The sequence below is a fragment of the Oryzias latipes genome, chromosome 11 (genome assembly GCF_002234675.1).
Source record: "Oryzias latipes chromosome 11, ASM223467v1".
Taxonomy (NCBI): domain Eukaryota; kingdom Metazoa; phylum Chordata; class Actinopteri; order Beloniformes; family Adrianichthyidae; genus Oryzias; species Oryzias latipes.
The window spans coordinates 17,445,332-17,517,420 of NC_019869.2; the positions used below are offsets into that span (position 1 = coordinate 17,445,332).

At 37.9% G+C, this 72,089-nt stretch overlaps 4 protein-coding genes across 4 annotated transcripts in view; 2 read left to right on the forward strand and 2 right to left on the reverse strand.

The window, feature by feature from the left end:
• Window positions 1–3,316: 3,316 nt before the first annotated feature.
• LOC101173720 (transcription and mRNA export factor ENY2) lies at window positions 3,317–7,228 on the reverse strand. The gene is made up of 5 exons (XM_004074089.4): window positions 7,125–7,228; window positions 6,942–7,012; window positions 6,785–6,855; window positions 6,631–6,705; window positions 3,317–3,573 (listed from the first exon to the last, which is right to left on the reverse strand). The coding sequence occupies exons 2-5, from the start codon at window positions 7,007–7,009 to the stop codon at window positions 3,497–3,499; spliced, it is 291 nt and encodes a 96-aa protein (XP_004074137.1). The 5' UTR covers window positions 7,010–7,012; window positions 7,125–7,228; the 3' UTR covers window positions 3,317–3,496.
• Window positions 7,229–7,364: 136 nt separating this feature from the next.
• On the forward strand, window positions 7,365–44,763 carry nudcd1 (NudC domain containing 1). The gene is made up of 10 exons (XM_004074087.4): window positions 7,365–7,603; window positions 8,893–9,047; window positions 11,168–11,353; window positions 12,215–12,398; window positions 13,659–13,847; window positions 21,394–21,601; window positions 26,889–27,033; window positions 28,169–28,294; window positions 41,499–41,658; window positions 44,301–44,763. The coding sequence occupies exons 1-10, from the start codon at window positions 7,489–7,491 to the stop codon at window positions 44,588–44,590; spliced, it is 1,758 nt and encodes a 585-aa protein (XP_004074135.1). The 5' UTR covers window positions 7,365–7,488; the 3' UTR covers window positions 44,591–44,763.
• Window positions 44,764–54,182: 9,419 nt separating this feature from the next.
• trhr1b (TRHR1b protein) lies at window positions 54,183–57,143 on the reverse strand. The gene is given in 2 exon segments (NM_001204791.1): window positions 54,183–54,720; window positions 56,348–57,143. Coding segments are annotated over 2 exon segments (1,197 nt in total). The 5' UTR covers window positions 57,119–57,143; the 3' UTR covers window positions 54,183–54,294.
• Window positions 57,144–69,400: 12,257 nt separating this feature from the next.
• LOC101160007 (transmembrane protein 74) overlaps window positions 69,401–72,089 on the forward strand; it is a 2,914-nt gene continuing 225 nt past the window's right edge. The window contains exon 1 of the mRNA XM_023960281.1: window positions 69,401–72,089. This exon is cut by the window's right edge and continues 225 nt beyond it. Within this exon, the coding sequence (XP_023816049.1) occupies window positions 70,570–71,340 (771 nt within the window). The 5' untranslated portion in view covers window positions 69,401–70,569 and the 3' untranslated portion in view covers window positions 71,341–72,089.

Consider the following 72,089-nt stretch of genomic DNA (forward strand, 5'->3'; position numbering starts at 1 on the left):
TGTTTCCACACTTTGGACTGGAATGATGGTTGATCCTTTTTTGCTGTCATCACGTGTTGTGCGCTGTCATGCACTTGGTCATTTTTACGTTATAGTAAAATAAAACTTCCGTGTCTCAACCAAAATAGTATTTTCTAATATTGATATAATGAATTTCTTTCATTTTGACACTATTTTTTATAATGATATAGGTCGATTCGATAAACAACTTGCCTCAGACACATCATTCTAGTTGTATCATAGGAACATAAATTGATTCATTAATCAAGCCGATTAATTGTTACTATTTAAAGGTAATTTCTATTTTTTATCATTATGTAAAACCCTTAATAACCCTTTCTGTCTGCATTAAAAAAAAGTACTGGAACACATTGTGGAACCACACCTTAGGAAATACTTGAACAATGTTGTCCAGCTAAAAGAAATGTGATCCTCACAGAAAGATTTCAAAAAAGAATAGGGACAGACAGTGAAACAACAGAAAAAAGCTTCCAAAAGGTTTGTGCACAAATACATCCACACTAACATCCATATGATCCCAAATAACACACACAACTGGGTTGCTGGAACCTATCCCAGCTACAGTTGGGGTACACAACAGTAGATGGGATACCCCACTCCAGTGTGGGCTACACACTGGACAAGTCTCATGAGGGAATTTGCAATTATCCTAACCAATGTGAAGAGGAAAGTAAGAGCCTGGACACCCTCAAACAGAGCAATGGCAGTCACACCGCTACCCTAGATGCCTCCCCTGTGTGTAGAGGCATCCATCCGCAGTCAAACTTAACATCAGCCACTCAGAAACATGCAAGGTACAAACCAGATCTCTGGAAAAACTTTAGGAATAAAAGCTTTTCTAAAAACGTAAACTCATTTTGCCTCTGCCTTGCCAGGTTGTGTTACGCACAACTTTGTTTGTTAAAGAAAATGCTGCTGGGGCAGTTAAGGGACAGGGGATTACTGTCGACAGCAATGTTAGTCACACCCTGGTGGTTCTGTGACATACAGAAGCAAGAACAACAGCAGATCTTGAAGTAATTATACGTTTTTCAATGGCTCCAGTCCTGCCGACCCTACAAAGGCATTTCAGTCAAAAAAAAGGACAAAGCTGAGAAAATTTAGTCAATCAGTCACACAACTTTGAGCCTTTTGCAAGTTTTTACATAATAGTGGCCTTGTGGTAGGGTGTCAGCCCTGAGACCGGAAGGTTGTAAGTTCAAATCCACAGTTGAGCAATACCAAAGACTCAAAAATGGAACCTGACACCTCCTTACTTGACACTCAGCATTAATGGGTTGTGGGATTAAACCACCCAATGGTTGCCAAGAGTGGCTGTGGCTGCAGCTCACTGCTTCCTCAGGGGATGGGTCAAATGTAGAGAAAAAAACAACTACCGTTAATAGGAATTATTTTTGAGTGCAAATTGTGGAGAAATGAAAACCTGAACGGATAATGGATAGTTAAGTAAAAATTGTTTCACTGAGTTCTAAAATTCCAGACATTAAACAACTGGTACTTGTAAAAATTTTATACTTTTGTGCTTTTGATTGGCCAGAATTTCTCTCATTGTTTAAAAATAGCAATAACTGCTTTTCTAGGCAAATGCAATTTTATTCCCTATTTTATTGTTATCAATCTCAATCATGTAAGCGGTTAGACAGCGCTGTTAACTGAGTTTTTTTTATTTTCTCACTCAGCATGTATGTGGGATGAGCACATGATATGAAATACACGCTCAGATGCTTTCAAGCATTCAAATGCTGCTTCTGAAATAACCAAATACCTACCCCCCTCACACGCAGATACACACAAAAAGCTTCTTTAGAGTCCCTTGAATACTTCACATGCTCACACACACAAAAGCTCTCACTCTGCCCACACACCACAACAAAGTCCTGAAACACTAATGATCCCCTGTCACTGGGATATTTATAGCTTGAATGGCGGAGAACATCTTCTCTATTATGCTTATAAATGGAAAAAGGAAGATAAATGCTGATCAATATGCTGTTCAGCAGGTTCAACTAGACTCAGTTGGAACAAAAAACAAACTATTCAGGCTACCCTCCTAAAAGGCACAAAAAGATAAGTTCATGCCTCATAAATATTTGATGGTAGATACAGATTTATATTCAAGTAAAATCAAATTATTTCCTCCCAGAGAATGAAATTAAACTGAAGCTGCAAACAGTATTGAAGGGTACGTTTGCTTGCATTCACCATTGAAAATCATAAATAGCATCTTAACTTCAGTTTAAATCTATTGAGCAAAATAAAAACAGGCATTGTGAGGTCAGACTTTTATGAAAAGTCATTTCCTCAACAAAGGCCAGATAAGCCTGTTTTTACGACGAACTGTTTTGTTTCTGTATTGGTTGCGAACTTCTTTTTTTTTGGTTGCTGTTGAATTTTTTTGTTTAACTGTTACAAATTTTTTCGGAGTCCATAAAAGAAAACATCGGAAAGCGAGGACTGTCCCATGACAAAGGTTTTGAATTTAAGCTTACAGAGACTGCATTTTTATTAAACATGTACAATGAATACTGCATTATTGCAGGACAGGACATTTTTAAATTTGACAGAAAAACTCCTCTTTAAGTTTGTTGTGCAGTTACTGGTGCTTTGTTGACACTGTGATCAGGTTGATAAAAGCCCAAAGAGTTTTGTTATTAAAAAAAAACGTTTAAAAATGTGATTTGAACTTATAAAAATTGTAAATGTCCCACAATTTGAATACTTATATTGAAGTGGTTATGTATTTGAATAATATTTGTAGATTAACCTGAGTTGACGCTTTAGTTCAAGGTTTTTTATTGCACAAATGTCAACATCTTACTTTGTCACTACTTGTTATGGACAAATGTGTGTAAACCTTTGGGGCTGTGCTCGACTCTGACCTCATGTTCTCACTGTTAATAAAGTGTCATATTTTATTGGATCAGTATTCTGCTAGGCCTTGCAGTATTGTTTAAAATCTGTGCTAAATGTTCTTCAATGGTTTGTATGTTTCTAAAGAAAATCTTACTTTCATTGTGGTTTTTTGCTTTATATAATATATTATATCAGGTCTAACCCAATGAAAAAAATTTAAAATAATTGGAAAAAGAAAATAAAAACTAGAGTAATTAGCTGTAAAACGGAAGTAAAGATGCAGCAGTTACTGCATTTTTATTTAACAGTCTTGAGTAAATACTGCAGCATCTGAGACACATTTTTGACAAATTGTTTACTGGAACAAATCACTCAGCAGGCGATCTGTCTGAGAATACAAACCGGTTTGAACCAAACAGACAAAAGAAATATAAGACAACAGTTTCAAAAATACCAAAGTCTCATTTTTATTTCTTTGAAATAACAGAATAACATCTAACATGAATACAAAAAAAGCACACAGTACAAAAGAAAATGTACATTGAGCATTGCTTACATCAATAATACTTCCGCTTTGAGGCTCTGTTGGGTGATGGACGAAAAACTGAGCGCCATTTGGTTCTTATAGGGCGGTGTGTTGAGCTAGAAAAGCTCGGATTCTCTGCAGGAGCTCTTTCTTCACATTGTCAGGTACAAGCGCTACACAGGAGACACAAAGAAGAGCTGAGACGCGACAAAACATGGGAGAAACAAAACACAGCTGTCTGCACGGTCTCTATCAGGGTCAGTTTTTTTACACATCAGCTGCAGATGTCTGGGTACTTTTTTCTAAATGTTCAATGAAATAAGAAAGAATTTGTCTAATAAAACTGAAATATATTCATATTCATTCACTCCTCACTCACACTGATGTATCCACAGCTGCCCTGGGGCAGACTGACAGAGGCGGGGCTGCCAGTGTGCGCCCCTGACCATTCACACACCAGTGGAGCAACATTGGAGGCAGGGAGGGTAAAGTGTCTAGCCCAATGATACGACAGTTGATGGGGGGAGCGGGGATCGAACCGCTGTCCCTTTGATCATTGGACGACCTGCTAAACCCCCTGAGCCACTACTGCTCTTTAATGTGGTTCTTTTTTTTTTTTTATATCAGATTTAAAATTGGTTTTGCACGGAAACAGGGAGAAGAAATATGTAAGTGAATTCTAGAAGAAACAATCAAAACGGTATTGAAAAAGCTGAATGTTGAAGGAAAAAAAAGTCTTATCCTCATAGTTCACCAAATGGAGCCTTAATGCTCCGTTTCTCATATTTTAGCTAAAAAAATCTGATTAAGTTTTAAAAATCTGTGTTTGGTGTTGGGGGGTCCCGGCTGCCGCTGCTGCTGTGGTGGGGGCGCGGCTGGGCTCTCTCCCTCTTTTTACATTCTATCATCCACCCCAGAAGAACAAACACTCACTCGAGCACAGGTGCTATCTCACCTTTGCACAAACAGTTTGCGTGACTCAATGAAATGTTTCACGTGTTAGTCTGAATGCATAAGTAGGCGTGTGTGAATGTTAGTGGTAGTATGTCCATGTAGACTTGTTTGTGTGTGAACACTTTGGAGCCAACATGTGTGTTTGTAACGTTTGAGAGTGTGTGTGTGTGTGTGTCTGTGTGGACAGGCCCAGCCCATTTTAGATTTTTCATGCATCTTAACCTGTCAGTTGTGATCATAAAGCTCCAGTAACTGTTTGCTTTCTGACGCTTCATGATCTTACCCTCACTACTATAATCACCCCTCTACCCCCCTCCCTCCTATCTGTCATCCCTCTCTCTTCTTTCCTCCTTTTCTTTTTTGTCTGGTCCGACAAAAAAATTTACAAATATACTTAACATGAATAAAGTTTAGCTGAAATTACAAAAGGGATTTATTTAAATATACATCTGGTGTATCATGAGATTCATAACCCTGTTGTAAAAGTAAAGTATGTCCAACACAAAAGGCATTCAGCTCTCATCAGTTTGCTTTGCTGTTGGACAGGACAAGTTAAAAAAAATTATTTTATATACATTGAGTTATCTTCAAGTAACCACAAAAATAAAGTACTGAATACAATTTTTTTTTAAACTCTAATCTTGTATAATTTTTATTAAAAATCATGTAATCTTATGTTCAAGTTATGCAATTTTTGAGCAGTAAATGACTTTCCTTTGGCCAAAAAAGAAAAACGGTGAAAGCTACTGCAGACATTTCAAAAACATGAATGAACCAGATTCCTTTTTGCACTGAGAGTGAAGACACCAGCACTTCTATAAAGTTGAATGCCCAGCTTTTGCCAGCTGAATGTGTTGATTTTATGTGCAAACTGGACTGGAAACACTGTATTTGAATCCCAACAAAATTTGCATAGTGGCATGTCAATTTACATACATAATAGACCTAGTTTCTGTTGCTTTTATTTTTAATGGTTTCTTAGTCACAGCAGTGCAACACCTAAAGTGAAATGCTTAATCCCAAACTTTTCTTCTGTTTTTTGCTCAGCTGCAGGAACTCGCACAAAGGCTGTGTCCGAATTCTAGTCCCCTAGAATTTGATGCTATTCAGACACACGCTCACTACTTGTTTTAAACGGCAATTATGACATCACCCATTTGTTACAGTTAAAACCCCCAATAAATATAAACACCTTAAGAAAACTATTTATGAATCCACTGTGTTCTGATGATGGAAACTTGGAGGATTTATAAAAACACATTTAAAAAAAAAAAGACAAATCATTTAAACACAATGGAATGTTGCCTATATTCGCTAATCTAGTGAGCCTCAATGCATACTAGTTTTTTGCCCACTTTTGGGAAGTTTCCATGGCACTGGATTTTGGAATTCTAGATCGAGACACCAAGAGAAAATGTAAAATGCCGAATATAGTGCACTAAGTAGTGAGGGAACTCTGACACAACCAAACTTTAGGTAAAAGCCTCTTGCACAGGTTAAGCCACCCTATACATTACATATTGGATATACAAATTTTCATTCAATATTTAGAAAATATTACCACTTTATTTCCTGTGTCTATTTAAACAATAATTCAATCTTTTTGAATTATTGTTTAAATGATATTTCCTTCTCTAATCTGAAACTTGTATGTACAGGTATGCCGTTGTATGTTTTGTTGGGTGTGTGGGGGTCAGCATTGTGTGTGTTTTATATTTTTTCTTGTCTTTTTTAATCTTTGTTTGGTCAATACGTTTGTACAATGTTTAATCTAAGTATTTTAAACCCCTAAAATCAACCATATTGCTGCTTAAACGTGCTCCAAAATCCCTGTTTGTAGTTTTATTAAAGGGGTTTAAATTTGTTATGGTTTTATCATGAAGTGAGCGATGTTCAAACTATGAAAATCTGTGATTATTAATAATATGTGATTTTTTTGGACATACAGTAAGGAAAAAACTTTCCATCAAACCTTCAAGATTCGGGCAGAGGCGTTATCAAAGTAAAAAATTTACAAAAAAAAGTAAAATAATGTGAATCTATAAAGCTGAGAAAGATCATAGGATTTAACGGCTTTTCTATTTGTACTGGATGAAGTAGTGTATTGTTAGACTTGGACAAATAACTAAAAACATTTGAAGTTTTTTTTAATTAAGTCTTAAGAATATAATATTTTGCTATATGATCAGGTGGTTTATTTGCTTCACACTGTTTTGGAGCATGTGTGCAGCTTGATTTCTGCCCCTTTCCCACCCCCTGCTGTCGTCTTGCAGTACCTCTGCCTTTTGGTGTGACTTCTGTTACCAGGTCTTCCACAGTCACGTGCTCCAGACCCTTTTCTCTGACAACGTCTGAAGAAAAACAAACGAGCACAGGGCCTCATTCAAAGTTCTCGTCTCTTTCCCCGGTACACATATATCATACACCCACCTTTGCAGTGAGCCTTCAGTTGATCCTTCCAGCCAGACTCTACCAGCTTCGCCCTGAGCAACTCTTTCAACCTGAAGGCACGCGTTTGACGGGATAAAATGTATCAGTCTGCATTTTATTGTCTCAGAGACCTTCTGCGAATAAAAATCCCCCTTACCTCTCGCGTTCCCCCATTTCTATCAGCTTCTGGTTAATTGAAGCCTTCAGCTGGTAATCTTTGCTCATGATCTGTCAGAAATTACATGCATACACTAACAGGGTCAGTTTAGACATTTTAAAGCAAAGGAAAGCAATATAATACCATTAATTTTAAACTGATGAACTGGCAGGTATGAATTACTTTTCTGGGGAGAGATCAGCTGGAGAACACAGAGTCCGTTCGCAAAATTCTTTCGTCTAAAACATCGAGAGTTTAATAGTTCCGCTTTCGGAACGCACTGATCAATCTACTGATTAAAGCGAAAAATAAATAAAATTATTTTTTTAAACTAAACAAACAAACAAACAAACAGAAAACGTTTCTGAAAATATAAATATTTTTTCTTAGGAGATATTAACTCAACTTCCCACGAGACCCCAGGTAGTCCGTCGTAATAAAGTTCCGTGTTGACAGAACTGCAAAGGGGTTGTCCTGCTAACTTCATTTATCGAGCTTGCAGCACATATTTTCATTAAATCGTGAAGAAGATAACAACTACAAACACATGGCTGCGTCTAACTACTCACTAAAGGTCAACAGAGACCTTTTAGACCCCAAGTTTGAGAGTTATAGGCTGTCTCTGGATCCCATACCGACATACAACGTGGAGCTGGATGCTGGTGAGGGACGCCAACAAATGCTGGTCTTGTTAGCAAGTTCGCTAGCTGCTATTTTGATTACTGTTTTAAATTGCCAAACATGCTAGCAGCGAGATGTCTTTCAGATGTACATTGTTGAGTATTTACATGCTTTTATAATAATATAAAACAGGAATATAGCCAGTGTTGTAATTATCATATGTCCAAGCTGTAATAGTACTGTACAGCACGGATTAGTTATTGTTTATTATTTATGTTTAAACAATATCACACATTACTTGGATTCTGTATCCTTCTTGAGTTGCTATTTTTAAGTAGAAGTAGAATAAGTAGAACAATACTCATTCACATCATGAGGGTTTTTATGGTCTATGACTACAACTACTACTAATATTAATAATATTAATACTTAACTACTACTACTAATACTAATAATACTAATGAGTTCTGTTGACTGCCTATTGAATGCAGAATTAAAGGAATACAGTACACTTATTTAACAAGAAGAAGACAGACAACTGTAAGGAAACACTGAATAAACACGTTCATAAGGACAACAAAATTGTATTTTAAGTTTTTGGCAATGAAGGCTAACACAAGATTTATCTTAGTAATTTAACTCTATATGAAATAAAAAAGAAGAAGAAAAAGCTCAAAGTGAGTGACAATAAGAATATATCTATGTGTAAGGCTTTTTTAAATTGTCAAATGCCTCATCATCTGGCATCTTTAAATTATTACATTTTCCAAGTCTGTAATGATTCAGAAGTTGCTGGCCATATAATGATATTCCTTAAAATGATCCTACTCTGTTAAAGCAAACATTTTTATCTAATGTATTAACCATTTAATGTGAACACTGATATAAAACAACAACAATGATAATTTTGTTTGAGGGATTTTATTTTATACACCTAAGTAAAAAATATATATTTCATTGGCAACTGTGATGTGATGTGATGTTTGTTTGTTACCACCATGACGTGCAGGTTTGGAGGTCAGAATTGGGGTAACAATTAGAAAATTGTTTTGAGTTATGGCGAGGCGTTTGTCGCAGAAAAAGATGTTAACCGATTTTTTTTTCTTTTCTCCTAAATATACCAGGATAAAAAAGAACAGGTTTTTAAATAAAATTAAAATCTTTTAATCTTTTAATCCTAAATGTTTATAGAATGGAACATACTAAGCTTAGTGTGTTGCATCAGCGTGTTGAATCCGTTTGAATTCATTGCAGATTGCCTGATTAAGATTGATGTTCCAGCAAGAAAAAAAAACAAAACTATTTTCTTTTTTTTCCACACTTGCTGCAGCCGTGGAGGAAGTTAAGCTGAAGGACACACAGTACACGCTGGAACACATGCGTGCTTTTGGCATGTACAACTATCTACACTTAGACCCTTGGTATGAAGACAGCGTTCTGTTTGTGGATTGCAAAGGACGAGTTCTTAATCTCACTGTCACTTTGGTATGTAGTTAAATCTTCAGGTTTGTCTTTTTTTTTCTCTTTCCCAAACATTTCTGATTATTCTGTTTACAAATATTAATCCGAGACTTGTAGAGTCACCATGAGAAAGTTAAACTGTTCCAGCAATTAGAAGGTTTTTTTGGTGAACTTTCTGGATTTAAATTGTTAAGTTTCATAAATGTCTGAAATAAAAGGTTAAGTGATTGGAATCAAAAGTAACATTCATCTGTGTGAATCAGAAGAGATGCTGATAATCAGATGATTCTGCTATAAAGTCAAAACATTGTTTTTTAATTGGATGGAATTGAATTCACCTGACACACCAGACACTTTAAGCTCTGAGGACGTCCAGCAGATAGTCTGTCCAAAAACAGAGTTTTTGTGTTTTTCTCTACATAAGCTCAGTGACACTTATTTAAAAAGTTTGCTTCTCCCAAGTTTTTGCTCACAATGTGATCCATTGCAGAAGACAGAGTTCTAGAGGGTTTGGCTTCATCACAGCTGTGATTACATAATTGATTTGAGGCTGAGAACCAGGGTTGTTATCAACTCCAAGATGCTGAGACAAGGAGCAAAATCATCCTGATGACCTTTTTAGCCGAAGTTTCTTTAATGTCGAAGACTTCATTGAGTATAATTAGAGATAATGCTGCTGTGCTGGAGCTCTCTTTTATGTCTAAACAGGCCTGAATGATGATCTTCCCACTTTAATCCCTGGAGTGAATGAATACTTCTCTCTATCAGTGGCATCATTAAATGAAATTCATGGAAATGTGTTGCTCAGGTTGTAATTATAATGATCACATGTAAATTGCTGTCCTCAGCAGGGCCTTTGTGCTCATATGTGTGGCTGGGATCATTACATCATTCAGATTCTGCTGTGGGTATTAGCAGCACAGATGCTGCAAAAAAACGAGTCCAAAGCCCCAATGAGTGTTAAACTGTATGTTCAGTATCACACTGCATGCTAGGAGCACAGCGGCTGTGGGCGCTAGTGAAATGTGGCGTCCTCACAGTGTGACAGTCTGTCCGGTCACACACAGCTCTGTTCAGCAGGCAGGCTGGATTCACAGATCTTGGGTTGTGTCAGAGGGTTTTCTGTAAATCTGTGAAAACAGGGACTGAGGGAGATTGTTAAAACGGCTTAGAAAACATTCATAAACCCTAATTTTAGTGTGATGCTGCATCATCAGCCCCTAAAGCTCGAGAAGTATAAGTCTGCATTTGAACTATGAGAAATGTTTAAAGGAAAAAAAACATCTTTTGGTGAAATTGTTGTCAAATGGAAAGTAAAATCCTAAAAATGTTAATTTATCATAACATCTTTCGTTAGTTTTCAAACTGGCCTGTTAACGTTTTAGTAGTTTGTTTCCTCTTTGCCATTGAACCGTAATGCGACTCATCGCCAAAAAATAAAGGCATAGAATATTATTTTCTGGACCAGACATTGTCACTTATCATAATCAGTTTTGGAATGATACATGTTTGCTTCTTTCTGCTTCTTTGTCAATAATTATATTGACAAATATAATGGCTATCTTCCAATTCCCTCCCCACTCCCTAAAGAAAACGTATATAGTGCAGGACTACCGTATCTAGTGCCCTGTATTTTCAAAGCAATTCGGACACCATGCTCACTAGCTTTTTTATTTTTTGTTTTTTTTTAATGGCAAATATGACATCCCACATTGCACAAAGTCAAAATCTAATTAATACAAACATTTTATGACAACTGAGTCCACTGAGTTCTGAAGATGAAAATGTTGCACTTTGAGCTGTAATGCATGAAAGGAAATCTCGATTGATTTGTTTGATAAAAAAATGACCTTGAAACACATTTTGTAGTGCACTCATTCGGACATAGTCACTGACAAAACTAGATTGCTTTGAAATACATTTTTATCGTTTTTAATAACTGTCATTGGATTTCAAAAAGAAAAATAAGTCTGTCAAAATGACCGTTCACTTTTCTTTGAAATGGAAAACAACTGACTAAAATATGTTTCTACATTCTATGGAAAGAAAACTTTGAAAATCTATGAAGTATTTTCCTTAAGACTTTGTCAAACATTACGTTTTTTGTGTGTGTGTGTATGTGTGTGGATGTGAAATGATTCCAGGACTCAGCACTGGGGAAGCCAAAAGAGGTGTACCGCATCAGTGAGGAACCTGGTCTTTGTGAAGACCACCTGTGCTCCTCCCTCAGCCTCACCTCCTCCACCTGGGCTGCTCTTTCTGATGGTAGAGGCCACCTGTACCTTCTTCGCACCGGCAAGAGGGGAGATGGCTCGCATGTGAAGTGGGAAGTGAGTAAAGCTGCAGGATGTAGATAAAGATATGCCTTATTACCCCGTGATTCAGACCTGACTTTAATATGTTGGTTCTGGTTAATAAAACATTGTGAAGTCTTCTTAATGAGACTGAAATGGCTGCACTTGAATGCATCATCAGCACCTCATGTTAGGAAGAAAATGAGTGAATGGTTTCAAATGTTTATACACTTAACCACATTGTCACGCAGAATACGGACATACTTTTGGACTTGAATGCATCACTTTAAAGAGGAAAAATAATAATAATGCCTTAGGTCTACTGTTCAGACAACCAGAGCATTGACAGAGATTCCTAAATGATAAGAAGGTGGTGAGGGTGTGCTGCAATGACAGTCTTCTCCAGAATGACTCAAAATAAAGAACAAGTATTACAGTAAACAGTCCTGTTTTCTGTGTCCATCTGGAATTTTGCTTTAAAAGACTGAACTTTCTTTTCTGTCTTTGAAAGATATCTGGAGTACTAGTTGTCCAGGCTTTCAAGTTTTTTTCTATTCCTATTAGGATGTGTTCTTTTGTACCTGGCTATGTTCAGCGAAATTGAATGTTTTCCTGTTGAGTATCCAATCTTACAAAGAGCCTCATCTGAAATCCTACAAAGATGCTCAGATACAGAAAATCTGAAAGTGTCCATGAAAACATTTAAAGCCCATCAGAAAACCATGAGAACATTTGACAACACTTGGATGCACGCTGAGGGAGTGATAAAGAGCTGACGGATATCAAAATTAATGAAGATTTATTGAAAATGTTTGCATGAATTCATCTCCAGCAAAGAGATTTTGCTCTTTAACTACAGCTTGTTTGTCAAATCCACCCCTGAACGTGTTTCCACAGCCGCTGTTTGTTGAGGACACCGGCGAGCCTTTCACCATCCTCCACAGCGTCTCTCACGTCCAGGCTGGCGTTCATACTGTGGAGGTTCTGCTGCTCCGCATCCAGAAAGACTCACAGGAAGCCACAGGAAGTGGATATTATGTGTCACTTGAATGGATCACAGTCAGCAGCACTGCAGCACATGGTGGGTGATGCACTGATCTGAATGTCAAGTAAGATGTGAATGATGAATTTACCGTAGTTTTATTAGAAAACTTATTTCCGTATTCAGAATTAGATAAGATGTGATTTCAAAGAATCAGATGATATTAGAACTGTTTGGAGCAAATATCAGCAGTCTCAATAAGATTCTTGACATTTGATGAAATGGAAGAAGTTATTTCTTCATTCAGTTGGTGGAACATTTGTCCCACTCATAGAGACAGCAACAAACTCAATCCAATGAAAGTAAAAGGACCCTCATTTTAAGAAAAAATGTTTTACAAGAAAAGTAACCTTATCAAGATAGTTTTTCAATAGCAAAATAATCTTGGTTTGAGAAAACAAGCCTTAGTCACTAGAATTCTTTTTATCAAAATAAGAATTCTCGATAGAACGAGGTTTCTACTTTTTTGGTTTTTAAATAATCTGCCAATTGGGTGAGAATTTTTGATTTATTTCTTGAAGCCTTCTTTCCGATTTAAAAACAAAAGTCTAAATGTTAACATTCTTAGTTCACAATTTAATCACGTCAAACAGCAAATCACAAAAAAGTCCTAGCAGTACATAGTTTTAACCTTGATTGACATTTGTTTTTTTTTTTACCTTTACCTTTACCTTGATGCAATTTTTGTTCTTAACATGATTTTTTAACAAAGTCCTGGTTGTCCATACTAAAATATATCCAGTTCAGTCTCAAAGCAAATGCTTTCTGCAAAACACAATCCTGCAATTAAATTATGAATTTATTAAGGTAAAAAACGCAGCAGCTGCTTTTTCATTTCTATACAGAATTTTTCATTGACCTAAAGATGCAGCCCATGAATTTCTGTGTGCTGCATCTTCAAATTTGTATTTGTTTTCGTTAAGAAAATTAACTGCATCTTAAAAAATTCCTTTTTATTATGTTTTTGGAAATATACCATTTATATATAAATACTTTTTCAAATTAGAAGATGGTAAAATCCAGTTTTCTTCAGGACTTCTAATGAGATTTGCAGCAATCAGTCAGTTAGCTTCTTTGCAGCTTTGGAAGCACAGCAGATGGAAGGAGTTTTAACATTTTACATCCAAGTCTCCATTATTTTGATGTTTAATCTAAATAAAAGCTGCAACTTGCTCATGTCAAGAGCAGAAAATGATTCTCGATCAATATTTAGTTTGACTTTCTCCTAATGCGTTTCTGGCTTACTTAAACGGAAGGTGAGATTGCTTTGTCACAGCATTCTTTGGTTTCCAAACGCAGGTCAGGAGAAAAAATACGAGGTGAGCAAGAGAAGGCTCCTGCGGGGGAAGTCCGTGCCTCACTATGCTGCTGTGGAGCCTCAAGGGAAGGGCCTAATGGTGGCTTCAGAGAAGCCATTTGTCTTCACGCATGTGGACGGTCGTCCCGTAGAGCTGCCCGAGCCGCAGGCCATGGAGGCCGACAAGATAGGTGGGTTTAAGGGACCGATTCGGGAAGCGTTTGGGGATTTTCTGACACTTTGTTTAGATTTTTTTTACTCTAGAAAAATTACAATGTTCAGAAAAGTTGCATATGAACTGTTTTGATATTTGACTGTTTTTTTCCCTTTGTATTACTTTGAAATGGAAATAAGCCGGATGCAAATTGAATTCTGGTAACCAAAACACCTATTTTATCAATGAAATGTCAATAAATCTTAAAGTCAAAAACTGGTGGCCCTATAGTTCCTCTCTTTTGAGAATAGAGAAAAAGTTATTTCCTGCAGCAGAAACATATTCAATACACATTCAGTTGAGAGAGAGTGCAAACAGAGAACATGTACAGACAACACTTTGCCTTAAGGTCAATCAGGTCAACCTTAACTATAAACTTTGACAAATTGAGTGTTTGAAGTCTTTTCTTTTTCCAGTACTAAAGCAAAGCATTTTCCTGGCTGAGTCTGATACCTGGAGGTTCTTCTTTTTAGTTGAGTTTGTACATATTCAAGCATCAAGCAGGAATCCTACAAACTGACAGCAAACTTCTGTTTAAACGTCCTTAAAATTTGGTGGAGCATGTTAGTTGTTGGTTATTACCAACATGTTGGTAATAAATATCTTTGCTTGTTTATTTAGATCATCATGAGAGAGAATGTTTCTGATTTTAGAATTTTGATAGAGATGGAAAAGGCATTTCAGAACACACAAAAATGTGCCAATAAAAGACATTCTCATTAAAAATGAGAAGAGCTGGAGATCCAACTTTAGCCAAAAACTGCCAATTGATGCCAAAGAAACAAATTTAGTCAAACATTATAAGTCCTCTTGGTTTTTCTCTTTAAGGTCTGCTTAATGTTGTGTTAAGTTGGTGGCATTCATTGCTATAAAAATATGAAACCAGTAAATCATCTATGGAAGTTTTTGAATCCTATTGTCCTCAAAGTTATGAAAAAAATGAATATGACTTAAAGCGACTTAATGCACTTCCTGTAATACCAAAGACATTTCCCAGTATCTTGATGGCACTTTATTCCAAAGCTCAGAGCAGTGTGGGAGTGTGTGGAGGTGTTCTTGGAAGTGGTAATGGTACATCATTTTCCAGCTTTTTTGTAGAACAGTCTACAAGTTTGGTTGACTATACATCACTATTCTGTATTGATGGCAATAATAGTCTAACCTTTCCAGTAAAGTGAAAGGTTTGAGCTTTTCCTTTATTTTTAGTTGCTTTTAGTCTCTTTTCTGGATTCGGACTTTATGTGGTGGTGTATTATTAACCTGCAGTGCAGAACAATCGTATTGTAAATTCTGAGATTTCCCTTTTCGGGAATTGCATGTTTTTTGCTGAATGTTAAGGTGGTCTTGAACTGTAGTCCTCCAGAATATTGGCTGTTTTCTTGAGTCACACATAGATCAATTCAATTGGCTGAACAAGCAAACAGAAAAATAAAAAAAAGCTAAATTCCTCTGAGAGAGGTTATCCACAGAGTAAACTAAAAATCTGTCTGCGAGTTTTGAAAGCCTTGAGAAGTGTTGCTCTGGATTGCATTAAATGGAGGATATTTGTCTCCTTGGAGTAAGTGTGTTGTACAATCTTTTCAACATCACAACGTGAGGACAAAATCAGGTTTTCTGAGGATGAGGCAAGCTTAGACCTGTTTCTCTGCCTCCAATGTGACACACAGACATTTATTTTTTCTGTTTAAACTTGCAAAGATCATTTAGTTTATTATAAAACAGTTTTTAAAGGTTCTGTTCATCCCTTTTAAAGGCTGTAAAGAAACAAACTGCTTTGGTGGTTGCCATAGAAACCGCTGGATGGGTTGTCGAGTACAATACCAGATAAACAGACCGTTGTTGTCAATGGTAACAGTGTCTTTGTGCACAGGAACATTTTCAGGTTCTGTGTGTTTTCTGTTTAAACTTGCAAAGATCATTTAGTTTATTATAAAACAGTTTTTAAAGGTTCTGTTCATCACTTTTAAAAGCTGTAAAGGAACACACTGCTTTGGTGGTTGCCATAGAAACCGCTGGATGGGTTGTCGGGTACAATACCAGATAAACAGACCGTTGTTGTCAATGGTAACAGTGTCTTTGTGCACAGGAACATTTTCAGGTTCTGTACTGTTGTTCTAACCCATAATTTAGATTTAGTTCTAACCCATAATTTAATTTAGATTTAGATAATTTAGAGAACTAACAGCAACACAAAACAACAGTTCGGTTTATGCAACTGTTCTACTTTTCATAACAGTAGAGTTAGGTACAGGGCTAAGAAAAGTATTATATTTTGGAAAATTTTAAGGTTATGTAACATTTTTAGCGTTCTTACAGTATTAGCTAAGTTATATATTTGTTCATACATTGTAAACTTCCATTGGTTTGTTTGGTAGATTTCATAGAAACATCTTGCCGTGCTGTGAAGTTTGTTGTTAGATATATTTAATTTGAAATTTGAGAAATTGATAAATAGATCAAGATTCAGGCATGCATAAATTCAAGTTTAAAATAAGAACTCTTTGTTTAGAAAAAGAAAAATTACGAATCCTGAGATCTGGCAAATAATAGTTTATTCAATTTATGATTTTGGGGAAAATCAATGAAAGCCAATGAGATAAAGCCTGAAGTCTGAGAAGATCCAGTTTTTACAGAGATGCCAAATACAAGAGCCGTTTTGATAGCCTACAAAAATGATTGTAGATATTGTTTTAATGAAATTAAATTATCACACACTGTTACTATATAATTAAGATGACTGCTCTTGGTAAATTTTTATAAAGATACTTTAAAAAAAATTCATCATCCTCTTTTATTTCATTGTTTTTATTTTTAATAATGTTTTGTCTTTTGATCCTGCTTACATTAAATGATCTAATTGTCTCTTACTCTAAAATCACTTAACATTGTAACTCAGTGGCCTACTGGAAGAGCGTATGGCTGGGTTTGAATCAACTAACGGGTCAAACCAAAGACTCTCATGATGGGACCCAATGCCTCTGCGGACCCGGGGGATTAAACCACCAAACAGGTCCTGGCCAGGGCTGTGAATGAAGCTCACCACTCCCTCAGGGGAGTGTGTCAAATTGGAGAACACATTTTTCACACTTTAATGTGTGACAATTACCATTGCTTTGTTTTTTGACCATTATTTAAAAAAAAAAAAACGAGTTAAAGTTTAAAATAGTAGCAAATCGTAGACTCACGCTGGCAACCAGTCAATGGTACAAATAGTCTTCATTTAGTTTTTTGTTAGAGGCGCTTATAAGAGCCTGACTTTTGAAGTTTTTGAGCCTTTTTAACTGCTCTCTTGTTACAATCCCATTTTGGGAAATGAAGACAACTACCACATACATTTCACAATGAGGACTGTCTTGATTTATTTCATTGAAAAGTTCATCATTTTGCAGCTGTTTAGCATAGCTTATTCTGTCATCCCTTCCTCTGGGAGACGTTGTCGTGCAGGCAGTCCAGATGATGGCGCTGTTCTCTTATGAAGGCCAAGTTTGGTGAGCCTGAACCAACAGAACAAAACAGGATTGGTCAAAGTTTTAGAGAGCAAACGATAAAAAATAGAAAAAGCTAAGTGCTTCAGTTTTGCTCATGAAGTTACCCCTTTTAGAAATTCTCTCAGCTGTGGTGCAGGAGTTGAACTGTACAGCCCACAATCAACCAAAGAGTTGGGACGAGGGAACGACAGAAAAAGATTTATGACACAATTGGACAAAAAATACATTTCTCCCTCTCAAGCTACAATAGGTTATGAGATTTGACCACCTCTTAAAAGTCAGGCTTTGGTTTGAGAGCAACAATTGCTCCTTTCTCAAGCTTGCTACAACTGGAAAAATGGAGACTACATCGCTGAATGCAACAAGCTGTTGGTCTAGATTTAAAAATGAAAATGAAAATATGCCCAATTCCTTGCCGTACAAGTGTTGAAGTTTGTTTTCCCATAGTATGCCTGGGAGTCAAAGTTCTGGGAAAATGTGATGTTTTTCATTACAAAGTGGCCCTCTTTTGTTATATTTATGGTAGGGTACCTTTTATTTAAATGTTGTTTGTAGTTGTGTTTCGATAGACTGCTTCCAAACCCTAGCATTAGGGCAGGAAAACCTTTGTACATGTCATTTCCAGTATCTTAATGAAGCCCACACCCACATATTTTGTGTGTTCCCAAAAAATCCAATGAATCATGAATCAATAATGTTAAAAAACACTGTGTGATTTTTAGGAAAAATTCAATGTTGAAAGTTTCTTTCATACTGAGGGACATTTTAGTCATTCAAGAATAAATTGTTCATGGATCAGATGTTTAAATAGACTGAATTATTTGTGTTTGGTCTTACTGAATCAAGCAGTTTTTATGCAGCAGGACATCCTGATGCTCATTTCTATTCTATTTATTCTGTCAACAATGAACTACTATTCATTTAAAGTCAGTTTTTTGTAGATTTTTGTTTATTATGAGTTTTATTGACAGAATAAACATTTGTTTCTGTCTTGCTTTCACTGCTGACATTAATCTGGGCTGTTGCTGTAGTTTTTAGAAGATCTGTTTCCCTAGGGGAGTTTGTTGCCATTTGGGGATGAGATACATTTGAAATTTAGTAACTAGTAACATTTCATGATATCTGAGCTTTTTCCTATAATGAACAAAGTGGATGTGACTTGTTCTTTTGAATCCGTTTTATACAGGGTTTCCTAATAGACCAAAGAAAGTCTGCTGCTTGCATAAAGCACTAGAGAAACTGGTGCATACTGTGCACTGATGGATCGGATCAAAACAGTGCTTATAAGCCAATCCTTTTAAGCGCACTTTGCTTTTTTTCCCCGAAAATGAAGCGTTTTTAATGCAGAGAACGAAGATATCTCATTTATAGCTTCTAATAATGGGGGAGATGAACAACAGACAGGAAAAATGGAAAGATGGGTTTATTCAATGCTGATGGAGGACAAATTCACTTTGGAAATAAATTGAAAAATTGCCACGTTGTCTTGTTTGCCTCCACACACACCATAAAAAGCTTTTATTTTGTTAGTTAATCTCGTTAAATAGAGATGGCTGGAAAAGAATAAATCGGACAGTGAAAGAAATTGTCAATAGAATTGTTCAATAGAATCTTCAATCTTTTAAAAAGAAAATCACAAACTTCATAGCACAATAAGCCTTCAAACTGCTTAGCAGTGTAAAATATTGTTTAGTTTGTGGGTTCTTCTTTTTTCAACTTCAAGCAAGTTACTTCCTGTCCTCAGATGTCAAGTTTTCCAAGTAATGGAGGGCAGTAGAGCAGGAGCAACGATCTTCCATGATGTTTAACTCTGAAGAGATGCAAAGCTTCTCTAGTTTTTTGGTATGACCATGGTTAAGATTCTACAGGATGAAGTTTGGACTTGTTTGTTCAGCCTGTATGACTATTTTGACTGTTGACAGAGAAAAAAGGCTTGACAGCTCCTCAACTCATTCATGTCCTTGTTTAATCAGTTAAAAACAAAAGGTGGATGATGAGTGAGCCTCAGTTTCTCACATACCTGTTAAATATAGAACACTGTGGTTGTTTGGCACACCGTTTCCTGGAACATTCTCAGTTGTTGGGCCTTGGCAACATGTCGGGATGATTGTGTTGGCTGAAAATCATCAGTTCATTCTTCTGGTGTTCTGGTTCCTCTAAAGCCTCTTTGATATACGGCAGCTTTCCATAAGGTCGGTGGGCTGCAGAAGCTTCTTGTCTTAAATGTAGTCCCGCTGGAAGTTTGCCTGAACCGAGGAGGCATGATATGATTTTCCTTTCTGGATTTCAGATCTGTTCTCTCTTCTGGCTGTAGAGGATGTACTTTGTTTGATCTGTCCTTCTTGCAGCTCCTCCTTTGATGTCTTTCCTGCATGAACTGATCTGAATTTCTTGTTTGATCTCTTACCTACATATTGGACAGGTTTCACATTATGGTTTCCAAGTTGAAAAACTATTTGTTTTAGAAAGAACAGTGCTTTTATGTTGGGTAGGACAGAGAAGATTTTTCTACATTCGCTCTTGCCAAATTCCTTTTTTTTAGTATTTTTTATTTTATTTTAGAGTGTATCTGTTTTTAAAATTAGACAGAAGTTTTTTTGCATCTTTTAAACTTTCAACATGGATAAACACCACAAATCTCAGGTGAAAATTTCAAAATTTCTCAGGAAGCTAAATTGGATTTTCAATAAAAATCTGGGACCACAGTAGCATAAAGTGCAGTTTTCAGTATACAAAAGTAGAATCATTATGATTTAATTGTTTAAAAAAAATCTCTCAACTTTCAGACATTAGTCAGCTAAACAGAAGTACGCAAAAAAAAAAAAAATCAGTCGTGAGTATTGTGAAAATAACAGCTTCCTATCAAGTCAATTTGTGTTAATTCTGCAACTTATCTTAAACTAAGCTTAAAATAGCATTTCTGAGTATTTCTTTATTCAAATAGTTGTGAATCAGAAGCAGATGAAACAACAAAATTAGAAAAATAACTTAATTGGGACATAAAAATACACTGGGCGGGCTTCTAGCTCCATGCTCTGCATCTGGTAAGGGAAGGGGGGCCGGGGTTTCTCCATGCCAAAAGCTCCAGCTAGAATTTAGAGGCAAATTTCTAATAAACTGCTGACACCCTGCAGAAACTCTGTTTTAGAAAGCGACAGTTTTATTTAATATTGGCTAAAAAAAACATAATCATAATTAAAAGACCATTGATTGGAGTGAGTCAAACATTTCCTGGCCCCTCAGAGATTTAGGTTGTGTCTGAATTCCTTCACAATTTAGTGGACTATATGGTGTATTCGCCATTTTGTAGTGCTGTCTGAATCTACAATTCCAAAATCGAGTTCCCGATAAATTTCCCAAAAGTCTCTGCGAAAAACCAGTGGGCATTGTCGCTCACTAGATTGGCGAATATAGACCACAATGCATTGTGTTGGAATATTTTTTGCTAAAAACATGTATTTAAATGTATTTTGAATAAACCATCAACATTTTAATCTTCAGAAGACAGTGGATTTATGAATGATTATCGCAGAAACGCTCATATCAATAAGATTTTAACTTCGTGAAATCGATGACGTCATATCGGCCATTCAAAAAAAAAAAAAGAAGAAATGTAGTGAGCATGGTGTCCGGATTGCTTTAAAAATCCAGGGTACTACATAGTTTGTTTAGAAAATTTACTCTTTGGTGTTCACACAGGAGCAACAAGGTTATCATTTTACATATAAAAGAAGAGCTTTAAGAAACTTGCACTACTAGACATCTGATTTGTAAAATATTACAAAAAGTATAGTATGACAATTCAGTATTTTGAGACAAATTCTTTAGTTTGATTGGTTATCTAATAAATGATTGATTCACTGTCAAACAGAAGTTGTATTATCTGCATAATCTATTAATTTGATGTTCAAATTGCTTTATAAATTATTTGTCTTACCTATGTAATTATAGATCAACTCAAAATCCTCACGTTTCATTCATTCACGTCTCAGATATCAAGCGTTAACTTCAGTCTTTTCTTTCCTTTTCATTCAGAGCCGATCTACTTTTGGCAGCAGACGGCAGAGGACATAACGGTGTGCCTGCGCATGCCCAAAGGCCTCACCAAAGAGGAAGTCCAGTTCAGATTGAGCTCAGATGATGTGAGCATCGGGGTCCGGGGTTTCCCCCCGTTACTGGAAGGCCAGCTTTTTGCATCTGTGGATCCTGAGGCCAGCGCCTGGGTCATCAAAAATGAAAAGAGGTTTGCTCTACGGAATCCTATATGTAAAAAAACATTTACAGTTGGTCATCTGCCTTTTACCAGCTATAATCAACGGTTTTAATATGAAAAATGTAGAAATAAGGTGTCATAAAGCTTTAAATGGCCACTTAAACATGTAACCGTTAAAAAAGCGGTAGCGCTTTGTTGTTTTTTGAAAAAAATTGGTAATGATCTTTCAGTGGTCCACAGGTCTGGACTGCACCAACAAAACTGCCTTTTTCTACATTTATTACAGATTAATGATTTTTTTCCTTAAAGGTCCACACACTAATAATGTCCACATTTCTCTTGCATTTACACAGTTCCCAGGGCATCTTGATTACTCTGCTGGTGGTAAATCATGTGCATCATGGGTCTTTTGTCATTTATTAATCAAGGCTTAGATCCCGTCCTGCCATTTTATTATCCAGTTTTTTTCTCTTCTAAGCAGTTGAGCTGCGGATTTAGTAATCAGCCTGAGCTGAGTCAGTCTCCACTCCAAGTTCCTTCAAATTTTTCTGTTCTCTGCTTCCTGTTCTGTTTTCGGGAAGTCTCCAGTCCATTCTAGAAAAAAACATGACGTATTCTCCTGATTTGTTATCCTTGATAAGTTTGGATGGGTCTTTGTCAGTCTGTTTTTTAAAGGCCAAAAGGAGAAAAAAAGGACATCAATGCCTGTTCTTTTATTCTCTGTAGCCTATCCCTTCTTCTCTATAACAGATTTTATCCATCAGCGGCTCTTCCTGTTTGTCTTCTGCTGAAGCTTAGACGCTGAACCCTTTTAAAATGAACATCATACCTGTATGTGAGGCGTTTTCCTCATTCTTTAAGGTTAAAGTGGTCCATAAAATGTGTGTTTTGTTTGTAGCACAATGTTTCAAAGTTAAAAGGGCTCTAGAATGAGCTATGCAGCAGGACTGAGTTTATTTGTGTAAATAAACTCATTTGTGAGCTTAACAGGGAGCAGGGGGATGAAGGTGGGAGAGATTTTGGAGTTAACTGTCCAGAGCGGCAGAGAGTATGGGAAGAAGACAAAGAGGCATGTCAGAACAGGTGGAGGCAAGTGTCAGATGTGGTGTTTGACAAAAGTGTCAAAGACTGAGGTGAGCGCAGCATTTTTGTTGGAAGAAAGTAGGCAGAGCTGGAGGTAGCAGAGAGGAAGATGTTGAGGTTCACTTTGGGAGTGACAAGGATGGATAGGATTAGGAATAAAACTCAGCGCTTAGATTCCCGAGTTTAATTAATTTACCACCTGATTTGATTAAAAACAGTTATTTTATAAATTTACTTTCCAAAACCTGTCCATCTTCTAAACCTGCTTTATCCTTTTTGAAATCATGGGGATGCTGGAGCCTATCCCAGCTGCTGTCAGCAAAGATTTGGTACACCATGGATTCTTTCTAAACCCATTTTCCCATTATTATAAAAAACGTATCAAAATAACTACTAATCCAAAGAATAACAACTGTTAAACTTCCATGAATAAAATGGATGGAAACGTTTTCATGCATTCATCTTCTAATCCGTTTGTTCCCTTTTGGGGTCATGGGGATGCTGGAGCCTATCCTGGCCAGGGCAAAGGCAGGGGACACCCTGGACAGGTCGCCAGTCTGTCGCAGGGCCACAATCACACACCCATGCGCTCTCACACCTCACACCTAGGGGCAATTTAGAGCAGTGTTTTTCAACCAGTGTGCCGCGGCACACTAGTGTGCCGTGGGAGATGGTCAAGTGTGCCGTGGGAAATTGTCCTCATTAACTGATCTAAAAACATTTTCCATCTCCAGGATTTCAGCTCTCTGTTCATCCAAACAGGCCCTGATAAAACACTGAGGAGTTAGGAATATAAAAGATGTAAAATACATTTTCTTTGCGTTTATTTTATTTTATTAAAGACATTTTGATAAGAATGACTGTACAGTACCGCGATTCAGCTGCACCTTCGGCTGTATTTTGGAAAAGTCCCGTCCCTTTAACTGTCTCCACCAATCATTCTTGGGGAGCTTAATCACATGTCATCAGTCTGACCAATCAGAAGTGGTTAAAGTCTTCACTTCCTTGTCCCGATTTAGCTCGTAAAGTCGCTCAGTTCTAACAAAAATAGCAGCTAAAGCTCGTCTTTAGCGGTGTAGCTTTGCACAGAATCCGGTATCAGACCGTGGAAAAAGTGAACAAAACACTGAAGCTCCGAAAACCGATCTCCAGCCGTTTTATGCACTACATCTCCCATGATGCATTGGGTCATAAGATTGACAGCGCACAAGGAGATCTGTTGTTAAACGTCTTGAAACAACGAACACACATCAATCTGTTTTTAAATCTTCTAACTTAACTTTTATCGCATTTTTTAGAAAAAAAAACAGCTGCAGTTTCCAGCTTTTTCTGACACAATTATCTCAAAAATGCATGTGAGATTGTGGAGGGACTGTAGATCAATACAGACCATGAGTTTCTCCTTTTTTTTTTTTTTTTGGATGCTGGTGTGCCGCGGGATTTTTTTTAAGGTTAAAGTGTGCCGTGGCTCAGAAAAGGTTGAAAAACACTGATTTAGAGTAACCAATTAACCCATGAAGCATGTTTTTGGATGGTGGGAGGAAGCTCGAGGAAACCCACACATGCACAGGGAGAACATGCAAACTCCACACAAAAGGGTCCCCCATTGATGTTCTATTTCAGGTCCCCCAGCCGGGACTTGAACCAGGGGCCTTCTTGCTGTGAGGCAAAAGATAACCACTGCGTCCCCCACCGTGCAGATGGAAACGTTTTAAACAACTTTACTCTGAAAGAAATGGCTTCAAAGAATGGATGTATTATTCAAAAATCTAAAAACCTGTCTTGTGGGATTTCCCGTTTACCGCTGTTACAATTTTGTTTTCTTATGTGAGAGCAAGGAGAGTTGAAGGAGTTTGCAAACTTACAAACTGAAGACTTTAATTTGGTGCTTTCCTCCTTTTTTTAATTAAACATAGCAGAAGCAAAAAGGCATGCAAGGGGCTTTAGTGATACAACAAAGGAAAGCTTTTTTCTCTGTGAAGCCACTGTCACTGGCTTCATTTGCTAGAGTTTTTCTTTTTTAACCCTCAGTGCTGCTTTGGGAAACGATCAACTACTGTACACAGTTTTTAATGTACCGCCTCTGGGAACAATGAAAACACAAACTAGGACATTGACATACTTTCCCTTGTTCTCATTTAACATTATTTAATGTAGATTTTTTTGTTTTGTTTTGGGTAGAATAGGTGGAATATGTTTGTCAGGTTCTGCAGACATCTGAGGACAAGTCAATATTATGTCAGATATGTCACATGAATAAAAAATGGCAGCTTCCATGAAAGCCATGTTTTTCTGCCCTTTCAAAAAAAAGACCGCTCAGTTTTAACATTGCATATTCATTTTTCAATTATGCAATACTTTTATTAGCCTTTTGTAGGGAATCTTTTTATTTTTTATCAAAAAATACTGTAAAAAAGGTTTTTTATTTTTTTTTTATTTTTGAACTGTTTCTCATTTTCATGTGTTTTCACAACAAAGTTTTCATGTGATTTGGAACCAGTGGCAATTTTGACTTACTGAATTGCCCTACGGGAATTAATAAAGTTAATCTTAATCTTTAAGGCTCAACAGCAGCATTTTTACATTAACCTGAAGTCTCTGAAATTTTGCAGAAGCGCCCATTCTAAGGTAACCTTTGAGAATTTTTCCTGATAAGAGACTCAAGTAGAACCGCTGAGTCCACAGTAAAAAAATGAGAAGATGTTGTCATAAAATTAGACTGTTAAGGACTTTGGGACGGAAGCTTGAATAAAAAAAAAAAAAAGACATATCTGGAAAAAAACAAATGAAAAATACATAAACATGACAAAAGTAAAACCAGAGAAATGCACCACTGAAGAGAAAAGAGGAGTTGCGCAACAGCTGAGCAACACTGTCTTTAGTACACTAAAGGATAATCATTGTACCGATGATTTTTCCAAACCCAGACTGTGTGTACAGAAATTCACAGCTGTACATATTTGGTTGGCAGCCTCTATTAGCATGAATGCTGCAAGCAGCGCTGCCTTATGACCTTTTACTTGAGATTTTTTCCCTGGAGTTTGAGTCAGTAGAGAATTTCTGATTAATTGTGTAACAGGAAGCATGCCACCGTGCGGATCAAACTCATTTGCTTAAAACAAAGTCTGAAGCAGGTTACTGTGACCGTGGAACTTGAGGGAGAATGTTTTGTTGAAAGGCTCAAATAAAAAAAAAACACTATTGTGGGTTTAATTCAAATTTATTTAGTCTTTCCTTATATCCATAAATCCTCATTGATGTAATCTGGGATGTAACAGAACAATAAATAGATTTTCATTTTTTATTGTACTGATATGATTAGCAAGACCTTGTTCTCAGTTCTTTTTGTTCCATGTCTGAATGACATTATGCAAACTCTACGTCTGCATCCCATCCTGAGTGGCTGGGTCTTATTATAAGAATTTATAATTAGATATTTATTTGAGTTCTAGGAACATTTATTTCATCTTTATGACATAATTCCATGAAAACATCAACCTTTAATAGTTACATTTTACTTGCCCCCTTTCGTTTTTAAGAGAACCCATTTTTATTTCAGGGACCTTTGGTTCTAAACCCAACCCGATTTTTGCCATTATAAAAATGCAGTTAAGATGAAGTAACACGCGTTTCCGGCTGAATGAGACGGAGAAGCAGCAACCGTTACCTAGGTTACTGTCGGGTTGAATCAGCTCTCTGATCTGAAGCATCCTGTCTCTGATGATGCTTTTTATTTGTCCGAAAATTCCTGACAAAACGACCCTGTAAATTAAAGCATGTATTTGTTTGGTATTAAAAAGAAAAAATCTCACTGAAAAGTAATATTCTTAAATATAGAAAAGAAAATCTGTATAGTTGTTGCGGGATTAGTTGGTGGTGGTGGGAGTGACACTCTATAAGTTAAAGCAAATATAATGGGTTTAATGGAAATTAGAGATGTTGCAATTTCTCTGTTTAAATATTCTTCAAGTTGTTCTAATAACTATTATGATTGAATTTAAGAAGCTGTAAACCTCTTGGTTTTACAGAATAAATGTTATTATCAATCTAAAGGATCCTCATTGCTTGATGCAGCAATTTTTTAAACCTTTTAAATCACATTTGAATTTTTTTTTCTCACAGTTTCAATTTAAAACGACAAATAGTAATACATCAATTTTTAACACAAATGATTTTGACTCACAGCTTGTTGCCTTTTTGCTGTATAACTGTGTTTTTGCCACCGTTTCCTCAGCCTGGAGGTGATCCTGCAGAAGCGTAGTGAAGGACCCATGTGGCCAGAGCTGGTGATGGGTGACAGAAGAGGGGAGTTTGTGATGAGTGACGAGCAGGCTGCACTCATCCATGAGAGACTGACCCATCTCACTTCTGAGGACATGGTGAGGAAAATTCCTTATATTTTACTCTCGAAATGACATAGTTAAATGCAAATGAAATCCTCAAAAATTTCCATCCTTATCAAAAGTCTTTATGTTTAAATTTATGTTGAAAGATGTAAAGGCTCATTCAGATGGTTGAAAAAAAAAAAAAAAAAAGATTTGGTCTTTTTCATAATTGAAATTTAAGTTTAATCCACTAACAGATAATGTATAACATTTAAAACACAAAACAAAACCAAAGAAATGAATTAAATAATCTCTGTAGGGACAAAGCTTGATGATTTTTCTGCTTGTGAATCATTTTTAAGTTGACTGACTTGTTTGGATTTGGTGCTATAAGCCTTTCCCAGAAGAATAAGCAGCAACAACTGCTTGTTAGAATAAATTTCACAGCTGCAATAGTTTTTATGCTTGTTTGTAATCATCCTAGAATGAAATTGCTCTTTTAATGCTCAAATGTTTTTTTTTAATACCAATGCTGCACCATCAAATGTCTTTAATCTGACATGAAATGTATTTTAAGTTCTGCTATCTGTAGATAGAACTGCTTTCATTTATGCACAAATTGTGACATTTTTACAGCCAATTTGGACTAAATGCTTTATTTCTTTATTTATCTATTTGTTTCTTGTCACAAATTCAGAACTAAAGGCAGAAAAATTGTTATTTTTATGTGTTAGCAGCAAAAATACTTGCCTCAGATCAATAAAAGATTGAATCCAGATGATTAGCAGAGTTGATCCAACCTTGTACTTTAGACTCATGAAGGTCATTTTAGAAAAAGCATCCTTTCACAAAGAAAAGTGATGCTGCTCATTTAAAGTCTGTTTAATTAAATGTGTGCATTCTCTGCTAAAGGATAAAATCCACGTGTAAACTGACGGATGATGATCTCGTTAAGATCTAGAATGATTACCGTACAATTTTTGGCCCAATAATATTTTTGGTTTTCACTTTCCATTTATACAGTTAGAACATTTGGAGCCACATCTGCTTCCACCCTCACTCTTTTTTGGACTTATAAGGGCCCACTCGAAGGCTTTCATGAAAAATCCATCCTTTCACATGTTAATACATGCAAAATAAGTGTACCTGCGGCTTCTTTTATGTCACACTGGCTTTCCTTTGTGCCCAGAATGGAAACCCTGACAGGGACAAGCCCCCTTGTAACTCTCAGGAGCTGGAGGATTGTGACGGGTATCCAGAAGACAGCTTCACGCTCGCTCACTTCGATGAAATATCACTCAAACCTACTCAGGTGGTGAGTAACACGTCTCCCTGTTTTCTGGACACTTTTTTTATTTGTTTGCCAATCTTTTAAGGTGGTTCCCTTATTTTTTAGTCCCACTTCTTGTTTCTTTCATTCCTTTAACATGATGTGATTATCTTATGATAACATTTTTATGTTTGACCTCCTTCACACAAGCAAATGATAGATTTCATTGCTCATTTCATTGTAAGAATGTTGTTTTTCTACTCGAACAGATACCATTAATCAATGTTTACAGTAGCCTTTTAGCTGAGTATCTTCCTGTCACTTTGGTGTGATGCATATTAGGAATGGACTGTAGGAGCCGGTGCAATGGTCATGAAGAGGTAATAAAGTCACTACTGCTCTGCAAACTTTCAAGAACCGGTGAAGGATAGTTCAACTTAGCCATCTGCAGATAAATGTAATAATTTTTCATAAATAAACTAGAAATTAATGAGACCGTCTTGACAGTTTTATAGTTGGTCTGATTTAATGAGACAGTATGGCTATGAAAGTATTTATCAGACACAATGAAGCTAATTAGAGCTCATAGTATTATAGAGAATACTACCTGGAGAATATTTCTATTGAATGAAAATGACCCACTTTATGCTGATGATGTTGTGATGTCCTTCTACTCTAAAACGATGAACACACTGGGCATGTGAGTGCATTCAAAAACACACTGAATGTGATTTTGAACATGCCTTTTAGCATATGTCGCTACCCAATACCTGCGCATGTACCCATAGTTGGACAGGGCGTGGTGCGAAATGTCAGAGTGGTGCAAATCTCCAGGTTTTTGATTTTACAGCTCTGTTCTGAAAGACTTGATTTAATAAAATTCCGGCCAGGCACAAACCACGATTTCTCCTTCATGATCAATTTTCAAATGGTTGACACTTTTGTTTACTAAAAAGGATGCAACCCATACGTCAATGCCAAATCCGAATCCCAGTTTAACTGGTGTAACTTTCAGTGCACTTTCATTTGCCATGTGATTTCTACAAAGAGCCCGCAAACAGACTTGTGTGAGTTTTGCATGTGGAAGCCCGAAACAAGCATATGCTGAGATAGATTTTTCTTGGACGGTGTGACATTTTATTGTGACCACACAGAGAGCTGTAAAATCAGAGTCTCGTTTACTGAAACCAACTTGCTAAGAAAGAAGCTCTAACGCTTCCACCAAATGAAGCTTCATAGACGTTTTAAAGAAGTGAGTGACAGAAAATGTCAAAGGTAAGATTTGTTTGGATGTTTTATGCACGTTGAGGCAGCAATAACACCTTTCGCGTCAAAATTCTCTCAAGTGGTAAAAGAGAAACAAAAAAAAAGAGACAGAGCTTTATTCTGAATGCAAAATCACAGCCAAGTTCAAGGTAAACACTCTTTTCAGTCTGAAACTAGTTTTGAGGACATTTTTCTTTTAGAAAAAAATAACAATTTGACATCTAAAGAAGGAAATATTATTTTTTAAGATGGATTTTTGCTTGAGTTAAGAAATAGTTATAGAGCTCAGAATAACAAAGGTCTTCCTTAATTATCATGAATTAGAGCCTTTTCCCAGTGGAACTAATGGAATACAGCCTAAATATTTTAGTACATGCTCATATGGTTTGGCAATTTTCAAATATTTTACCTAACATGTTACACAGTTTAGTTTAATATTTCTTGAACAGAAATAGAATAGAATAGAATAGAATTGAATAGAATATAATTAAGAATGGGCGATGTACAAGTGCCAGTAACTTATTGGACAATATTTGCATAATTTGAGTTTATCTGTATCGGTCTGATATTAAAAACTTTACTGATATTCCTCTGACTGTTTTCAGAAAAACTTTATTTTTTAAATATATATTTGTTTCTAATAGCTTATGTTCACAGTCATAATCAGTTATTGACCGTTTACAGGTAAACGTCATTTTTGATAGTGATGCATGTTGTGCCCAATAGAACCCTGGCAATTCAAATTCAAATTCAACTTTATTTATATAGCGCTTTTCATGCTTCATAGCATCTCAAAATGCTTCCCAAAGAAAGAATAAAACAAATATGATAAAAAAAAATATATAATAGTTAAAATAATAAACAAAGTAAAAAAGAATGTAATAATAATACAAATAAATGCAAATAATAATAAAATAAATGAATTAATAAAAACACACAAAAAACCCAACACATACACATCCCTCCTTTAAAATAAAAACAAATAAAATTAGCTGTTAAATTTTTATAAAATCAAATAAAAACATGTGGACAAGTAAAAACTATGTAAAAGCTTTACTAAAAAGATGTGTCTTAAGTTTTTGCTTAAAAACCTCCACAGTGGCTGAAGCCCTCACGTCCTCAGGCAGGCTGTTCCACAGGCGAGGTCCACAGTGCTGAAATGAGGCCTCGCCGTGCGTTTTAGTTCTGACCTTTGGGACCACTAGCAGACCTGCACCTGTGGACCTGAGGGCTCTGGGAGGGTCATAGACTAAAAGTAAATCTGATAAAAATGAGGGTCCAGTTCCATGTAAACTTTTATAAACTAATAAAAGAACCTTAAAATCGATCTTAAAGCTGACAGGGAGCCAGTGCAAAGACTTCAAAATTGGAGTAATGTGCTCCTTCTTTCTGGTTCTGGTTAAAAGGCGTGCAGCTGAGTTTTGAACAAGCTGCAGCCGGTTTACAGTATTTCTCTTAGCACCAGAAAGAAGAGCATTACAATAGTCTATCCTAGAAGTTATAAAAGCATGGATTAATATTTCAGCACTGGCTTGTGAGAGAAAGGGTCTCACTCGGGCAATATTTCTAAGATGATAAAATGCAGTCTTTGTAACTTGGTTTGCGTGTGCTTCAAAGTTAAGATCTGCATCTAAAATCATACAGAGGTTTTTTACTTTATTGCACACATTCAGATTAAAAGTTGATAAATAGGATTGGACCCTTTCTCTCTCAGCTTCAGGACCAACAATTAAAATGTCAGTTTTGTCTTGATTGAGCTTTAAGAAGTTCTCTCCCGTCCATGTTTCAATATCTAAAACACAATTTAAAAGGTCATCAATGGGTCCCATGTCATCAGGAGACACAGCCACATATAACTGGGTGTAATCAGCATAACTATGAAAGTTTATGCCATGTCTCCTGATGACATCACCTAGCGGTAGCATGTAGAGGTTAAAAAGTGTGGGGCCAAGGACCGAACCTTGTGGCACACCACATGTCAGTCCGTGCCTCCCAGATGATGCATCATTTACACTAACAATAAAATCTCTTCCTGTGAAGCAGGATTCAAACCAGCTGTACACAGTTCCAGTGATCCCAACCATGTCATGCAGTCTGTTTAGAAGAATGGAGTGGTCAACTGTGTCGAAGGCTGCACTCAGGTCCAGCAATACTAAAACAGATGTTTTCTTTTCATCAAAATTGGACCTGAGATCATTTATAACCTTGGCCAGCGCCGTCTCTGTGGAGTGATGTGATCTAAAACCTGACTGAAATTTTTCTAAAATATTATTTTTATTAATAAAATCATTTAGTTGGATTAAAACTAGTTTTTCTAAAATCGTACTTAAAAATGGCAGGTTTGACACTGGCAGGTAATTATCTAGATTTGAAACATCTAAACCGCTCTTCTTCAGAGTGGGTCTCACTATAGCAGTCTTTAAGGATGTGGGAAAGATCCCAGTCTGAAGAGAGCGATTGACGATGTTCAGGAGTTCCTCCTCACAGGATGAAGACACAGACTTAAAAAGAGAGGTGGGGATGGGATCCAGAGAACAGGTTTTACTTTTAAGTTGGGAAATCATTTTACGAAGCTTTGCAGCATCAATCAAGACAAAACTCTCTAGTGTGTTCTTAAAAGGCAAACAAAATGCATCAAACTGAACTGTTAGTGGTCGTTGGGTGATATTAAATCTAATGTTATTTATCTTATCAGTGAAGTGGACTGCAAACTCCTCACATTTTAAACTGCTAAGAATAGAATATGGGCTGGAAGAGATCGGATTGATTAGTCTGTCAATGGTGGAAAAAATAATCTTTGGATTAGAAAAATTGCAGCTATTAATTTTGAATAGTAATTTATTAAACATGCTTTGCATGTTTAATAAATTTGTTGTATTGGGTTAGTTTTTCCTTAAAGATTTGGTAATGAATTGTTAGTTTTGTTTTGCGCCAATTTCGTTCAGCAACCCTACAGATTTTCTTAAGTCTCTGGGTTATCTCTGTTCTCCAAGGAGGGGGTGCTTTGGCTTTGACCGTTTTTATTTTTAAGGGAGCGACTTTGTCCATTATTGATATGAGCTTGCTATTGAAGTTTTGGACAGATACATCAACAGAAAGACTTAGAGTGTTTGGTTGGTTGTGTTCCAGATGTGAGGTGAAGTTTGCAGCCATGGGGAGCTTATGGTTCACAGTTATGTCCAATTTTCAATAAATGGTCTAAATATTTACATGAAAGTTTTAAAGTGATACTTGTCCCTAATGAGATCCTTTGCTGTATGTTGTTAAAAAGGTCAAGTAATAATAATATAATAATGGATTGGATTAATCTGCGCTTTTCCGGACGCTCAAAGCGCTTACAATTTGTCCGTTATTAATTCACTCCTTATTCATACGTGGGGGTAGGCTGACAGAGGCGTGGCTGCCAGTGTGCGTCTACAGCCCTTCTTACCATCACCGAGACATTCATACACATTCACACACCAGTGGAGCCACACTGGAGGTAGTGAAGGTGAAGTGTCTTGCCCAAAGTCACAGCGACAGTTGACTGGGGGGAGCGGGGATCGAACCGCTGATCAAGCGCCTGAGCCACTGCCGCCCTTAAGTACAATGTGATCGTCCAGTAAAGGAAAAGTTGTGCATTTTTAATAAAGAAACAAATCTTAACTTTGTGTTACTGTCGACACTTAATTATCGCTAATGGCAAATATCGGCTATCGGCCACAGTTGCAAGGGAAATATCGGTTATCGGTATTGGACAAAACATTATATAGAATCGGAAATGTTATTGTAATTGCCAGCAGCAGTTAAACTGTGGGTGGTCCAACAGTGCACAGGGGAATAGTGAGTAAAAGTAAAAATAGAAAATAAACAATAACAAACAGCACAAAACAAAAGGCGAGAAACACAATGGTAAAATACATAAATAGAATTAGGGTAATCCTTTTTGCTCATATATTCCTATTTTTTCATCTGGAGGGAACAAAAAAATCACACTTTTCATGCATTTGTTCATCCACCCTTTAGTTTTTCACTTCTAAAAGTAGAACAAGAACAAAAATAAATGTTTTGCAGATTAATCATCTTATTTAGCTATAAAGCATTTCTAAATTGTGCCAAATTTTAGTTTTTTGCTTTTTTTCATTATTTGTGGGATCTGATTTGGGTATATGGATTTAACCATTGAGGAACATTTTTACAACAGAAAAATAAAATTCTCTTTGTAATCTGAGACAACTATGAACAAATTGTCTTACTTTTAGTGCTGAGCTTTTTACATTTACAATTACAAAACAAAAGCCAGTTTGATATCTGGAAAGGCTTAGAATCAAATCTCCAGTCTTACAATGTCACTTTATTCTGTTAGACATATGAACACTAAAGGATGTGGATGTTTTTCCTTTTTCCAATGTAGATATGTAGCATTTTGCAACAGTACTATTCATCTGGGAACATTTGTGTGTGTCCATGTAGGCGTCTCTTTTCTCCATTTCTTTAGCGGTAACCCATGTGTGTTAATGGTGAGTAGTCTACCTGCGCAAAAACTGTTATAAATGAGCCCTTTCATTACGCAATAAAAGGCTAATATTACATGAACACAACACAGCATCTCTGGTCGGGCTCCGATGAAGGCTTAATGTGCAAACCCTTTAATGTTTCTCCTCCATTTACTGTGCAAACAGTAAGCAGCTGCCCTCAAACAAGCTGGATTGATGTCGTCTCTTTTCCATCATCCTTTTAAAGAAGAATCGGACTGTTTGCTGCACATGTGACTCAGCGTGTAGATGTATAGAAGTGTGTTTGTGTGTGTGTGTGTGTAAGCGCTGCTTTATTTGTCCCTCCAATATCTCATCGAGCAAGCCTTACCTTTCTATTCTTGAGTTCCCAAACCCCATCGCTCTCGCCTTGATGCTTCACCCGCTTGAGTGCCCAGCAGGAAATCTGCTGACCTTTTTTTTGAGAAAACCTTTCAGCTCCAAATTCTGGCGGCTTCTATTAAATTGACACTTTTGTCGATGGGCTTCTCTGTGGCTCTGATCGCAGCTGAAAAGTAAAATAATAGTTATTTTAATGTGCTCTTTTGGGGGTTACCAGGAGTCGCCTTCACTCCTCAGGTCCCCAAGACCTTACAAAATCAAGTGAATCAGAAGATCTGGATGCTGAGGTTTGGTTGTAGATTTTCTAGATCACTGTAATTGTGAGAAAAATATTATTTAGCACATATAACCATTCATTTAAAAACTTTTAAAAACAGATTTTTACCGTTTGACTTGCGGCACTAAGTCCCTTTAGGTTCTGATTTTAAGTAATTCATTCTTATTACAATAAAAATAGGTGCTTTGTACAACAGTCTTGAAAAGCAACATTTTCCCTAATCTTTTAATGAAATTTACATGCAGGTTCAAAGATGGAGGCTGTCTCCTGTTTGTATCTGCCAAATCTTCCTTGTGGCATGATCACTCTTGAAGTATAAGATGAAAGGTTTTATCACCCATTAGCTTTGTTTGCATGGTACCATCAAAGCAGAGAGGAAGCTGTCTGGAGTTAAAGCCTAACTGCAGAGACTGCATTTCTAAGAATCCCACAACTTTCATTTATAAACATGGATTCAAATTCAAATTCAACTTTATTTATATTGCGCTTTCCATGCTACATAGCATCTCAAAGTGCTTCCCAGAGAAAGAATAATAAAAACAAATAAGATAATATATATATATATATATATATATATATAATAGTTAAAATAATAAACAAATTAAAAAGAATGCAATACTTATAAAAATAAGTGCAAATAATAATAAATTAAATGAATTAATAAAACACACACATGATGAAGGCATGCAGACTCCACAGTGTGGATGGTTCAAAAACTTCCAGAGATGCTACCTCAGCTGTAGTAATTTTGTTGCCATTTTGGGTATTAACAACTTTCCAGCATCTCCCCATTCATTTGAAAGTGTAAAAATGTTAACATAGTGGGTATGTGACGTGTGTGTGTGTGTGTAATTGCTCAAGCCAATCATTATCCTTCAACAGCTGAAGTACGGGGCTTGATCTCCAGTAGCCTCTTTTAAAGACAAACTCAGACTGTGTTTTAAACATGTTCTTGTGGCATTTTTGGCATCTGGCTCAAAACTGTACGGCTGGATAGCTCCAGTATTAAGGGTAAATTGGGGTTGTGAGTGGCTGTATGCTAGCAGGAGTGCGTTTAAACAGAGTGATGACAGGAAGTAGGGGAAGGCTTACTCTGGCCCAACAGTTCCGCCCACAACTTGGAGACAAATTTCTGAAGAACTATTGCCACTCTGCTGAAACTATTTCCTAGAAAATAGACAGGCTTTTTAATTTTGGCTAAAAACTGCATAATAATTAAAAGGCCACTGAGAACGCTTTTCGGAGTTCCTCTTTAAAACTGAAAAGTTGTCTTTTTTACATATAGATAAAAAACATGGTGATTTTTAAACATAAGAATTGGTTGCCTATGTATCATATTGTAAATATGTTGTAGTATGTTTAAAAAAAAGCATTTAGAGAAAGGATACATTTAAACGCATATGATTTAACTTTTAAGAAAATGAATGAACTGTGCCCACGTGAACTGCATGATGACTGCACTGATGAAAAAAGTAACAGTTGACAACCTCCTGGATTCTGTTCATGTCTGTGTTTCATACTTCTTTCAACTGTGCAGCCTCTTCCTTGATGGCTTTGATCGCACAGGCTTTTACTTCACACTATAACTAAGTTAGTCAAGTAAGTGAAAAAAGCTAAATCTGTTTAGCTTGTTCTTGCTAAAAGAATTTTAAGCCCTTCCTGACAGTTTGGACCTTCAGAAGGTCAACTTAATTTATAATATTTTCCCAGCTGGTACTATATTTCCCCAATTTTTTTTTACATTCCTCAGATGGATTAGTTGCCGCCTACTGGTACCTTTCAGAGAACATCAGGTGGTTGGTCATACTATCAGTGAGGATTTGAAACTGTAACCGTAAGAGGAATTCTCCTCTTTAGCCAGACTTTAGAAAAGTCACGGGCCTTTGTGATTTCAATTCATCCAAAAATAATCCAAACTCCTCAATAGTTCACCACTGTGCTATAATGATTATTTTTGGACAAAAGCTACAGTTCTGCAGCAGCTGCTCCTCACATAGATCCATGCATTTATAAATAAAAGTGACAGCATGTGGCTGCACAATGAGCTTTAGGCTGACGTCCTGGAATCTGGTTGTTTAAAGCCTTTTCAGACTTTCTGTCAGCTTAGTTAGATCATAAAACATTTATGTATACACATTCAATCCATGCCCAAGATCATTGAACAATATGTTTGTATTAAATGAAAGTCTATAAACAAATGAAATTCTTAACTTTTCCATTGAAAAACAGTGATCTCCAAGTAGGCTAAAAGGGCCAGTACTGGTCATTTTTTTCTTTTAGAAAAAGAAACGGTCTTAAAACAGCACACATCTGCTTGAAACATTTTTTAAACATATATATTTTTAATCTTTTGAACCTCCACGCACGTCATCAGAGGTTCACAGCACTTCTTTGCCAACGGATTTCAGAGGCATAGCTACATTATTTACATTGTTAGCTTAAACTTTTCAGCGGAAAATGTAAACAAAAGTGCAGCTCTGTGTACACCCGCCTGGATGCAGAAGGAACATTGGCATCTAACTGTCATCACCCACAAATCTGAGTTTGAAGTGGGCCCTTTTCTTTACATGTCCACTCACTTTACTTGAAAGAGAAGATCGTCTGTTTAATTGACGGATGACACAATATTCCTGCAGCTCCACAATGTCTCTTGTGCCATCAGCTGTCACCCTTATACTGAGTCTCCAGAAAAGCCTGAATTTGGAATATCAAACATAGATGGTGCAGACTGTTGTTAGAATCTGCATGCAGAACATCACTCCAGATCAAAGAGATCTAGTCCAAAGTGGCAGCTGACTTTACTACCAACATGGCATTTTGTTCTACTCTGTTTTTTAACTGCACCTATCTGCCAGACTGTCCCATGAGTGAAATATTAATAACAAACCATAGAAATTCTTTAAGTGTTGTGGCTACTGAGATTATTGAAGATCTTGGTGATGACACAAACACACCCCCAACACACTTACATAAACCCTTTAAAAAAGTAAACTTTTATTTCTGAACCATCTTTTTCCTTTTAAAAAAAAAATGAATTGGACACCTTGTCTGTGGTCATATTGAATTCAATTTCAATTCAATTCAATCTTATTTGTATAGCCCAAATTCACAACAACAGTCGTCTCGATGGGCTTCGTGCCGGTAATTTAAGGTTAACATACAATCAAAAAGGATCAAAAATGCATAGAATTCAATGGGATAACGCTAAAACTTTAACTAAACAGACTAAACTAAACTGGCATCGCCCCCTCCATAAATTATCCTTAACATCCTTTTCTTCCATTGTGTTGGCTTGACAATTGATATTCTGCAGATACCTTTTGGTAAGGATTACTAATATTTAACCTGGTTACCATCAGAAGAACCCACTGTCCCCTTCATTGTACTACACACATCTATTGTGTTAAAAAAAAGAAGCTGTAATGGATTCCATTCACTCTGGTTGATGTAAACGGCTCAGAGTTGGCAATCATTTAAATTCAGCCACCCTTTAAAGTAAAAATACCAAGCCGTTTTTGACTTTCTCTGAAGGATTCTAATGAAGGGGTCAGTTAAAAAGTTTGATACTTAAAAGGTAAAAAACAGTTTTTAACCTTTTTCCATTTAACCACACTGATGGCTAAATCCTGTTCATCTTTCACACCATTTTTTTGGCAGCTAAACTGAAGTAAAAAGTAAGTTTTCAGTAAATAAATACAAATATACAAACTTATTTTTTCATTCAGTCAAACTTCTCAAATTGCAGGGGCTATTTCTACTCTTTTATGCTTTGAAAGGCTTTGGAAAGGCTCTAACCTCATTTTTGTCTCTCTGTTGGGTTGGTGCAGAAGTGGCAGCGGGACCCAGGATTAATTGTAAATGTGACCTAACATTTCAACAAATCTCTTTTGGGATTGTTTGCTGGAAAAACCCGTCCCCATGGAAGGCGGACACAGGCCGTAGGGCTTTAGATTCTAGATCATGTTTTTGTTCTATGGTGCCACTGATAGATCCATTCCTTTGTTTTTAATTCTTGTAGAAAAGGTCCATTGGGATACACTTGCAGCTTTGTAACTTTTAATTCATGTTTTAGTATTTTTTTCTATTCTTAAAGTATGTACATTAAGACAAAAAAACAAACTTTTTATGTTTTATATTCATGTAATTGGCATCCTTGCAGCAACTATTGTGGTTGTATCTAAGAATTATAACTGATTTGATAACCTTGATTTTAATTCCCACTGAGGCCCACTGCGGGTTGAGGATGCTATTTTTCTTGTTTTATCGAGGCAATAATGATAAAATAAAAACGGTCCCCTGACTTTATCCTTTTTTTTATTTTGAGACTCTCTGGTTAATGCGGGTCAGCAAGCCTTCAAACTTGGTCAGAGAGGGAACACAAATGATGAAACAACAAAATCCAGCCTTGGACGCACCTAAAAATGTGTGCGGGGAATGCAGCAATGTGCCATCTTCTCTTCTCCCGCACCTGAGCTTGTGCACGCTGGAGGGGGATAATCAGGGAGCTTGTGGAATGCTCCTTTGTGACATCACAACGGCTCATTAATTTAAAAAGAGCGTCTTTGTGACAATTTGATTGACAGAAATTAAAAAAGTAAATACTCAGAAATGCAAAAATGAGATAATTTTTTACATTAGTTCTCTTTCTTCAGAACAATGCCACACACACATGTCAAAAAAATCAAAAAACATGAGGAGGACTTTAAAGGAAATTCTGAAACAGTTGTCAGTAAGACGTGTTCTTGATTAAAAAACAATGCTGGGTTGATTGGGAATATCAGATTTTGGTGCTCAAAGGAGCAACTTGTTTCAATGGTTGTCAATGAAAGGAGACAGAACTAATCAATAAGAGTGCTTCCCACAAGTTTGAAGTTTAATGAAATCGGTATTGATTGGAGCCTCTGGCTAAAATACCTATTTTTGTAGTCAATTATTCACTTATTTGTCTTGTTCTAATCATTTTTGTCTTTGTTTCAATAACCGTTTGCATCCCTACCACTCAAACAGAAGCGCGGCCAAAGCTAACATCTGTTTCTCAATCAAACAGGAGCAGCTAGAAGATTTGAGAGGCTGAGATTTTCGGAGAGGCCTAATAAACGTGGCCTTGTAATTTTTTTTTGCAGCATATTCTTTTGCCTGTTGTTAGTAGAGCCAGGGAGGGAGATGCAGCCTGACAGCCTTGGAGACACATTGACATTTGGAGGGGAAGGAAATGACTGATCGCTGTGAACAATCAGATGTCTACGAGCGATTATGTCACAAAAACAAGACCCCCCCCCCCCCCCCTTCCCCAGACAAACTGAGTCTGTCTAGAATAGCTGCAAACCACACACAGATTTATTAATGCCACAGACATGGACTTTTATGGTTGCCACATTTTGCTCAGCGGCTATCAGGCATTCTGAGATGGAGCTAAACCACAAAGAATGTTAAACGCCTGAATAACAATAGTGACCATTTGAAAAGAGTTTTGACACCCCCCCCCCCCCTTTTTTTTTTTGCATTAAAAATGAAAAAAGTGTTCTGGTCTGACAATTCTCTTGCAATCTAAATGTCGAGCCTTAAATTTGATTGAATAACATTCTCCACCTTTTGTAAAGTTGTCAATTAAAATCCTGGACCTCAAACTGATAGCTTTTGTGCAAAAGATCATTACAAGCCTGACTTTAACTTTTCCCCATTTAGTTAATGTGGTGCAACAGCCAGCGTGAAGTCTCCGTTGTCAACAGGACCTGATGACTCCTGTTCAGATGAGGTTAAGCAGATAATGTGGGTTCTTTAGAGTCTGCGAGAATAAAAATTGACTCGCCTCATTCATTTTTTTCCCACTTTTTTGGACTTGGTTATCTTATTGGTGAAGTGTCCAACAATCTCCTGACTTGTGAATTGTTGCAGAATTGATATGGATGCAATCTGATTGAATTGCACGCGGTCTAATGTTAGGAAAGAAAATTATTTAGTAACATGAAGTATTTGGTTTACAGAAGCTGGACAAACAAGAGCAAAGGTTGTTTGTTTGTTTTGTTTTGGAGACCTTTTTAAAGGATTTCCTGTCACATTTTCAGACACTTGATTTCTCCAGACCATCCCCACTGTGTTGTTATATTTATTTTTTTTATTTTTTTTAGCATTTTCAGTAATTTTAGCATCAATTGGAAAGTGGTTTAGAAATTTTATAAAAACGCACAAAGGATATCTGAAAGAAGAAAATGAAATAACCTGGGACTTCTATGGAGTCACAACTGAAAATAAAGACTAAAGTCAATACTAAAATCAAACTGTTGTCATGTTTTAACTTCTATTACATCTGCAATTAAAGCATTTTAAGGTGTTGAATCCACCTTCTCTTTTATTGTTCTGGGAAACTGCTCAGTGAGAATGTGTCTAGTGCAAACAAATGCACGATTCAAAGTGTGCTATCTACACTCACTGACATCATGCATGTGAGTTGCCATGATACTTACGTCGCTGTAAGGTTGGCCATCTGTCAGAAGCGGCTTAATAGCTTGTGAACAGAAGTGGTTGCTATTGACCTGTCACTTGAAAAAGATTATCAACAGTTCCCTCGATGCCATCATCATGACTCAAAGACACATTCCTGAATCTAGACTTCTGTCCATCTCATTATGGTGTTTTGCTGCCCTTAAATTCACAAGGCTTGTTTAATTAATTTTGTTTTTAGATGATTCTGTTTCAAACATGATATTTGTCTTTCATCTAAAACCAGATAACAGACAGCATCTTTCTTTTTTACCTGGGTTTTGTAATTGTGTATGAAATACAGAAAAACCTCATTTCCATAGGTAACTGAAACCAGCTTTCCATGAATGTGATCTGTGTGTTTCTGCAGGTGAATCTGGGGGGGCATCAGTACCTGTTCACAGTGGATGTTGACCCCTCTGAAATGCCATGTCTCTGCATTCGCCATGATGTGGACGCACTAGTTTGGCAGCCTCGTCCAAGTCAGCCTGGGGACATGTGGGAGCACATCGCTACATTTAACGCTCTGGGTAAGAGCCTACATTTATTTCTACTTGTACATTATATGTAGCAGACACAGCAGTACTGAGCGTGATGGCTGAAGATGAATGTCCTTTGTTTGGATAGAAATTCCTTTCTTTGGGAAGGCATATAATGTGCGTACAATACCTGATCCAGCGGTCATATGGGAGAACGCATCGCCTCAAATATCCAAGTGTTTATCTAGAAATGTTTTGGCGTAAATGTTGGCTGGCTTTAGTTTTGAGAAGAAATTAGGAAAATTACTCAAACAACCACAGATTCGGTTGGAATCGATAAGGGGGTGGGCATGCCAACACACATCAGACATGTCTGCATGCATACTATCATCCATGTTTGTGCTTGTAACCGTGATGATACTGAATGTGGAAAGGAAAGTGTGAACCCTTGACCCCGCCCCCAGATAAAAGGCCCACCCGACAAATGGGCATCCCCCACCACCACTACCAGAGGCGGTCTAGGGCAACCACAGTACGGCTGCAAAGTGCCTTGGGCAGTTCACTATCCAGATCTACTGCAGGTCCGGTATAGGGCAGAGGAAAGGGCTGACCCCCACCCCCTGGGGGGAGGGTACCCACTGTAAGAAAATGTGGCAAGCAAAGACCTGTCAGGCTCCAGTCCCTAAGCAAAGATAGAAATACGTAGCCCAAGGCAGGAATCAAACCTGCGGTCCTCTGATCAGAGGTCGACCACTCTACTTTTTCACCACCACAACTCAAGTTCATTGACTTAATTTTTATGACAGCTTGTGAAAGCTTTCCAGTAGCCTCAAAATCCCATCCAACGCATCAATTCATTAAACATTCATGTAAAGAAAAGAAACGAGTTGACATAAACAATGTGAAATGAGATAATAAGTAATAGAACAGGTTTAAAAAGAAAAGAACCTGAATAAATGCTGTAATATGTTTAGAAAACACCGGAGATGTAAAAAAAAATGTGTAAAGTATTACGTACCTTTTTATTTTTTGCTATGTCAAAACTGAAAGGGAATAAAGCAATAAAAAGATTCACTAACATGAATACATGCTTAAATTACTGTAAAATATGAAAGGAAAGCAATTGAATTGTAAGTTAGAGAAGCTTGGTGTAAGAAAACGGTTGAATAAAACAAATATTTTAGATTCATTTAACAAAAATAAATTGAAAGCTGAGCTAAAAATGAGCTCTTTTTAAAGCCCTTTGGCTTTAAAAACCTCGACAGAAGTCTGTTGTTATCTGACAGCTCACAGATGGTAAATCATGACGTGACGTGAATCCACGGTGCCCACCTGCTATGTGTAAACAATACAGGCTGCTGCCGTGATGGCGTTGGGAATCATTTCTGTACTCTTTGGATGACATTAGCGGCAATAAATCAACCCTCCACCTCCCTGGAGACAAAGGAGAGACGTCATTCTCAGACCCGTTCACATTCTTGATATGCGATGGTTGGAGTTTAAGATCTGCATTGAAATCATTATGCTTCCCTATAATATGAAAGCTTTAGGCTTTTGACGAATTTCTGGTGAAGTGGACAGGGTCGCCACACCACATTTAGATGTGAAGAATGCAGCCGTGCACCATCGGCCATTAAGTCTTGTATCCTGTAATGCATTAAACAGTGGTTGTAAATGAATGTAAATGAAGAATGAAAATGACCTCAAATGCCCAACAGTACAACAATGGAGTGGATTGGTCTGGTTTATATCCAGATCTTTGTTCCATACATAATCAGTTCAGGAGGCTGAGGGTTTAAAGACTCACTCCGATAAAAATTAGGTTTTTTTGCTATTTTTAACATGTTATAGATGCACTTATGATGGAGGACATATTAAGATAAAAATTGCATTTGTGAGTATTTCTTTATTCAAATCGTTGAGTCAGGAGAAAGCATATAGGAGTGATGTAGGTGCTAAAGTCAGCGGGCTACAAGCTCCCTGCTCAGCTACATTTTGATAATAATAATAATAATAAATTTTATTTAGAATGCGCTTTACATCTTTACATTTAGCAGAATAAAATGAAAATTCATTTATGAATTTTTTTTCAAAATTGTTTCTGTGTTTCTCTGGGTATTTGGTGTTTTTCTGTTAGAAAAAAATGTCTGCCATAAAAAGGAAAAGCTAAAAATATTATAAATGAAAAATGCTTAAAGGATGACAAAAAATCACTGTGCTGTTTGGTGAAATGTAGTAGAAATGTAGAAAAGCTGAACGCTGTCTTAGGAGATTAGATGGGAAATCATAGACATGTCAAAGGTAAAGGCTGTTAGACCATCTCTACAGTTGCATCCATATTATTTGACCTCTGAATGTGACCTCAGGGTCACCACCACTAAAGACTTTAAAGCTGAACTCCAAGATCAAGATGCAGCATTGTTGGATTGTCTCTGTGCATCACTGTTGGACACGAGATGGACTTCAATGGTGGACGTTCTTGTGGAAGGCAGATCATAAAAAAGCAAGACTGGATTTTGCCCCCATGCATATTAAAACGCCTAAAAGCTTCCTAATATTCTACTGATTTCTGTGGACAAGGATGCGCCTCCTTCTTGTGAAGCTGACACAAACAATGCATTTGTGCAGCATTTTCCTCATATTCTGGAAGTCTTCATAAAGCCTAACGCTCTCCCCTGCTTCATCTTCCACAGGCTACGTTCAGGCGTCTAAGCGGGATAAGAAGTTTGCTACGTGCGCCCCAGATTTCTCCTACGCATCCCTGTGTGAGTGCTTCCGCCGCACGTTCATCTACCGGCAGCCGTCGCCGGTGGAGACTGTCCTCTTCAACAGAAAGCAGGGGCGTCAAGTAGGACAGGTTGCCAAGCAACAAGTGGCGAGCCTGGACTCTGACAAAGCCATCCTGGGCTTCAGAGCAACCAATGAGCGCCTGTTCATCCTGACCTCCACTAATCTGTTTGTTCTAAAGGTCAACAATAATTAGATTTTAGCTCTTAGATCTCAGCTGCCTCTTGATGTGTAATCATTCCAGTCTAAGGATATACGTAAGGCCTGTTGTGTTGGAGAGTGTTGGAGAGCCAATCCTGACCCAATGGGGTTCACTAGTTAAGTCATGTCCTCATTAGAAATATCTCAATAAACATTTTGTACAAGTAACTTTTTCATGTGTATTTTTGTGAGTTTGTTCATTAAAATATCTCATGAAACCTGCATCCATCCTGCCATAGATTGAGTAGAACCATCTAATAAGAAATGATCACATTTTCCTCATAATCAGTAAAGGTAAAAATGAGTTTTTGTCCCAACCTGTTAATAGAAGCATGAATACTACACGAATAATTTTAAGAAACACAAAGCACTGACAAATGACAGTTCTTTGCTCCATAACATTAGAAAAACCAACTGAAAAATAAATTGAATTAGCTATGCTGCTGCTTTGTTTTGCTTTGAATGTAATCTTTTCTATTGTACAGAAAATAAAAGCAATTTATATTCCACCCTGGAGAACCAAAGAACAATTTTCTTCTGGGCTTAAAGTTAATTAGACCTTTTTTTGTTTGTTCATTTTGGGGAACAACAATTAACAGCAGCTATATATTAAGACAAGCAAAAGAAAAAGCATTACATTAAAAAAATATTCAAAAATAGCTGACAAATTTGAGCCTGTGGATTATCTAGGGTAAAGTATTTTTAAAAAGATTAAACACTTTTTTTTCTTTGTAAAGCACCTACAGTCATTTCTGTGTGATGTGATATGTGATGAATACATCTTGTGCAGGATTACATCCAAAAGCCAGGGCGCTCAAACACAACATCACCTCTGGCTGCTCCCAGAAATAGATCCCTATCAGCCTCTTTTCATGCTGGACTGAAGGTAATGCTAAACAGACAGCAGTTTGCACATAAAAAAAATCATTTATCTAGACATTTTTTTATTGTTTTTTTGGTTTGAACTAGCAAAGGAGAATCGAGCTACAGTTTACGTTTAAGTCTCTTTATCAGCATCTGAATATTTGTGAATCCCATCTGCACTTTGACCCAGTGCTCTGCAGAGTTTCTGCAGGCTGGAGAGAATCAGCATTTCCTCCTCCATTGTTTTGCTCCAGAAAATCAAGTTTCACTGTTTTTTAATCAAGTTAATGCTGTGCAATTGGATTAGTGTGCGCCCTGTTTTATTAGCACCGGGATCCTTGGATTATCCGAAGGTGACACGTCAAAGCAGTCGATCTCTCTGAAGATAGACCTGTAGTTTACAAACACCACTGAACCCTCTAAAAAAGAAGCATCTGCTTAACCTTCAGCTCAATAAAAGAGTTTTGTTATAAACCATCAAAAACTAAATATTGTGTTGGATTAATTATCTTTATTTGGAGGGGGTTGTCCCCTGAAATGGGGTTACATTTTTCTGAAAAAAACAAAAAAGGCAGCTCTAATTTTTCTGGTCATTTAAACTCCATAGATCCTGTCATATTTATAGGAAAAAAAGTTAAAAATATATGTTTTTCCTCTCCAAGTGCTTAATCATTAATCATTACGTGAAACAAAAGTGTTTATTTTTATAGTTTTGATGTTGGACACAATCCATAGATGCTTCTAACTGATGAGCCTTAGAGGTTCTTATTGTTTTTATTTTTTTCATCATGTTTCCATGAAAGGCTAATAGTTCAATTTTATACTGGAGATTGAAAAAAACATGATTTGTCAGACAGCAGGATGGAAGTTTGATGGAAATACTTAGATTGGATCAACGGCCAGCTCATTGATCAACATCCTTTGCAATAAGTTTCCGTTTCCCCAACAGTATTGGAAAGAAAGATTGATTCTATTTCAGGTTTTTTTCAGTGAAATAAAAGATAACACACCTCAAAGTTTGAAACTGCAAATTATGTCCTTACAAATTATGTACTTAACCATGTTAGCCGTCATTGTATGTGCAACTTTTTTTTTAAAAAGTCTTCCCCATGGCAGTGGGAGCAGCAACTTGGTGCGGTTCATTACTTCCGCATATTGTATGTAATTATTCACAAAGGCAGAGGCTGTACTTTTGAGAATGGGAACCAGTAATTACTCTGGACTCGTCTTTGTAGCTTTTTCTGTCCGAGGTGTCAGAGTAAGAATTATGTACCTATTATTTGAGAACAATCCCTTTGTGTTGTGCAGAAACGCACTTGTTTCAGAGTTTAAGAGTCACAAAGTTTGTTATCTCTGTCTCCATCCACCAGCCTCCAGTCTGCTCATCCAGCCTTCTTCTTGGTTTCTTGCTGTGGATTTGTTTTTTCACTTCTTCGTTCCTTCTCACACTATGTTTACTTGATACTTGATAAACTCAATCCAAACTCTCTGTGGTTGTTCAACCTCCTGAGGACAAATAAAGTCAATAACGTTTTCTAACACTAGCTATGCTGGCCGTCTTAAAATTAGCCTTTTTTTTTAAACGATAAAGGACTTTATTTCACTTTTAAAAACATTTAAAAATTATTTTGTTTTGTTAATGGAATGGTTCCTATTTCTTCTGTATACATTCCAGTAATTCTTTGAAGATTCAACAAGCTGAATCATTCTAATGTGCTAATGTTTTACAAAAGTCAAGTACATTTCCATGGAGTGTGCTGTCATTCACTACATTCCTTTTTAAAATCAAATATGAGATTAAGATTTGGTACAAAAAAGTCAAAAACCTACAACATTGTTCTTTAAAAGATGGCTTTTTATAACTTTAACAGATATTATTATTTATAGTAAGGCAAAAGGGTTTGATTACATTTTGTAAAACCATCAATTGTTAGTTGTTTGAAGCCCTTTCGGATTACTAGGATTCTTCCTAAACCCAACAGATTAAGTTACTAAAACTATGTGAGTTGTTACCCCTTTGATAATCTCTAATTCTTCTATTTTTTACATTTTTTCTATGCACTTGGCATCAAAGTGACTGCTCTGTTCATCCAACCCATTGCCAAAGATGTGATGTCTGATATTGACCTCCAGGGTAATTTTCTACTTTGTTTTTTGGGGGGTCTCCACTGTGAATCCTTAGTCTCTTTCCAAACTTACTTTTTGCATACTGTTCGCTCACACTAACCTCTTCTTTGGTCTTTCTTTAAGGCTTCTGTCAAAGTAGCTTCAACTTCAGCCTCCTTCAGCATTCCTCTGGTGTTTTCAGGGCTCATCCTATCCAGCCTCATCACTCCCAAAGAAGACCTCAACATCTTTAGCTCTGACACCTCCAGCTTTGCCTACTGTCACTTTCTGCCACTGTCTCTCACCACATCCTATCTTTCCTTTCACTCTTCATGACACATCTTTGCCACACCTGAAGTGTTTGTCCACTTGTTCCAGCCTGCCCCCACTCACCTGTTTGCCTCCATCTCACACTCTCTGTTATGTTGTTTTCTTGACCCTAAATACCTCAACAGCCAACCCATAATTAAAGTAAAAGAAAATCTTATATTTTTTTAAATGATTGACAAACTAGAAATATCAAAGTATAAATATCAAAATATTTTGGTAAATGTAAAAATTAAATGTAAGTCAAAGCAGTGATAATGACAAGTTGTGTTAGAGAATAGTAGAAGAGGTTAAAAAAAGAAATTAATGTTGTTTTTTAATGTTGTTTTTTTGTTGTTGTCTCAATTAAATAAAAATAGAAAAAAAAAGAAATAACAGAAACGGCTTCATAAAATTCAGAAACAAGCCGTAGTGCTATTCTTTTTCTTGGCCTTTTGTTTCCTCGGGAAAGATGACAAAGACAGCTGCTGGAGCAAATTACAGTGGATTGGATCTTTGTTCTGTTGCATGACCCATTTCCTAAAGCTGTCACACAGATGCCCTCACATTTGACACATAGTGGGTTACAGAGGAACTCATAGTTGGCTCAATAACCACAATGTATTACGGTCCAGATAGCTGGAAAATGATCCCAAACCATCACACTCCTACCGTTGTTCTAATGACACGAAATGTTTTGTCGTATGACGTGTTTGTGTTGATGTGTTTGAATTTCTCAAAAACCGAAGCTGAGGATTAAAGCCAGAATTCCTCACAGTTCTGTTATTTCTTCTGATAAACATTCTCCCATAGGTGTTGTGTCTCCTCTCCTTTTATTTTTGTAAACTATGACCACACTTCCATGATACTTTTAGGAGGTACACGCCTTCTCCTGGACCGCCTTCCAAGCAACTTTCCCTCTATGATCCCATCTTGAGCTCAAACATTGAACTTACTGAGCTTTTTAGGCTCTTTTTACTATGGAAATCTGCTTTTCCACAATGAAAACTCAAGCAAGAGGAAATGGAAAGCAACAGCTGCCTGCAACATGCCTTTAAAACCCTTTTTAAAGCAGGAATAGGAGATTGTAAACCATTAGTCCAAATAGCAAATGGATGAAAAAAATGAATATTTTTTGCAGCAGGAGCAACAAAAAATACATTATAAAAGGTAAGGAATCCAGCCCTCACTGTTTTTCCACTGGTATTCCACAGGGTTCTGCTCTCTGCTCACAATATATTGTTGTACGCTTAATTGGTCATCAGCCAAAAATGACTCTCCTGTTGTTCCCCTTTTCTAAGGCTGCTTGCACTCAGTTCAAAGGCCTGACTCACACCTGCACATTTCAACGGCACCTTCCTCCCTGAACTATCTCATTTTGCCTTACAACTGTCACGTCAAACTTCTAACAAACAGTGAAACCAACTAAAGGACTAACCCCCCCAATATCTTCCCATATATTTATATAAAACTGAAAAAAGCCTGTTTTACTGAACTATTTCACTGTCAGCTCTGAACTTAGAACATGTCACTCTGATTCTGTTTGCCTTATCTTAATTAGAAGTTTCGTCAAATTAAAGTGCCTGCTAAACTGCTAATGTAAATATAAACCATGTTCACATCAAAATGACTCCAATAGATTTGTTTGATTAACTTATTTGGGTTCTTCACATCTTTTCCTTTATACAGTAAAAAAAAGACATCAGGCCCAGTCAAAAATTTTGAGTTGTAGTTAATTGTCAGTGTTATGTACAAACCGATTCAAAAATAATTTTACATTTTTTTTTTTTAATTTTATAAATCAATTACTTCACTTCAGGTATATTTGTTAATGAGTGCATTTGCAACTTCATTGAACCTCATGTGTAAGTAACAAGCCCCTGTTTATGGTTGGGATTTATGCATGAACAAATTACAGGAAAAAAAAGAAAAGTAGAACTTCAGAAGAAGCTTTATTAAAACAGAAAGATAGCGCCGATACATTCACAGGGTCACAACAATGTAAGAAACAAGACCAAGATCAACAAGTAAAACCTCTCAAGGGAATCGGCACAAAGCTGCAGTGAGATTAAAGACAGCAAGTGTATAGATAATTACGCTCTGTGTTCACACATGAATGTTCGAATCTGCAAATGCTCTTTTCACAGCCGTTCAGCTGCTGAGCACAAAAGGGCCACTCATCCACAGCCTGTGAAGTGACAAAACACCACACAACACGAGCACTTCTGCACTTCCACAGCTCACTGTCAACAGATATGTTAGCAGCTCACTGATGTGAAGCTGCAGGAGCAAAGCAGGGGTTCATTATTTTAACATGTCACAGCATCCAAAAGCAAGAAAACACTGAATTCACTTCAGCTTCAGCAAAATCTACAATACTGCAGGAACCTTACAACAGCATGTTCTGCTATTTACACAGCAGCAAGTCCACTGTTTTGATGCAAGCCATAATAGATAAGTATTATCAGTGTGTTAAGGCAACTAGATAAAAGTAAAAACAAGCAATACTTTTCTCTGGTTTTGTTTTTCAAATTAAAAGTCAGAGTTCCGACTCGCCCTCCGTAATTCTATTTTTGATCTTGAAGGGATTAGAAAGGGGGAAAAAATGTCAACGATTGAATTCAGAGTTAAGTCAGTTTATTTTAATTTTTTTTAACTTTTTTTTTTAATTGAGCTGTTTTTCATCGAATCATCTTGTCTTTGTTTCTTTAAAAAGTATGAACGGTGTTCTTACATTGTAAAGTAACAACAAAAAAAGACTTTTTAGAAATAAGACAGGATTTTAATTTTTATCCCTAAATTGCACTTTTTTCTTGGAAATGTTTGAAATTCTGACTTTAATCTGAGAATTATTGGGCAACCGAAAAAATAAAATGTCTTATTGTCCATTTTATTTATTTATTTTTATTGATGGAATTTGTTCTATTTCCTGCTGATTATTTGTCAAAATGAATTTTATGTCATTTTCTGTACTGGGCTGAAAGGTTGTTGTTGTTTAAAATTTAAAAAGACATTAATCTGATTGTGTCTTCAAAAGTGGGTGAAACTTACCATTTACATTTTAGACATCTAAACTCTAAAATTATCTTTAGAAAAATTGAGAAAACTGTGGGATCAGCTTCATAACTTAAGCCCAGTAATAATCCTAGTTAAATGTTTGCATTGGTTAACTTACGTCCTGCTGACAGACTGATATTAGTCAAACTGATAACCGTCTTTTTACCAATAAAAAAATACAAACTTCCTTCTTCTTTACATATTTTTTGTATACATAAATAAATGTCTCATCCAGAAAATGGACAATTTAATCAAATCTGTAAACAAGAAGTTGGGTTTTTTTAAATTAAAGGCTAACGTTTTAGATTTCCTTTAACAACTAAAAGAAAAACAAGTTTTTTTTCTTAAATATTTCTTTTAAATAAAACATTTTATTTGTCCTCAATTTCTTCTTTTTCTCTTTGGCTGCTCCCTTAGGTATCGTCACTGTAAATCATCCCCTTCCATCTGCCCATACTGCAACTCATATCCACATTTATAACAATAAAAATATGATTCCAAAGTTTTTTTCTCCAATCATTTACATGTTGTCCATTTTTTACTCTTCTTTTTTCTTCCTAGTTATGTCACTTTGTCCCAATTGTTAATAGTTTAATAACAAAAGAAATATAAAAAAAAACTAAAACTTGATCACCATGAAAAGTTTCGGGTCTCCGTTCAGTTAGACAAATAAAATGTAAAAAAAAAAACAATGGCTCTTACAGACATACATTTCCGTCAAAAATATACATTGCCACATATATCTCTTCCATTTATGGCTAAACTTTCATTTTTTTCTTCAATATAATATTCCAAACAATTCATGATGTGCACATCTTAATAGAATATCCCCACATTTGTTAAATAGATCAAAATAAAAAAAATTCATTTGTTAGGTTTATTCCATCAAATAGGGAATTAAATAGGAACAAATAATGACTACTAATATATTCCAACTGTGCCATCTAGGGCTACCTGAGACCACCTAGGACTTCCAGGTGCTGTAAGCTTATGCAACCACTTGGGGCGCCCTCTGGTGTTTCCACCTGCTGGTCCCATGTTTGGGTAGTGTTGGGTCAAGAAGGGCATCCACTCTAAAACTGAAGCTAAACCAAAACTATTTGTTGTGGCGACCTCTAAAAGTAGTCGACGATAGAAAAAAAGTATCTAAACTGCAAGTATTTTGGCTGCTGTCAAAAAATGGAAAGTCATTTTACCACATTGAGATGGTTGATATTTTCCATTACCTGATTTATCCTTTAAGCCTCCGTTCCATCTGAAACCATGGAAAATATGCCACAATGTTAGCATCATAAGCCATCTAGTCCACTTTGGGTCTTGAGCCCATTCTCTAATAATAAGACTTTCAATACTCCATAGTGCCTCCTTTAAAGCTCTTCATCAACAACAAAAAATGCATCTGAGGCAAAACTTGAGTTTCTTACTTCTGGTTTTTCAATATTTTCCTAAGGTTGGTTAAATTAAAACAGAAACTTATTTAGACTATCAATGGGAAATCTTTGTCCAAACTAAAAACGGTCTGTGGTTACTGCGCAAAGCAAAGGTCTCCATAGCCATAGGAGCAACAGAGCAGTTGAGTCATTTGGGAGATTCGGATTCCCAACTGAACATCATTATGTCAGTGAAGCAACTGATGAGGGGAGACACTGACTAGTCTGTTGTAAAACTCCTTAAACTCCTTAAACACAAGTTAATGTGAAGGAAGAAAAGGGAGCAGCATCAAACTCCTACAGCTGTATGTACACCTTTATAGTACTGTTTAGTTTATAAAGTTATGCATTCAGTAACAAATGTTTAACTATATGTTATAAAGTAAGCCTCATTGACGCCTAAAATGTTGATTTTATATGGGCCATAGAATCCTTGATAGTCTCCACTGTATCCCCGTGTGCAGCTTTGCACATCAGCCTGATAGAGGACATGCCTGTGACCAGTTTACTTGGTAATAATCTGCTGATGATCTGTGCCTTTTAAGCAGCTGCTGCCATGTTTAGATATATGCATGAAACAAGCTAATTTTAGCATGAGCATGCAACGTCTCCTTTTAGCTACATCATCTACTTCTAGTGTCAACCAAAAAAAAATTAAAAACAATGCAAAAAAAGAATATAAACAAAGATATTGTGTGCTATGTTCAATACATTAACTGCACATGAGAACTGGACGGAGTGAGTGTGACATCACCTATAGAAAACGGCTCAATTCTGGCTCCAGCCAGATTAAATCAATTCACATCTGATTGGTCAATTTATAACTTGAAAAACTTGCACTACAGAAACAATATCATGAAAAAAAATAGAATTAGCAAGAACATATTAAAAAAAGGTAGCAGAGTCATAGCTGTCTATTCAACAACAGAAGTCTATAGGATTTTGGATTATCTGTTTGGAACGCCAGGGAGGAGGGGTCACTCAGTCCAATTCTCATATACAGTCAATTGTTTAATACATTAGCAAGCTGTCAGCTGCATCTAAAATTAGAAGAACTCCTGATTCTGTCATCTGTCTCCACAAAAGGGCTCTATAAATGCTTGTCACAGAGCCATAACCCAACGTTTTAAAGTTGCAAAGTTATGTGTGCATTGTTGTCTCCTCCTGAAGTTAAACCTTGATATGTATCCCTGTTATAGCCAGAACACACTCAAGGTCCCATAGCTCAGTTCAGCTTGTTATCCTCTGGCTGCACTTGAGGCCTTCTTCATGTCCTCCACAGCAAAGAACAGGGTCCTTTCTCTCACTGAACATTCATGTGTGACTCATTTCCAAATAAACTGCTCAAGCTGAAAAGTTTAGAATGAGAAGTGATGCCTCTGGTTGTCATGACAACAGATGATCAAGATTTTAGCTGTAAAAATTTAAGATAGTTAAGTTTTGTCTTCGGCATCTGTAAACCATGGGAAGAAATAATGGCCTGCATCTTGCAGGACATCTAGACTTTTTGGTTCTTTGTGATAATCATCTAAACTTTCTGGGGCTATCGGCATGCCCTGCTGGCTTGAACCTTCACAGTTTGAAGAAACAGGAGTTTTCATTTGCAATTAGACATATTTCTAGTGGTAAAAGTGTTTTGTTCACAATCATATTGTGTGAATGTCTAACTTACCATTAGACATACGTGTTGATTTTTTAAATTTATCTTTTGTGCTTTACACAGTCCAAGGTCATTCTTAGCTAAGGCGGTACTTAAACCTATGCATCATCCTGCTCGCTTTCAGAGAACATCACAGCTGCAACAGCGTAGCTTTAAAAGGTCAGCAGGCACTCAGCAAACAGTATTTGCCACTTAAGAAACTCCATCAGGCAACACTTTGAAAGTATTTAATTCTCAGTTGGGCCACAGAACCTTCTGTCTGACCTTAAACCAACCTCAGGCTTCACTAAAATTCGTCTTCCCATAAACGCATGGGTCGGAAAACATCATCTTCTGATCCGACAGCAGCTCATCTGTCACTGTAAGATCCTCAAGTTCGGTGGAGAAGTGGTCGGTGCTTTCCACGAGCGAGGTGTCTTTAACAACATTGTAGGTGAGAGCCAGGCTGTGGGCAGCAGGCTTGTCTGAACCCTTCATCCCACAGTGGCAGATCTTCTGGAAAGCTGCACGAAACTTCTGAGACATGGCGTTGTAGATGACTGGGTTGATGGCACTGTTGAGGTAGATGCATATCCTGCAGAAAAGCAAGAACCAGCTGTCCAAGTATGCCTGGTCCAAGAAGGAGTTTACCACCACTAAAGTGCGGTAGGGCATCCAGAGCACGGCGAACAGGATCACCACCACTGCCAGCATTTTGGTTACCTGTATGGGAAATATGGAGAAATTTAAGAGCTCTTCTTTGTAGTGGATAGTTTCTGCAGAGCGGCAGTAATTACTTAAAAATTCGCCTCTGAATTGTGGGCAGGCTCGCTGGCACGGACTAAGCCCTCCCCCATTTCTTGTCATCTGTTTACACTCCCTTTAGTTCACAGACCCTCACAATCCCTACTTAACCTTACCAGTGCAACAAAAATGGTGAGCAAAATTGGAGCTATCCAGCTGAACAGTTTTGACCCAGATGCCACCTCGGCCAAGACAAACAAAGAGGTAGATGGATCTATTTGTCTGCAAGTGGATGCATCAGAATGGAGTGGAGCAGGAAGCTGCTCCTGAAATGCTATTTTTTAGCATAATTTTCTTTTCTCCATCATGAGAAAATGCCATAAGAAAATGAGAAAACACCAAAAACACAATTTTCGTCTGAGTGACTAAATAATTGATGTAGCAGGATTGAAAACATCAGCTGTCATTACCTCTGATTGAAGTACTTTTAATTATCAAGCTGCTATTTGGTCTGTTATGTGGCTTTGGGATAGTTACATGGGAGCAGAAGTTAAGAAGAAGTTTGGTTAGAGACACAGTTTTGAGGAAAGCAAACAAGTCATGCTTGCAAGAGCCAACAATGTAAATAAAGGTTAACTAGTTTTACTGTGTAGTTTATATTGTTGACCACTTTGAAAAAGCATCACCAGCTGACAACTCTTTAAAGTTGGTCAAGATCCGTCAATGTTGCTGTGAAAATGTTCTGTAAATGACAATAGTTCAACATGTATCACTTTTGAGTTCTCCTAACAATAAAGCATGTGCACAGATGTGACAGTTATTAGTTTATGTAGAAAAAATTATAATGCTTAAAAAAAACATTTCAGCAACTCTGTGGGTCTACTGTTGTATTCTATAACTTTAAAAACTGAAAATAATGTGACCCTGAATCAAAACTAATGTAACATTTTGGAAAAAAAGTTTCTCATAGACATTGGTTTGAATCCAAGGACTTATAGACTTTCTGGAAAAATCTGATGATCAAAAGTCATTAAAAAAATGATTACGTCGTGGGAGTATTTCAGGTTTGCATATTAACTTTCCTGAGGCGCAATTTAGGGAGGAATTCTCCAACTTGGTTGAGTCAGATTGAAGAAGATTTTTATTTACTGGGGTCAATAAAGTTTTTCCTGAAAGCGTCATGCTTTACAAGTTGGACTTTGTTATTGAACTTATGGTGTTTTTTGTTTGTGTAACCTGGAGAGGAAATTTAGGATCTAATGGAATCGGCAACATTGCCAATTTATATTTGTGGTCCATTTGCCATTAAGAACTTGGTCTCTCCTTTTTTATGAAATGAATAACTACATTTTGACTAATATTTGAAAAAGATACGTCGGCCCATGCGTTTAATCATTTTTCTTCTTTTTGCCATTTTGGAATCTCCTGGATGCTGTGCGCGGTAAAAGCTGTTGAATAACATGAAAGAAATACATTTTGGTTCCTTTTATGGGTGTGTAACTTTTTCAACAGGAACTGACTGCAAATGTGACCTTATTGCGCATTTCAGATAGAAGGTGCAGTTTTGCGCGCTTCTAGTTTTACGCACTTCTCCGCCCAAGCTCACCTGTCTGCGCGACGTTGCGGTGGAGCTGGAGTGACGGGAGTTCTTGCAACTCGTCTTCGGGTTGTTTGCTCCGCTCTTCTTCTTTGCTTTGTGCTCAGATGGGAGTGGGTTTAGAAAGAGGATCCTAGCAATAAGTCCGTACAGCACGGCGGAGAGCAGAAGCGGCAGCACAAAAAAGACGCCGAAGTCGAAAAAATAAACAGGCAAATAGAATTTTCTGGGAACCCTATAGCCACAGGTGATGATGGTGATGTTTTCGTACACCAGCTCCTGGATGTCTGACAGGTAGAACCACATTACGCAGTAAATCGAAGTGAAAGCCCAAACGAACAAGATGATCTTCTTTGCTCTGGACAATGTGCACAGAAATTGGGCTTTAATCGGGTGGCAGATGGCAATGTACCTCTCGATGGTGAAGGCTGTAATGGAGCAGGAGGAGGCGTTGATCCCGAGATACTGGAAGTAGGTGATACAGAGACACCCATAGCGACCAAACACCCAAGTTGCAAAGATGCTGTCCGTGATGGCAGGGAGACCAGCGGCCGTTAGTACCATTAGGTCAGCCACAGCCAAACTGACCAGGTAGCAGTTGGTCGGAGTCCTCATGTGTTTGGTCGTGAGAACCACCAGGATAACCATGATGTTTCCAACAATGCCCGAAGCGCAGATCACAAAAAGCAGCAAACTGCTTATAGCTTTGTACTGCATGCTGTAGTCCGCCCAAATCCCCAAAGTGTGGTTCACCTCTGAAAATGAGGAGAAGTTTTCCATCTTGTAATCCGTGAAACTGAAGTGGTTTTACGCGCAACCAAAATTAAAAACCTGCGGAATTTAAAACGTTCCTAAAGCGTGGGTCAAGCTTTAACAGGAGTAAAAGTGATCGCGAGCTGAAACTGCACATGAAATCAGCAAAAAATCGTTCGGATTCAAGCGCGAGTCGGCGTTCGTGCTGTGCGTAAAAAGCTACGCGTTTCCTCCCGCGCGTCAAAGCAAACTGTGCAGTAGCAGATGGGCGCTTGGTTTTGAGCCGTCTTTCTGGCAGGAGCTCTCCTACGCATGCAGTGCGGATTATTCCATCACATTATGACAACTAAAACGCCGGACATCAACAAAGCCAGCTGCTCAACCTCACAATGTAACACATTTCATCCAGCTGCTCTGATTTTGTCACCTATGATCAGCACCAAAAATCATCTCAGCGCGCTGCTGCTCCCATGAGCTGAACTGCGGTCACCTGGTACTCTAAACTGCGATTGTGACGCAGAACTTGAATGTTTCTGACATGTAGGTTTTGAAATAAGCCCGACTTTGCAACAGTTCTAAATCAAACGCTTTGATAATGACTATTACACGTAAAAGTTCCAAATTAAAAAAAATGTTTTTTCCTTCTCTAAGTACTGTGGTAGGAATACTGATAACGAGCAGATACGAAAGACGATCATAATTATAATAATAATAATAATAATTACTATTATTATAATTAGGATAGTATACCTAATACCCAAAGAAAGTGTTTTGGTTGTTTTTGTATTTTTCTTCAAGAAAAGGCTGCCAACATATGGGTTTTTGTGGCTTCTGGTTTTCTGGCACAGATTTTTAGAATTTGTCATCCTAAAAATTTAAGACTAAATCCAAAGGGCATCTGGTAAGATTTGGATCTTAATCTGGCCAGAATTTCCTGAAGACTTTTTGCATTACTGGAAGAATATCCACGCAGATTTCACCAGGAAATGAAAACGCGTCTTCATGGAAGAAAGAAAATCCTCAACCTGTGACTAGGAGTTTTCTCTAACCTGTTGCAGGCATCCAAATGTATCAGCCTGTGAGCTTCTGGCTGGATCATTTGCAGAGACAATATTTTCACTTAGAAAACCTTTTTGGTTTCTCATTTGTTCACATTGTTCTGCAGATGATTACTCTAACATGTTATTGTAGTTTTGCTGTAATTTAGGTTTCAGTGATACCTTGAGTGTTCAAAATGCTAATTTACATGTTACCAGAAAAATTGACAGATTGCTCAACAAAGTCTGGGGCAGGAAAAATGTGAGTATGACGAACATAGACTGATATCATTCACTCTTTTCCAGAAAGGCATGTAATACAAGGAAAAACATTTAAATTAACTCAAAAGTCCTGAAAAAGAAATTAATATGTAATTTCTTTTAAGTATACTATTCACAAGATGCAAAATAACCATACAAAATGTTATGTATGTCTACGAACAGGTCCAAATTGACAAAACAAGAACTCAAAAATTCTTATTCTGAAATGAAGAAGCATACAGGTGAATCATCACTTACTTCTCATTCAAAGAAACATATTTCTACATAATTACTTCAGAGCAATACCCACTTTATCCACAATTAATAAAAAAATTCCCCAGCTGAATAATAATGATAGGTTTTGCTAAGAAAATTGGCAAAAAAAAAGAACTGTTGCATTTTTCCTTTTACATTTTGTATCATAGTTTTGAGTACCTAGATCTAATTTTTCTGAATGTCCCTCTATTACTAGTGAACAATTTTTTACTGCCTGAGCAAAATACAACAAATCCTTGTCACAGAAAGACCATAATAGCAAAAAGGAAAACATGAGTTTCTGTCCTAAACCAACCTCAAATGAACAAACAGATCTGCAGTGACCTGTATTGTGCTGTTGTATACTGTGGGATCTGCAGGTTTCTGTTCTCTGTACAAATCTGTGTGGGTGAGAAACTCTCCTCCACACCAAATGTGCACTTTCTCCAGGAACTGAGCTCCGAATGGTGGCACAGGTGCCAAAAATCTCTCTCTTTACGAGCATCAAGTCTTTCTTTCCTTCTTTGCTTTCTTCCATCTTATGTCCTTCCGTCTATCCTTCCACACATCTCTTCTTGAGCTAAATTTACAAAAACATCTGCTTCTGTGTTGAAATTTATTGAACTTTTCAGATTAAAAAAAATTGGTATACTTTTATCACAAGCTTTTAAAATGGATTGAAACAATGAGTTTGTTGTCTTCACCTTAGAATATAACAGTCTTTTACTGAATGGGACTGAATCAAAAGTGGAAGAATGACACCGTGTTGCTTGAGTAGTTTTTAATAATGAGAAAGAACTGTAGAGCCACCTGGTGGACAGACCTGAGCAGCACCACATGTGAGCAGATCAAAAAGTAACCCGATTTCTTTACTCAGTCCTTATCAGTCATCGTCATGTGTTGGCATTGTATGGCTGCTCCTTTGATGTTCATGCTACCGGACAGACTAATCAACATTTTCAGTAAAACAGGTAGACTCACCGGGTTTCTAAACTGTCAGATTTTACTTTAAAATTTACCCAGAAAGATGCTTTTGGAGTTTTTAAATTGGAAAACAACCTTTTGTTCTTTGTTTGTTTTTTTTCCTTATACGAACCTGATGAAATGTATACAGTTAAACTGAAAAATAATGTTCAACTTTAAAATGAAACTTTCATAGGCATTTAAAGTGACAACTGTCTGAAATTTAGAATCAAAATACCAACAAGCAAAAAATAAATAAATAAAAGTTTGGTAGGGTTTATTAAAAATGGACTGAGAGGCTCTCCACTGATCTGATCAATCAGCATCTGACTCTGTGTCTTGAAATTCTGTGTTCAATGGTTGAACGAAGTTAGCTCAGTTTATGGCAAAGACCCATTTTGATTTAAAAGCTACGTTTTCTTATTCTGATGTGTAATAGACATTTTTAGCGTCTGCTTTAAATAAAAGAGGCATTTTTAAATTAGTTAATTTTATATTTGATTTATTTCAAACCAGTCTGAATATAGATTATCCCATTTCTGAAATCATCAGACACAAACATTTGTTAGAAATATAAAAATTAGCTGAACAATTGGCTTATTAATACAATAAAACTTTTTTTATATATTTGGTGATGATCCAAAAGAACATTTTGAATTAAATTCATACATTGCAGCATTTATCTATAGAAGGTCTGAGAGCTTGATGCTACGATGGGGAAGACCAACAAACAGTTTGTGTGATAATGCTATATTTTTCAAATCTCTGTAAGATTCCTTATTTGTATTATCACTTTGTGTTACTCTGTTTAAAGTGCTGTATGAATAAAGAGTGAATTTATTTGATTTTATTTACCAGAGGCACATAAAGAAAGTTGGACAGCAAATTTTCAAAAACCCAGAGAAAAGTTTTTGCTTACAAACCAAAAGCAACAAAGGGATTTAATAAACTCCACTTAGTACTGCTCCGTTCAGATGAAAGATTTTGCAGTGTAGGAAAAGACAAACCTCATCACATTGGCAGCAGTGGCTCCCACCGCCGTGGTGGCCCTGGTGCATGAAGGTTGTTTAGGAAGTTTTAAAGGTGAAACATGATTGCAGAGTTCAAAACCTGCACAGTCTGTCTTACCCACAGCATGTTGTTCTGCCTCCATCTCCACCTTTTCAACTCCATGTCATCTGTGCTGTGGGCCTAAAAACTGCTAAAAAGTGACAATAAGCTCCATGGCATTCCCCGGGATCTGTTGGTTTAAAACCTTCACTAAAGTGGTTTGAGGTTCTTTCTACGAGGTCAGAGACAAATATATAAATATAATACAACTTTCTTTCAGAAAGCATCATGACTGATAAATCGTCTCTGGTTTTTCTTTTTTTGATTGGTCAACATTCCTATTACGGATTTGTTGCAGTATTTAGGCAGAGCATGAAGGGACAAATACATTATTTGCGGTAATCTCAAGGAGCCCAAGTGATGCCAAAAGCATTTTGGCACAAAGTCACTCAAAGAGCCTCCACACAGGTTTAAAACACTCACACTGAAACTGAGGAAAGCAGTACATACATATACCCAGCAAAAGCTTAATAACAGCAGAAATCATTAAAAAAATGCGCACAAACAAGAAAAAGAAAAAAAATATGGCTGAAGTTACGACATTTGTGGATGCAAACATCCAGATTTTCCAGTGACAGAGCTCCTTTTAAAAGTTATTCAAGAAAAACTGAAGATGTGCTGTACTTAAACAATAATCTAAGGCCGCATTTACACTGCATGGTTCAAGTGACCCGATTCCGATTTATTTCCTCTCATGCGGCACAGATCGGATATGACCGGTGAACGTGTAAGCAGGACAAAAGCGCACGGATTCCGATTTCCTTAGATCGGATTCAGGCCTCACTCATATGTGGAAATAAATCGGAAACGAATCGGATAGGTGCATTAGCGTGTGCCATGTAAGCAGACAAATCGGATATTCCCCAGTATGTGCGAGTCGTACGTCAGTGACATCAACTCAGGAGACCACCAACTGAGATCACATGACTCATTAAGGTGCTTTTGTGTGCTGATTTTGCTGTCAGCGTGTTACCTTTTAGCCTCAGGCTTCAGACCGTAGTCGGAAACCGCTGTTATTCCCAGTCCGGTCCCGGTCGGGACGCAAACGGTAACTAATGAAGCTGGACACCGTTGTTCTGGAACAGGCTAGAAGCCTTTTTTTTCTTTGCTTGTGTTGCGGAGTGAGGCCGTATATGATGGGGACCGTGTGTGTGTGTGCGCGTGTGTGTGTGAGAGGAGAGGAGAGGAGAGGGGGTGTGAGCGCGGAGCGGGGGAGTGTCAGAGAACCATAAATTTAAAATAAGGTGTCTCCCCCAAAAGTTTTGGAGTCTTTTTTAACCCACTCTGGAAGCTGAGGGTTCAGAACAGGAAAGCGAACCCCGAAGGAGAAATCCGCCTTTGGCCCTGAAGAAAATCTCCCGTGTGTTTCTGACCACGATCGGAAAAAGAGAAGTCATCGCGCAGGAAAGGTTCAACACTTGGATCAAACTGTTAGTACAGCACGTCTGCAAACACTTCCTCATTCAAAAGTCAGAGAGAGCACATAAGACGGCCGAGCAGCCCTCCTTTTCCTCCCCCGTGCATCCCCTCAGGAGCGCCCAAGGCAACGCCCCCTTCCGTCGCCGCGTTGCCTCCATGACAACCGAAGTCACAAAAGTCCGGAGGAGGTCCGCGTAATGCGGAAATGCTGCTACGTAGTCCTCAGAATGTCTACGTTTGATAGTTTCGGCATTGTATAGTGTAAATGCAAAAATCGGATACGGGTCACTTTTAAAAGATGATGTAAGCGGGTCGTCAAAAAAATCGGATATAGTCAGAAAATCGGAAATGGGCATCAAGAACTGCAGTGTAAATGGGGCCCTAAGACTCGGTTGCCGGAGAAACACATTTTTCTTAAAGTCAAAGTTGTAGAGAAAAAAAAAAACGTAACAATTGTAGGTGTATTCCAGAGGACAGAGAGTTATTTTTCTTAAAACACGATAACGGAAGTTGTAAAGGCAAAAAAATAGCAGCACCAAGTCTATTGTGAATCAACTGTCGGAAGTTTAGTGTTGTGGTCAAGACTGTCCACGCAGAGAAGCCAAATAGTTGAAGACTGACCCAGTCAACAAAGAGCAGGGAGTCATTGCTGATGACAGTACAATAGAGACCCTGGCAAAACTTTCCTCAGTAACTCAAAGTTCCCTTCCTCCACCACAGTAATTGCTACACTGAAAGAGGCCTTCAGTTTGCATGGAGGTTGTAGTTGTGGATAGTGGTCATCAGTATTGCTCCAAAACACTACTGCAGAATTACTCCAGAGTAAGATTCAGCCACATCAGCACCTGCTCAGAACCTGCGACCAAATGAGGCGTAAAAGGGAGCAACAGCTAGAAACAGTGTGACAAAGTGATGCTGGCAATAATGTACAGACTGTGGCTCTCACCTGTAGTAAAAGCAGGAACATTACGGAAACAGCTGCAGTAATGCGGTTGCTGTTTGGATGACAAGTTTTCATGGCAGTCCTCCAACAGAGGTTTTCATACTCAATGGAAGGCAGAGGCAAAGTTTGTATTTTTTTTTATTTCACAGCTGTTTGTGCACATGTATATGATAAGATCAGTAACAGATGCACATTAAACTGGTTGGGGGCCTCAGCCCCTCCTCCTTCACTGGGGTCTTGTACAGAGAGCGCGCTCTATCACGTCTCTGCGAGAACGTGCCTGTGAAGATCCTTCCTTCCTCAGAAGATCCTTCTGTGGAAGGAATGCCCCAGCATGCAGAAGAGGCATCTATAGCCATTCAGCATGCAACAGCAGCATGCGATAGCATGCAGAAAAGGCAACGATAGCTATGCAGCAGCAGCACACAATAGCATGTAGAAGGGGCAATGATAGCCATGCAGCGCCAGCCCGCAAGAGCATGATGCAGCATCCATAGCCATTCAGCGGCGGCTCGTAAAAGGAGACAGCAGCAGCATCAATAGCCATGCAGCAGCAGCACGGATAAGGAGGCAGCAGCAGCATCCATAGCCATCCAGCGGCAGCACGCAATAGCATGTAACAGCAGCATCTATAGCCGTGCAGCAGCAGCACGCATTAGCATGCAGCAGAGGCATCTATAGCCATTCAGTGGCAGCACGCAATAGCATTGAGCGGCAGCACGGATTACCCAGCACCAGAGGCATCCATAGCCACGCAGCGGAAGCACGCAATAGAATGCAGCAGCAACATCCATAGCCATGCAGCAGCAGCACGCAATAGCATGCAGCAGCAGCATCTATAGCCATGCAGCAGGATGCAGTAGCATGCAGCAGCAGCGCGGATAACCCAGAAGTAGAGGCATCCACAGCCATGCAGCAGCAGCACGCAATAGCATGCAGCAGCATCCACAGTCATGCAGTTTTTTGGTTCAGACCCAGAAACTTGATCTTTGCTGTTTTTGTATTCATGAGGTTTCTTTGAATCACCCTTAGTCCTGCCTGACCCCCCCCAGGAGCCACACTATCAGAGAAAGGTTTGGACCCACTGGAAGTCCAAACCTCCATCTGCCCTGCCCCTATCAGAAGCAGGGCAGATGCCTTTGACAAAGTTGCTCCTGGGGGTAAAATCAGGCACTCAAACCCCTCCACCATGATAAGGTGCCGATTCAGGGAGGGGGAATTTTTCGGTTACAAGCCAATCACTAACAATTAGGGTGGGAAAACCGGAGTCCTCTGAGGAAACCCACAGGCCGCTCTTTATATTTGGAACTAAGAATTTAGTGTGACTGATTTTTGGGGCCAAATTTAATCATTTTTTTTGTTTTGAGTTGTAATTTTTGGGGAGTCATCCTGCACAACAAAAAGCTGGAAGTCGTCATCTGTGACTGTTTTAGTAGATCCTAAACTATCAGGAACCACAGAATGGTTCTAAACAGGTGGGGGGAACCGAAGCCCTCGGAGAAAACCCACGCAGACACGGGTCCGTCAGGAACCAGAACTGACCCAACAAATCAACGTGCTGCCCCATTTTTTTCTAGCTTATTTTGGGAAGCCATTTATACAAAAACTACATTTGAACTTTAACTTAACTAACCCTAACCCTAAACTCCAAACCCATCTTTTTTTTAAACTTCTTTTACATCCTAAAGTCAGTTTTTAAAAACATTTACAGTATATAACGAAAAATATAACATAATTACAACCCCAGTTATAATTTAAAAGAGCCACATAAACAAATTTGAACAGATTTCCAGACTTTTATTTTACAGAACAGAAACTTTTTTTTGTTTTAAGAGTGAAATTAAAAAATATTTTTTTAAGATACAGGCCTACCAAAATTACAAAAACTAATAAAAACATAACAATCTAAATAAATAAATATTTCAATACATTAATAATCAACTAACAAATAAATAACTAAATACTAAAAAGATAAAGCATCCCTAGATTTTCTGGATCTAATCCCAGCAGACAACCTACAAACTAAATAAAGATTTTCTAGATCCACTATATTCTCCAGCCTCTTTCTAGCTCTCTGAGTCTCTGCTGTTCCTTAGATAGGGTTGTCTTGGGACCCTTGGGAACGTTCTTTGGTAGTTTGGACCTTTTCACAAACACAGGTTTTGGTCTCAAACTTGGCCGCTTTCTAGCGGGACACTGAGGCTTGTTCAGAACAGCTTTCGGCTGTTGGGTCCTTCCAGTATCCATGGAAACCTGCTTTGGTCCTGATTTTCTCACAAACACGGGTCTGGGGATCAGACTTGGCCGGTTTCTAGTGGGACACTGAGGCTGTTGGGTCCTTCCAGTATCCATGGAAACCTGCTTTGGTCCTGACTTTCTCACAGACACAGGTCTGGGGATCAGACTTGGTCGGTTTCTAGCAGGACTCTGAGGCTGGTTCAGAACAGATGTCTGCTGGTGGATCTTGGATCTGCATTCTGAAACCTGCTCAGCCAGAACTGCATTTTCCTTCCTCAATGACTCCTGTTCTTTAAGCTGCATTAATTCCCATTTCAGGTGGTAGTTTTCCTTTTTCAATTCATCAACATTTTTTACCATCTGATGGAATTCTTTTAGCAGCATTTTAGTGTCTGATTTTGAATTTTCCACCTGTCTTTGTTCTTCCAGAAGGTCTTCCTTTTCCTGTTTAAGGGAATTTATTTTATATTTTAACTCCTCGATCTGTTCAGGATAGACGAGTTCTCCATCCTGCTGTTCTCTGTGGATCTGAATGACCTCCCGGATGTGCTCGCATTGATCCTCCAAGTGGCTTTTTTGGGCTTCAATGCATATCAAATCGATCCTCATTGCTGCTTCTTTACTGCGTTTCTTCTTGAGATCTTCCAAGTCCTTCTGGAGAACTGCATTTTCCTGCTCTAAGGCCTGGATCTGATCTCTTTTATTTTCCCGCAGATCCGGAGTTATCATCAGGAGAGCTTCCTCTTGTTGGATCTTTAATTTAAGTTCCAGAAGCTTTTCTTTGAGGACTGAGTTTTGGTCCTGGGCAGCTTTGAGGTGGTCTCCTGCAGGCTCATATTTGGCTTTTCTGTCTGACAAAACAAGAAGTTTATCCTGAAGCTTTTCAAGTTCCTGGACCATTTCCTCATTTTGCTGCTCTAACTCCAAGATGCTGATTTGATCTTGTTGGTGTTGACTTTCTGCTTGAAGTCCAGGGTAATCTTCCTGAACTCCTTCTGCCTCACATTTCAGATCCATGAAATTCAGAGCTTTGTCAGTGAGGTAGGCTGAGATGGAATTGTTTCTCAGCTTTTCAGCGTCCCGAACGTGCATCTGCAGGTTTTTGAGAGCTTTCCAGAGAGAATTGTTCTGCTCCAAAAAATAATTCAGTTCCTGCTGTTTTTCCTCATACAGGTCCTCCCAAGACATTTGATCCCTGGGGATTTTATTTCGACGTTTGAACCATTTCCTAAAACTTTCCTTTGCTCTCTGAGTGAATGTTTTGAATCTGTGCTCCTGCTTTCCAGAGTTGTCCATCGTCTGGCTGTCCGAATCACAGAGGGATTCAGTTGAAGAGCTGGTAGCTCCAAGACCTTTTAACACATTGTTGTAGAACATGGCTGTTTCTGGATTGAAGTGAATTTGTGAAAGAGCTGAAGGCTTGAACGTTTTTGGAAGCAACAAGTTTTTGAAACCGCTTGGAAATCTTTTTTGAGATCTTTAAAATGCTGCAAGACTCACAGAAAGATGGAGTATATAGCAACTTTGGAGAGGAAGTAATTGGATGTCAAATGATGTCGAATGACGTCAAATGATGTCAAATGATGTCATTTTAATCATTTTACTTCCTTTGAAATGACATCATTTGACATCATTTTTCTGTACGTGTCTGGAGATGACATCATTTGACTACCACGCCCTCTGGTGACATCACTGCTTGTCTGTCCTTCACCTCACGTGACTGACAACACGTGTGGTGACGCCAGTCCTTATGGTCACGTGAGAATGACCCAATTGGTGTTTTTTTTAATCTTCATCTTCATGGGCAGCTTCTCATGAGGCTGAAAAGAACTCAAGAGGAAACCGATCGAGAGCTTCCCACCCAACTGAACAGTGTCTTCCAGTCCCTCCGGGCTGCCGGATGGACATCTCGGTAGTCGGAAACGCACCTTTCCTCCAAGAACTTCCCGCCTTCCTCAGCCGTGGTAGAAGCAGCGGTAACTGCATGCTCCCAAAGGGCCGTCCGCGTCGTTATACGTCTAACGAAAACATATTGAAAGATATTTAAGCTGTCAGGGTTATGACTTTTCCCTAACAAAGAGAAGAACCACACATGAGATGAGAATTTTTGTTAGACTTCCGCAGAAGGAGAAGCCCGTCTGTCACAGCGCAAGGCTGTCACAGAGGAGTTCTGCCTTCCCAGTGAATCCAGTTTGGTTTAATTGGTGGCTGGGGTTGACAACATGAAAGTGGGTCAATCAATCAAGCAGTGCAGGAACATCATGTCTTGTATAGTCAGCACTTTTCATGTCATTGCTTTCTTACTCAAAGATAGAACCCAAACAATCATATCATGTGTAAGGTGTAAGCAAATGATAATTAGGCAACCCTAGCATAAGCATTTCAGGATATAAACAATTTTATTTAATAATCGCCTTGATCCGTATTGATGTAAATATGCAGCAAACCACTTATGCTCCCAAAATACCTTAATTTAGCATCTACATGAAAGCAAAAACAAGTGAAATTTAGTTTTTCATGGCTGGAAATAAATTTAGATGTCAATAGGTTAAGAATAGCAGGGCTGACTAGACTAAAGTTATTTAAAAAAAAAAGAAAAGTTTATTTTCTAAGGTGTGCAGCATCAGCTTCTGCCAGACTGTGGCGCCATCAGATTAAAAAAAGCTGTTCTAATTGTTACTTTGAGTCATACTTTTCTTACAGCAGCAGACCACAGGTGGCAAATGTCATTTTAGGAGTTGAATCTGACAAAATTATTTCCTAAAGTAAATATTTAGCTTTGAAGATAATTATTCCAAATATAAATAAAACAATAATAAAAATTTAATGTCAAATAAATTTATGATGCATTTGCTAACTAACAGATCTGGCAAGTACCAGTAGATTTTCTAAAAAAACATAAAAGTTACTGTATGTCTTTCCATGCAGTTTAGCTAAATAACTGATTTTAGAGGAAAAATGTTATATATTCTTGATCCTTCTAGATTAAATTAAAGGTAGGTAGAGCACTGCTCTAAATCTCTGTTTCATTCAGCCACCGCAATTCCTAAACCAGATGGAAAAGCTGAATCTGTGTGTTTGTTTGGGGTCGAAGTGGTGCCTATGTATTGCTGCTGCTTCCAGCCGGTCATCCTTCCAGCTCTGCTGCAAGGCCACCTGACTCAGTTGTGTCTCCTCCCCTGCATCTTCCAGTCTGACCTTGAACTAGCATCTTTGCATCTAATGCTTGTGGCGCCCCATCAGTTATTCTTAGCTGTTCTTACGTTCTGTGATCCAAGCGGATCGGTCATACTGAAAGGCCACACTTCAGCAGGATGGCGTAAATAAATCGGGCCTGCTGGTTACGAGCGTCTCTGGAGGAAATGACAAATCATTTTAGATCATAAACAGCAGCAGCGTCAGGAGATTGTCTGATGGAGAGCGTCTGCTGTGTTTCCTTTTTGCCTGTGATGGGGACATTTCTTTATCTCACTGTCTTTAACTTTGTAATTATAATTTTTCTCCAGTGATGGCATTTCTGAATCACAAGGAGGTTAATTTTCACTAATTTATTTACTTTGGATGCTAAAGGTGAGAAATCACAATATAAGCAGCAACATGTCGAGGCAGGACTTGATGACTATTACGTGAAATCAATCAAATGAAACAAAAGAAAAATAAATCCTTTAGTGGTACATTTTTCTTTTAGATCTTCTTATTCTGGAAGAGACAGTCTTCATCAAGCAGCTGGCATTGCATTTAGCAGTGAAGTTTAGTGCTTAGTTTTTGTTTTATTTTTAAGTAATTTTAATCTATACAGAATGTTTGGACTGGATGACCTCAAAACAAAACAAACAAAAAATACAAGTAAAATCTGTGCCACAATTGTTTTAAAGCTTTACTATGTGGAACTTTTACCCAATTTGTAGAATAGTTTTAAATGTGATTAATTTCATTGAATTACTCAGAGGCTCAGTACTGTTCATTAACACCAACAGGGACTGAAGCTACTAGGATTGTAACTAGACTTAACTGATGAATCAATTTATATTCCTGCAACCAGATCCATTTGTTTGAGGCAAGTTGTTAATCGAATTGAAATGACATTTAAAAAAATACCATTTGGATTGAGGCACAGTTTTACTAACTTTATGAAGCTAAACTGTGAATGGATGTGTCATTCATTCTTGTTTACTGTTTGTTTGTACACATATTTAATTTACACTTGATTATCTTGCAAGAAATACAAGGAATCTGGAAAACGTCACTTGCACTGTTTAGGTATTTCTATCTGACTCACAATGGTGGAATTTTTGGCTTTTATTTATTTCTGGTCATCTTCGGTATTCTGTGGCTTAAGCATATCTTTTCCTGCCCAGAAATATTGAACCTGCCCTGAAGCAAGCTGCTTCTGCTCTTTTTCTTTGTCGTAATGTCGTCAATGCTGAAGGTAAATTGAGAAGAACAGCCACTTGGATGATTTATCCCGGGACAGAAGCACAGAAGACCTTCAGCAACAGGGCAGGAGGGTTTTTTTCTTCCTTTTTGACCTTTGCAGTAATGTTTGTTCCAGTGTTCTGCAGAAAGAAGAAAATGGAAATCTACCAGGCAGCTGCACTGTAGCTCTGACACATTTTGCTTGTCTTATGTTGTGAAGCTGAAAGGTGCTGGTTGTAAATCCTGCAGGTGTTGATCATTGTAGGGTGTGTTTAACGTTTTTTTTTTTGTTTGTTTTTAAACACAGGTTAGTTCTTGACTGCCGACGAAGCTTGATGTCAGCTGTGAAGAAGGTTTCAGGAACAACTGTCGTAACTTAAATTTGACACCTTTGCGTTCCTGTCCAATGCCGTGCGCGCGGAATGCTGCTGGCTCCGTACTGAAGCATCATGAGGCGGGGCTGTCGATGTGCAGCGTGTGGGAGGGCTTTGCAAACATTCCCCTCTAATTGACCAGGGAGCGGAATCAGTTGGGGATCGGAGCAGCCTCAGACTGACGCAGAGGAAGTAACCGAACCTCATGTCGGTGCGTAACAGGAGTGGAATTAGGATTATTTTGCGTTTTAATGAGTAAATGTGGGCTTTAGTTGCCATGAAAGCAAACCGAGTTTTTTAGGTGACTAAACATTTAATTGTTTCGTTTTAAACAGTTGTCATGAATTAATCCTGCTGCGCTGCCTGTTGACATGAAGAAAAGTTGGAGCGTCCTGCGTCCTTTCGGGGAGTTACATCTCCTGGACATTTCAGTCTTGAAGAAAATGCGTCGCTCGCGGACGCATGGACTTTAGAAGCAGGACACCAAACCTCGCGCCGATGGCTAATGTGGAGCTCCTCTACTTTGATCAGCCGGATCCGAGAGGCACTTTCTACCTCTCTGCAAAGCAAAGTCACAATAAAGGCGGCTACGGGGGCGGAGAGCCGCCTCATCCCTCCGGAGGACAGAATTCAGCACCACGGAGAGAGACCCTGAAAGCTGAGGAGGAAACAGCTTTCAGATGCAAACATGATGAAGATGAACGGCTGATCTGCCAGCTGGTTGATTTGCACGATGATGAAGAAGAGGGTGGGCAGGAGGAAGATCAGGACGACGTCCCAGAACTTTTTCTGTTATCCGAAGAAGACCTGTCTACAGACAGCTCAGGGAGGTCTGTGGATTACGGCTTCATCATCGCCGTCACGTGCCTGGTCACCGGCATCTCCCTGGTCGCCATAACGTACACGGTCCCCAGGGACGTGCGCGTGGACCCGGACAGTGTGTCGGCCCGGGAGATGGAGCGCCTGGAGAGGGACAGAGCCAGAGTGGACGCCCATCTGGACCGGTGCGTCATAGCGGGACTGTGCCTGTTAACCCTGGGGGGCGTGCTCCTGTCTGCGCTGCTCACGGTCTCCATGTGGAAGGGGGAGATGATGAGAAGGAGAGCACTGGCTGACTCCAAACTCGCTGCCAGGCTGTACGGTTCGCTCAGTCTGAGGACGGGATCCAGCCAGACTCTGGAGTCCTGTTCGCAGCTGTCAGCGGAGGACGAAGATTTGGATCTGCTCAGCTGAATTTGAAAACAGACAAAGGCCCAAAAGGATTATGAAAAATAATGTCTGGCTATCTGTTCGGTTCATGTCAGCATCATGATGTTCAGTCCGGGACCACAAGCAGCGCAGGCTCAGCATTAGTGTCATGCGAAATGACGTGGGAAGTCCATTTCTTGTGATGCCTGGAAGAAAATTGGGTCATTAATGCTGATTTTTGGTATTTCAAACTCTCATTGAATCTCTTCACGCAGCAGAATGTGCATCAAGTTGCTTCATCTTTTATTTTCCAACATCCCCTCTATTCAAATGCGGAGATCAATGCTGGATGTGTGGGATGTCGGCCAGTTTTTGACATGGTGATATCTGCACTTATGTGCATCATAAATACAAATTGTTGCAATACAGTTCAGGTGAACACCTCCAGAAAAATGCAGAAAGAAACATGTGAATGTTTCAGAATTATCCACTTGGAATAAATAGTATTCCTGTTGAAATATATGCAGGTGCTCTTGGATTGGTTGCTGTGTGGATCGAAAGAAAAACAAAGCATTCACTTTGGATTTATTACAAAGAGACAGAATTTGGTCATGTTTTAATGTTAATGCAAGAATCTTAAATTCTATTTTGGTTTTTCAACGAGTGAGGAGAAGCAGAAACTGGAAAAATAAGATCTCTGGTTGCAGCCTTCTGGTCCATTTGAAACCTTAAAACATTCATTTTGGAATTACAGTAGTATAATCTTGAAATAAACGGAGGGATTTATTACTCTG

Coding starts and splice junctions, on each gene's coding strand:
- LOC101173720 (XM_004074089.4), bottom strand. CDS start 7,009: ATGAGCAAAGATTACCAGCTGAAGGCTTCAATTAACCAGAAGCTGATA. Junction 6,706..6,784: donor ACTGAAGGCTCACTGCAAAG/GTGGGTGTATGA, acceptor GTTTTTCTTCAG/ACGTTGTCAGAGAAAAGGGT. Junction 3,574..6,630: donor AGTCACACCAAAAGGCAGAG/GTACTGCAAGAC, acceptor TCTCCTGTGTAG/CGCTTGTACCTGACAATGTG.
- nudcd1 (XM_004074087.4), top strand. CDS start 7,489: ATGGCTGCGTCTAACTACTCACTAAAGGTCAACAGAGACCTTTTAGAC. Junction 27,034..28,168: donor ATCTCACTTCTGAGGACATG/GTGAGGAAAATT, acceptor CTTTGTGCCCAG/AATGGAAACCCTGACAGGGA. Junction 28,295..41,498: donor CACTCAAACCTACTCAGGTG/GTGAGTAACACG, acceptor GTGTTTCTGCAG/GTGAATCTGGGGGGGCATCA.